Genomic DNA, 64902 nt, shown 5'->3' with positions numbered 1-64902 from the left:
TCCATGGGATTTTCCAGGCAAGAGTACTGGAGTGGGGTGCCGTTGCCCTGAGCAAGTACCTAATCTCTCTGTGACTCAGCTTTCTCATCTGAAAAATAGGGATTAGTAAGAGTACCTTCCTCAGACAAAGCACTTTGGGAGGGAATGAGTTAATCCATGAGGACATTTAGAACAGAACCTGGCCACATGTACTCAGTAAATGTTAGTTATCTCTCTTGTTACCATTTAATATGCTTTCCTTCCTTGGGAAGACCTCTGGTGCCAGAGCCCTCTCATACTCTTACTTTTTCTTCCTATGGAAATAGCAGAGGATCCAGTATCAGCCATTAACATTTTAGTGAGAAAGAGTTTCATGTTACCTCTGCCAGCTGGCTTGCTTATCAAGCTTTGTCTCTAATTGTGGAGATAATTACTGTTTATGGCTTTCTGGATACCATAAATGTTTTGAGGGAGTGCTGAAAGGTGGGTGATGAGAACAGGAAAAATCTCAATTACCCTTGACCAAAACCCTCTCTTTAAAAAAAAAAAAAAACACCTAAATCCCTTCTCCATCCTTATCGTGTTCCTTCCTGCCTTATCATGAATCGCTTTCCCTTCACTCACCCTAGTATTTTATCCAAGACCTCCAATTGCCAGGAATGCAGGGTCTGTTTTCATGGGTCCTCTGCTTTGTCAGTTACTTCTGGTCTAGTTCTCTTCACCCCAGCCCCGCTTTGCTGAGATAATGCTGTTGTATGGACCTAAAATGAGAAGACTTCACCTGTAGAAGTATAATTTGCATACATACAAGGAACACAGGTTACATATATGATTACTTACCAATTAAGCCTAATTGTCTACCAGCATAATAATATAGCTCTGTATTATTAAGTCCTAATAATATTAACTTCATTAGTCTTTATTTGGAAATGGCAAAACTCTCTTCACGTATATTGGGCTTTCCTAATTAGTTGCTGTCATAACCTTATCATTTGATTATAGCCTTGTCCATTGTGGTTTTGCTTCCAGGCAAAACAAAAAATTTAGGTAATTATTTCATGTAATTCAGTTCAGTTCAGTCGCTCAGTTGTGTCCGACTCTTTGTGACCCCATGAATCGCAGCACGCCAGGCCTCCCTGTCCATCACCAACTCCTGGAGTTCACTCAGACTCACGTCCATTGAGTCCGTGATGCCATCCAGCCATCTCATCCTCTGTCGTCCCCTACTCCTCCTGCCCCCAATCCCTCCCAGCATCAGAGGCTTTTCCAATGAGTCAACTCTTCGCATGAGGTGGCCAAAGTACTGGACTTTCAGCTTTAGCATCATTCCTTCCAACAAAATCCCAGAGTTGATCTCCTTCAGAATGGACTGGTTGGATCTCCTTGCAGTCCAAGGGACTCTCAAGAGTCTTCTCCAACACCACACTTCAAAAGCATCAATTCTTTGGTGCTCAGCCTTCTTCACAGTCCAACTCTCACATCCATACATGACCACAGGAAAAACCATAGCCTTGACTAGACGGACCTTAGATGGCAAAGTAATGTCTCTGCTTTTGAATATACTATCTAGGTTGGTCATAACTTTTCTTCCAAGGAGTAGGCGTCTTTTAATTTCATGGCAGCAATCACCATCTGCAGTGATTTTGGAGCCCCCAAAAATAAAGTCTGACACTGTTTCCACTGATTCCCCATCTATTTCCCATGAAGTGATGGGACTGGATGCCATGATCTTAGTTTTCTGAAAGTTGAGCTTTAAGCCAACTTTGTCACTCTCCTCTTTCACTTTCATCAAGAGGCTTTTTAGTTCCTCTTCACTTTCTGCCATAAGGGTGGTGTCATCTGCATATCTGAGGTTATTGATATTTCTCCTGGCAATCTTGATTCCAGCTTCTGTTTCTTCCAGTCCAGCATTTCTCATGATGTACTCTGCATATAAGTTAAATAAGCAGGGTGACAATATACAGCCTTGACGTACTCCTTTTCCTATTTGGAACCAGTCTGAAATTCAACTCCCAGCTATTTGCTACATGGAAGAGACATAGGGTAAGGAATGGAAAGGAGAAGAGAACAGAGGGGAGGGTATGAAACAAAAATTTCCCCAGGCCTTGCCCTTAACTTTACCACCCAGAGTTAATATTTTTAAAACACAAGGTTTAAAAGAAGCCAGTGATTCACAGACTTAAGTTTCAGTCATCTTTAAGTGACAATCTAATTCCAAAGTCTTTTTCTTTTTTAACACAAATAGAGATTACACTTCATGTCACTGTTCTAAATGACATAAATAAGTTAACAGAAACAGTGACTAATTTTTCTTTAGACCTCTGAGCAAATTTGACAAGGTTGTTGATCTCTTAGTCTGTTTTCATATCTGCTCATCACTCTTTCTATGTCCTTTGTTAAAGCCCCATTATTTGTATTTTTTAAAATTTTATTGGAGTATAATTGCTTTACAGGGCTGTGCCAGTGTACTTTTTATGTGAAGTTCACAGGCACCCAGATTTTTTACTGAGCATCTTACCAACATTCCATTGTTGTTGTTCAGTTGCTAAATTGTGTCTGACTCTTTGCGACCACATGGACTGCAGCACACCAGGCTCCCCTGTCCTTCACTGTCTCCCTGAGTTTGCCTAAATTCACATCCATTGAGTCGGTGATGGTACCTAACCATCTCATCCTCTGCCACCTTCTTCTCCTTTTGCCTTAAATCTTTCCCAGCATCAGGGTCTTTTTCAAAGAGTCAGCTCTTCACATCGGGTAGCCAAAGGATTGGAGCTTTAGCTTCAGCATCAGTCCTTCCAATGAATATTCAGGGTTGATCTCCTTTAGGAGGGACTGGTTAGATCTCCGTGCTGTCCAAGGGACTCTTAAGAGTCTTCTCTAGCACCACAGTTGGGAAGCATCAATTCTTTGGCACTCAGCCTTCTTCATGGTCCAACTCTCACATCCTATAATATATGTTTTAAAAGCTTCTGTGTCTATTCACAGTGACTGCACGTAACAGATTTTATTTCCTCTAAGCTAAGGTCTCCTCCTAAACTGTTTTCCTTGGGAGTGTCAATTATGTACCCTTCACATAGGTTCAGGATCATACCGGCTCAGACAGATGCCAAATATTAGAAGGAGCTTCAGTGGAGCCAACTTCAGAGGTTATCTATGGTTAATACAGCATGAGTGGGCCAGAAGTAAAGTATTGAGCTCACTATAATCAGGTTAGGACGACTGGCTTTTAGTTTTGGCCGAATAAAGCAATTGTTTCCAAACTACATTCTGTAAAAACTTTGGAGGCTCAACAAGAGATTCTTAAGTATCTTAGAAGGAAAAGAGTGTACCTGAATATATGTTTTTGATTTGTCTCACGAGTTCATGCTACCGGTAATTATGTAGGAAAAATAGCTAGTGGTGATGGTGGCGGTGGTGGCTTAGTCACTAAGTTGTGTGTGACTCTTTGTGACCCCGTGGACTGTAGCCCGTCAGGCTCCTCTGTCCATGGGGATTCTCCAGGCAAGAATAACTGGGGTGGATTTCCATGCCCTTTCCATGACCCAGGGATTGAACTTTGGTCTCCTGCATTGGCAGGTGGATTCTTTACCACTGAGTCACCAGGGAAGCCCAGAAAACTTGGGAATGTTTGGCCAAATGTGATGCAATCCAAATTTTATCATTCAAGTCATATTTTATATGAATGCTAATTTCCTGAGTTCTTATTGTGAAAGTGAAAGTCACTCAGTTGTGTCCAACTCTTTGTGACCCCATGGAATTCTCCAGGCCAGAATACTGGAGTGGGTATCCATTCCCTTCTCCAGGGGATCTTCCCAGCCCAGGGATCGAACCCAGGTCTCCCTCACTGCAGGGGGATTCTTTACCAGCTGAGCTCCCAGGGAAGCCTGAGTTCTTATTATGTGCCAGCAGTTACTTGGATTACTTTCATTAATCTTAACAATTCTGTGATTGGTGTTCTTCTATAGAAGAAGCAGAGACTTAGGAGGTGAAGAGACTTGCTCACGGTCTCAGAGTAAAAGGCATCTAAGCCTGGATTGAAACCCTAGCATTTGGCTCACATGCTCTTAAAAATGGTGATTTGCTACATCCTTAATGGTTAGAGCTGACAGCAGTAGAATAATCTATAAATTCAAGCTTTCCCTTTGTACAGTAGGTTTGACCCCGCCTCTCCAATATCTGCCACCCTGTTGAATGTGTAGATTATAAATTTGAAATTTCAGATCTTGATGTGAACCATGTAAAACATGGGGAGTGGGGAGGTTTCCCTTGTACAGATGTATTTGTATCTGCTGCTTTCCATGCAGTTAGTTGAGAGCCGATCTATTTTTTCAAGTTCCACCGGCCAGTAGAAAGGCAGAGACTACGTTCTCTAATGACCATTCTAGTGGCACAACCTTCTCTCAAAGGGCCTTGGGTCAGTGCTGCCCAGGGAGGGGACCCTGCAGTCCCTCCCTCCCCACAGCTTTTTAGCTCCTGGCAGTTCAGATGGAAAAGAATCTGCCTACAATGCAGGAGACCTGTGTTCGATCCCTGGGTTGGGAAGATCCCCTGGAGAAGGGAATGACAATCCACTTCAGTATTCTTGCCTGGAGAATTCCATGGACAGAGGAACCTGGGGGGCTACAGTCCATGGGGTCTCAATTAACATTTTCACCTTTCCCTGCTCTGCAGACTAGTGAGTTGTCCCTGGAGGCGCCCTCTCCTGGCTGTTTCCAGGTCCGGCAGATTGCGGTTTTTTTTATTACTCTAGGTGGACCGGCTCAGTCTGAGATGCCCTGGAGGTGAAAGGTTTATGCTTCTGGTGCCCTGCAGCTGCTGACCTGACCAAATCCCTCGGTATGAAATACAGTCCCCTGACACTCACACTGCCACCCTGAAGTCTTCAAGCCAACCCCCACGGCCTCCACTCCCAAAGCCCCTCCACCCCTCACTGCACCATTGTCCATCCATTATAGTGACCATTTGGAGGCTGTCATCTCGATGACTGTTCAGTGGGCGCTAGAACCCTGTAACCCTCCCACCACAGGCTGATGGAGACTTGCCTCTCAGGATTACAAATCCATAGTCAAGGAGAAGTGCCTTCTGTCCCTCTGGAAAGCCCTAGAGCCCTTCCTAGTTCTTGATCGCCACAAGGCAGCCTCATTTACCCCACAGCAGCTTTCTTTCTGGAGTCCCAGCAGGACGGATTAGGAGGAACTGTGGTGAAACCAGTCCATGTTTGCTTTTTCTTATTGCTGCTGCCAAATCACTTCAGTCGTGTCCGACTTTGTGCGACCCCATAGACGGCAGCCCACCAGGCTCTTCTTTGCTTTTTCTTAAAAGACTAAAATCGGATCCCTCCTCAGTGACTCTTTTGGGCCCCAATCAATCAATCTCTTTTTCCCTTTAACCTGAGCACCATTTCTGCATTGTTATGTCATTTATTTCTTTAATGTCAGGAACCCAAGATTTATCTGTCTACCCTTCTATCTGTCCATCCACCCCTCTAATTCACTGAACCCCTTGCTCACTATAAGGCATTTACTGAGCCTCTCCTATGAGGGGTATTCAAGCAACTGGAGTTACAATGATTAATAATACACAGTCCTTGGACTTCCCTGGTGGTCCAGTGGTTAAGAATCCACCTGCCAATGCAGGGGACGTGGGCTCGATCCCCGGTCCAGGAAGATCCCACATGCCACGGGGCAACTAAGCCCCTGCATACAACTCCTGAAGCCCAGGTGGCTAGAGCCTGCGCTCCACAATAAGAGAAGCTGCCGCAGTGAGAAGCCGCTGCATGGCAACTAGAGAGCAGCCCCGCTCCCCACAACTAGAGAAAGCCTGCTTGCAGCAAAGAAGACCCAGCACAGCCAAAAATAAATAAATTTTTAAAATTAAAAAAAATAATACACAGTCCTTGTCCTTGAGGGGCTAGAGGTCTATTGGAAAGGTTGAAAAATAATCTGGCAGTTACAGTTATCACAATGTAGCAAGTGATGTTACTGTTTTTCAGAGTACCAGGGCGGGCGCATGTGCAAGCAGCCTTGGTCTTCCCCTTCTCTCTTTGAGTATCAGGTATATTCCATCTCACTGTGACTTCTGACCAACCTCATTAGGCTCATCACAATCTGGGCTAAAGTCCAGTTTATAAAAGGAAAATGGAAAACCCCACACCCTTTGATAATGAATCAACTCATTTTGGAAGCGAAAGTAATACTGAGAGAAAAAATGTTTTCCAGCTTGAGTCAGGTTTTCTTCCTTTACTCTTTAAAATGAATTACCCAGAGCACTGGGAAATCATCAGGGTCCTTACCAGTTAATTCCAAATATTTATTCTGAATTGCAAACTCACTTCCCAGGCTTCAGTGAGTGCATTGCAGTGTTTACAGTTAAGATGTCTCAGAAGAACAATTATTTTGTCATGCACCTTAACTCTAAACATGCTGATGAAGCAAGCTACCTGATAGTTCTTTCTCAATGTTCTAGACCCAGCAGGACAGTCATATTTCCAACGGGTCTTAACTCGGAACATCTGTGCTTCTTCATTACATCCTATGTAGACTTCCCAGAATGACCTTGACATAGGGTTCGCTTTCCCAAGAGCAACATTTTGCCCTTCATCCTACTGCTTCTAAAATGTACCTTGAAATTAGAAGTCATCTCCTTCTTGGATCCCCAATGCAGTCAATCCTTTCCCCCTGTAAGACATCCTGATATTTATAACAAGCACTCTGATTATGCTTGGCCCATTGTTGGCCTGACCCAATATTGGCTCAAATGCCCATTCATGTTGTAGTAAAAAAAAAAAAAATTCTTTTGGATAAAAAAGTGAATACAGTTCACACTTGGTAGATTCCAGACCCTATACTAAGCACTTTCACTTATGTTGCTTCATTTAATTCTCAAAATAACTCTATAACATGGGTAGAATCTTGCTTGGCACACAGAAGATGCCCATAGAGCATTCACTGAGTGAAGGAAGAAATTATAATTCCCATTTTACAGACTAGAAAACTGCAGATAAAAAAGGTCACGCCCTTTGCTTGAGATTCCTGCCTCCTCGTTCTCCAGTCCCCCTGGACCGCGTGCTTCAAAGTGGAATGTGTTCTGGAAGACTTAGGCTGCATCACCATCTGAGGCCCTAAGGATTTTCTAAGTCATTGTAGTCAACACTTACTAAGCCCCTTCAAGTAGTCAAAAGTCCTTTAATCCTCAACTGTAAAGACATAAAGCAAGGCTTTATCTTTGTTAGATAAAGGTCTCTGCTCAATCTCCTTGGTCTTGGATATCAACCATCCAAAGATGTAGAGAAACTCTTCAGAAAATTCACAGGGCAAAATTAATTTTAATGACTTCAATTTACATAGAAGTGAAGTGAACTGAACTGAAGTCGCTCAGTCATGCCCGACTCTTGGCGACCCCATGGACAGTAGCCTGCACCAAGCTCCTCCATCCATGGGATTTTCTAGGCAAGAGTACTGGAGTGGGTTGCCATTTCCTTCTCCAGGGAATCTTCCCAACCCAGGGATAGAACCCAGGTCTCTCGCATTGTAGACAGACATTTTACCATCTGAGCCACCAGGGAAGTCCATTTACATAAGAGCCCGTGAAATAACTGTAGTCTACAGACCCCAAATCTCTGCCAGATCTCTGCCGTTGGTCTGCCTTGCGGAGTCCTAACCCTTGTCTGGGCTTCAGGACCCATCTCCTTTCCCCCTCCCTCCCAGTGTACCCTCTGAGTCCTGATCCTTCCACCCAAAGCTTATTCCTATCTGTGGGTCACTGCCTGTGATCCATCCCAGCACCGAAAAGACTTGTGTGCCTCCTCCGGACTTATGGAAAAAAGCAAGGCCACTCTCTTGATTTCACCCACAGTCCTGTCTCCTTTTCTGGATTCACTATAGCATGAGTCGGCCCTTGTGACACTTGTTGTAGAGTCCAGCTGGCTTGGACAATTATCACCCCCTCATTCTCCTAAACATACCAGGTAAGTAGTGAGCATAACAGGCAGGTGGTATAAAGTCCTATTAAGTACTTCTGATAAACACACCCGTCCCCAACCAAGCACCAAATAAAAGAGGAGCCCTGACACGCTCTCCCCTTTCATGGCCTGAGTTCTGAATTTCCCCTGCACAAAAGAAGAATCTTGCTGCCAGTGGCAATGTTTACGGCTTTCTTTCCACAAACTGCAGTACACCCTGTATTCCGCTAACCGAACCAGCCCAAAGATGAGCGCTGCCTGTTTCCCCAAGACCTCTCCCTTCTCCTGTGTCGCTCGCCTGAGTCAATGACACTGCCTCCACTGGGTCACCACCCAACCTCCTCATTCACCTTTTCTCCATCCCCTCACCTCTCTCTTTTCTCTCTCTTTCCCTCCTCCTCCTCTCCCTTCCCTCTCCGTCTCTCTCTCTCTCCCCTAAATCCAGTCAGCCAGGCCTTTTTTATTTTATCTACTAAATACTTCTGAAATTGTTTATTCCTTTTTATTCCCTACATCTCCTGTCTTGGTCCAGACTCACATTACACTAAGTCGCCTACATATGTATAAGTTCTGTTGCAAGAGCATGTTCATAAGTCTAATTTTTTTTCATTAAGTCTAACAAAGTTAGTCTAGGAACCCAGCTAACACAATGGGCTGTATAGTACTGTAATGTAATAGGTTTATAATACTTTTCACACAAATAATACGTAAAAAACAAACACAAAAACAGTAAAGAAAATATTCTGAATCTTACAGTATAGAACCTGGAAAAGGGCAGTAGTACAGTACAACTGTAAAAGAACTTCTTAGCAGTACCCACTACATCACTGCTGCTTTTACACTTGCTTCTGGACTTCCTGGGCTTGAAATAAAGGTCCTGCACCACTGTACCCTACACAGTACTGCAGAGTAAAGTACACAAAAGCACAACCACCTGTAGAGCGTGCATGCACGTGAGACAGTGTGAACTGACTTACATTATTGGACATGTGAACACACGTTTGCATTTTTGAAAGTTTGCAACTTGAAGGTTCATAGGCAGGGGACTTACTGTCTTGCTTTCTTAGACTGTTGCAATATCTCTTTAACTGGTTTCCCTCCTCCTGTGTCTCCCAACTCCTGTTCCAAACCCATTCCTCACATGGTTGTGTCACCCTCTTGCTAAACATCTTTCAGTGATTGATAAAACCACATCTGATTTTATTGCTGATTTCTAGCTTAGAATCTAATCAGAAAATAATGATCTATAAAATCTCTTTTAGGATATTCTGTTAAGATTCTCTTTGTACCTAAACGCATGATCTGTATTAGAAGATTCTCCAACAACATAGGAAAGGATGTGTATTTTCTGTTTCTGATTTACAGAAAGAAAAGTATATATTCCCTATTTACAGTGTTCATATCCTAACCCTGTTTATGCTAAATTGATTTCATGATTATATTCTTCAATGTCTGGTTGGTCACTTTTTGTTTGATATTTGGAATTTTAAAAGCTAAGTATTTACAGCTACAATTTAACAGTTTTGTAAAAATTTCCATTTCCAATTTTTTTTTAAAGTTGGAATATACACTGTTGCATAATTTTTGCATCTTCTTGTGACTAAAACTTTTACCAATATTTATCTATAAAAAAGAATAAGTCTAAGATTTTTATCTTGGAAATAAAAATGCCCTTCATGGAATGGCTTCTCTTTAAATCCCCAGCCTTCTCTTCTGCTGTGACCACTTTATATTCTGATATTAATTGTACAACCTGCTACAAGTGCTTCAGAACTTTTCAGATACACCTAAAATTTTGCTGGTCCTAAAATTCCCTGCATAACTATGTTTCAGGTTTATATCTTATGTAACTGTTATAACCGAACATAACTGTGTCCAGCTGTGATAACTTGAACCCCTAGCTTAATCTAAATGCACTTTGTAAACTCATAGCACCCGTGCTAACCTGCTTCTCACCACATTATGTTATCTGTGTATACGTCTGGGTTCCTCACCAGACTTTAAGTCCTTAAGAACATGGAGCAGGCCATCCTCTCTTTTTGTCCCCTCACAAGTTCTGAAACTTGGTAGGTTGTTCAGTTTTCTCACGCTGTACCTCACCAAACAATTTCCATCCACCAGCTCAATCTGAGCCTTATCTCATCCTATCCCATCCTCATCATGTCCGATATGATTATCATCTTGGGTTTCCGTCAAGCCTTCACTCCCTTTTGCTGTTTGACCTGACTTCTCCAGAATATTCATGAGTGCTTCTTGGCAAGAGTCAGCTTCTCTCCCCTGTTCTTTTTCCTCATCCTTCCTTGGGCCACCACCCCCGGGTTTGTGGTCTCTGGCCTCAGAAGTGGTTTCTTGTGATTCAACCCCTGGAGAAGGAGTTGGAGAGAGATCAGACATCACGACCATTCAACGCTTTTTGTTCTCCAAGGCACTTTTTGATCACAGTTGGACTCATCGAATTGAAAAACAGTTGATCCATGGACAGGGACATCTACAAACACTCAGAAGTTATAGTTCTCATTATAACTGCATCAGTTTGCCTTGCTTTAATTAATGACTTTTTTGAGGAGTTTGTATAACATAATGGTTGATTCAGATTCTTTTAAGTTGCAAGGAGCAAAACTCAGTCAAGCTAGCCTGCATGTGGAGGGGGAGAAGCTCCTCCATATGGAGCAATATGAGAGACAGGGTCATGAGAATTCATGACTGGAACACGTGATAAAGCTGAAGCTTATGGGAACTGAACCTAGAAAGTTGCCAGGAAGTGGGCTGGCCCCAGGGACAACCACTCGCCCCCATCCCTCTCTCAGGGGCCATATCATCTCTTTCTTCCCACTATCCTTTTCTCTCCCTATTCTCTGAATATAGTTCATCTTCTTCATAGCATCTACATATGCTTGGGTTTTGCTCCTTTATAAATTCAGCTTATATAACCCATCATGTTCTCTTCATTCTTTCTCCGCATCAATTTCATTTTCCCCATATTTTTTTTGGCTTCATTTCCTTAGAGAGAGTTGGCCCCGAGTTATCTTTTTAAGCTGTGGATGAATATATCTGTAATCAGTCAAATTTGCTCATTTCCATGGCTACTATTTTAGTTAAATCACAAATATCCCCCCAAATTAGTATAATGACTTTTCCTACCACCGTCTTCCCTCATTCCCAATCCATCTTCCATACCCTTCAGAGAATTCCTATCACCTTCACGATAAAGTACAGATGCTTTAACACCCTGATGTGACTCTATGATTTAGCCTCATGACCTGGATCCTTAAGTACATTTCAGCCTCAGTTCTTCCCACTTCTCAATGTTTTACTCTGCCTCTCATCTTTTTGAAAATATTTCTTAAAATGCACCACATTCTCTCTTACCTCTGGCTATATGCCATTCCTTCCAACTGGAAAACTTCTACAACTGGTCTTTTCCTACTTAATCTTCAGCTCTCAGCCTAAACGTCGCTTCCTCTAGGAAGTCTTCCTTGACTAGGTTACTTGACTACGCTGCTGTATGCTCCCCTAGCACTGCACTTTCCCTATCATTAAGTTCCATAATAAGCAAGGAACATGTGTATTTTGCTCACCACTGTATCCCTAGGACATAACAGGCACTCAATAAATACTTAATAAATGAGTGAGGGCCCCACCATAAGTCACTGGTGCTATTAGGCACTGGGGGGTGTGAACAGTTCGTGACAAGCGGATGCACCTTAATTCTAATAGACAGATCTGAAGTAGGTTGGTGAGAAGAAAAGCGGCCCTTGGTAGGGACTACAGTCCTGATAGGCAACATGGTTGAAATATTCAGCACCCTGGTGGCTCAGCAGTAAAGAATCTGCCTGCAATGCAGGAGACCCAGGCTTAATCCTTGGGTTGGGACGATCCCCTGGAGAAGGGAATGGCAACCCAGTTCAGTATTCTTGCCTGGAAGATACCATGGGCAGAGGAGCCAGGTGGGCTACAGTCCATGCTGCTGCTGCTGCTGCTAAGTCGCTTCAGTCGTGTCCGACTCTGTGCGACCCCCTAGACGGCAGCCCACCAGGCTCCCCCGTCCCTGGGATTCTCCAGGCAAGAACACTGGAGTGGGTTGCCATTTCCTTCTCCAGTGCATGCAAGTGAAAACTGAATGTGAAGTTGCTCAGTTGTGTCCAACTCTTCACGACCCCATGGACTGCAGCCCACTAGACTCCTCCATCCATGGGATTTTCCAGGCAAGATACTGGAGTGGGGTACCATTCAGTCCATGGGGTCCCCAAAAAAGTTGGACATGACTTAGTGGCTCAACAACAATAGTAAACACACAAAATCTGATCTCTTTTTATGACCCTGAGTATTACATGACTTTATCAGGATGTAGGGACCCCATGAAGTTCAACCCAAAGCCACCTACTGATTACCCTCTCCACTCCCATTGTAACAAAATTAGAATACCAACTCCTTGCTGTGACCTACAAGGTTTCACATGATGGGGCCTCTGTCTGACACTCACCTCATCCCATACACTCTGCCTCATTCACTGTGCTCCAGCCTGCAGGCTTCCTCAAACACTCCCAGGTAGTCTCTGTCTCAGGGCCTTTGCGTTTCCTGTTCATTCTGCTTGGAATGAACAGAATGATCCCTAGATCATCAAACAGTGAGAACTTCCTTTTCATCTTTTGGGTCTTAGCTAAAAATCAACCTCCTCAGTGATGCCCTCCTTGGCCACCCTGTATAACATGTCACCCACCCCATATAACGTGTCACCCACCCCTTCATAACATTTATCATAAACTAAAATTAAAATCTGAGTGGTAAAGAATATTCCTGCTAATGCAGGAGATTCGGGTGGTTCAATACCTGGGTTGGGAAGAGCCCTGCGGGAGGAAATAACAGTCCACTTCTGTATTCTTGCCTGGGAAATCTCATGGACAGAGGAGCCTGGCAGCTATAGTCCAGGGGGTTGCAGAGTCAGATACGACTTAGTGACTAAACAGAAACAACAAAAACAAAATTATTAGATATATTTGCTTATTAATTCTCTGCCTTCCCCATTAGAAGGCAAGCTCTGAGAGGGCAGAGAATTCATCGGACTCATCCTCTACTGAGTCATCAGAATCTGGAACAGTAATTAGGATCATAGCTGCTCAATAAGTTGCTGAAAGAAGGAATGAACAGGAAGACTTGCGCCCAAAGTTGGCACAAGATTTCTTCTATTTGGACCCTCTTCAGATTTTTTACTGCAATACAGTTTCCTGAGAGAAATGCAAAAAGGGGACAGTCTAGCCAAATATATGCCGACTATCCCTACCAAGGCCCCTGTGTCATCTGCTGTCCCCTGGGGGCTCCCCCAGGCTCCCTCATCCTGCCCCCATCCCCGTTTCTGACTTGACCTTTTCTTCTGGTAATTCAGGGCAGTGCCAGACTTCAGCAGCCTTTCTTTCCGCTAATATTTTGGGCCACCGTGAGTCTGAGTGAACTCCGGGAGTTGGTGATGGACAGGGAGGCTTGGCGTGCTGCAATTCATGGGGTCGCAAAGAGATGGACATGAGTGAGCGACTGAACTGAACTGAGCCTGCCTGGGCCCCTGCGGTGTGTGCCAAATAGAAAATGCATGTACATCAAGTGTGACTTGGAATAAGAAAGAGGGCTGATTGGAGCTTTATAACCCTGGACTTCTCCCCACCTCACTGTCCTTGGTGCAAGACTGGGGATGGGCCCTTCACTCACGCTAGGGCTGTAAAGTTTTCTGACCAATACGCCAGGCTGCGAGTAATCCAAAAGGCATAGGCTGTGAAGAGACTGAAATATGCAAAAATCTGTTAGAATGGTCCCTTGCCAAGTGATATTTGTGTTTCATAATTCCACCACTTCACATCAAAATCCAGCACTAAACACACAGCAGGCTGGATGTCTGAAGACTCAGAAAAGAACCACTGACACTACGAAAATCAAAGTATCTAAGCTCCCTTTGAAACTGTAAAGCCTTTGTTGAGGAACGTCATGGCTGTTCTGCCAGAACCCGAGGCAAAACCGGAGAAATACCTTTGGGGCACTTTGTACAGCCCACTGGCCCGGCAGGGGCTTGTGTATATCCAGTCTTGAAAATGGATTGCCTGATTATGCAGCCAATGAAGCTTTATTATGCATTTGTCTGGTTGAGAAGAGATAAAAAGCATGCATCAGATGGAGTGAACCGTGGCCAATGTTTGGAACGGGCTTTCCAGTGAAAATACAAGTTCTTAACGAAGAGCGGCTTGCAGTTTCAGATCTCCTAGGAGAGAGAATTTGGGGTCTGTAATTAGAAGTTTTATATCAGGTGTTAGGTTCACAAAATGGGCAGGGCACATTCTGGAAGCCTAGCCCTGGAGGACAGCGAGTCAGTGTGTTCACTGCTGGCCGGGCGGCCCCCGGGGAACGACTCGAGGGGAGGGTTGCGACCAGAGCTGGCCGAAGCCCAGCATGTCCAAGAGCAACGAGTTATCCAAGAAGAGGCAAGGGCCAAGCCCCAGAGAGTCTGGAAACACAAAGGGACCACTGTTCTCCCTGACCAGGGCCAAGAAACCGCCTTCGACCTCAAGCTTTTTACTCAAACAATTAGCAGCAAACTCATCTGTATGGCTTTAAGGGTAAAAGTCTGGCCAGTATCAGAAGCAGATGACACGAATGCAGATGTATTTGAAAGTTACCAGAACAATGGGAAACAATGATGATGTTGTTGTATCCAGACGGCTAAACGGCCTCGAAATGTGGTGGTTTTGAGCATTCTTCATCAGTGCTTCATCTCCTCACACTTGAGTGTTTATCTCTTTGCTTTTGTGGGGAGGTGTTACACATTTGCCTACATGGTCCTGTGGTTCATTCCGGATTGTGAAACATTCAGAGAGACGATGGATGAAAGCAATCTGAAGCCAATTTTGCCAATTGAACTATAGTGTTTAGCTCACGAGGTGTTTTCCTCAATTAAGTTAGTAAACATTGATTGAGGATCTGCCTATCATGTGAAAAGCTGATACGCAAAAATGAACAGGATTTGAAACGCGAGGAAATGAAAAACAAACCGGCAGCCTGGAGATTATAGTTAATCTTCTCTGAATTGTCTCCACAGTTAGAGACAGGAAGTGAACTAACTTACTAACAGCCAAAAAGGAGAATTTTTCTGGGAAAGCTCCCTCAATATAGCCAAAACAAATATTTTGATCTGGGAGAAAACAAAAGTTAAAATGAATGTAACACTGACCTTCACATTCAGATGCTAGATAAGTCAAAAAGCTTCAGTAAAAATACTAAACATTTGCTCTGTGGTAGGTACTGGTTTTATGAAATTAAAAATACATGTCCTTAAATGTAAGGACAAATTTAAACGTATTCTGTCAAAAATGGGTATTATACAAAAGCATGTTCCATTTCCTCAAACCCCGTTTAGTTGCTGTTATTGTTGTTTAGGAATGTTAAATGGAGAAAAAATAAAAATTATCATAAGTGAAGTTCTTGAATTTGGCAGAGTCTATCGTGAATTCCTTGAGTACCAAACAAAGAAATATGGACAGGGTGATGGTAGAGTAGGTGGATTTTTATGGTTAATAGTTCATATACCAACAGCACTGATTTATTAATTGATGGCTGTTGTGTCCCAGAAAATTCGTGAAGACATCAAGGCTACTGGGCTAACTGGAATATCACACATCTCCGAATACACATTCACAGGTTCTGGGACATGGACATATCTCTTTGGAGGTTCAAAGAGATTCAAATGTGTAGTGAATTCACTATTTAATCCTCCATATAAATGGACGGAATTCTTCATTTAATTCACTGCATGTTTGAATCAAGAATGGTGAGATATCTGAACCATTCTCTTTCTGACGTTGATTTCTTACTCTAGTTCTTCCTTCTATCCCTGCCTACCTTCCTGCCCCATGTCCAACACTTAGCCCAGCCAATTTCTACCTTCTTAGGAGTTTCTGAGTGCACCTCTTCCAGGAAGTCTTCCCTGACCACTGCAGGCCCAGCATTCAGTGTGATCCCTGGCACATAAAGAGCTCAATAAATACCTGTTGAGAGAACAAATGAAACTATCAAACCAGGCCAGTGATGATGCCCACCTTCTCTGGAGTTACTGAGAAGTGGTAAGTTTTCAGTGATGCCTGGAGAATTTCTAGCAGGAGATGAGACTATTATTAGAAGGTGTGTTAATTCTAGAAAACCTTTCCATTGAAACCACACAATGAATATTTAAAGAGAAGCAGATGTTTAACCTAAACTCCTTTTTATTCTCAAGGCCCAAGAATGTAGGGAGTTAAAAGACAAATTGCTTACCTTTCCACCGGGCTAATGACTTTAATTAACACTGAGCAATTTTGGACAGTGGGAGTTTTTTGCCATGTTGTGTTTTGGAAAGAGGAGGATAAGGTTCTTCTGATGAAAGCTTCCCATTGTAACCAGGACAAGGAAGATAAGGGGCCTTGTTCAGCCTGTAAAACTTTTCCTGATGTAGAGCAACGCCAGTTGGATTGAGTAGAGAGAACTCGGCTTATTAAAAGCAGTTAAAATGGCACATTCTGAGGCTTTGTAGTTGATTTAAAAATTGAAGTTGCTGGACTTTCCTGGTGGCGCAGGAAAGAATCCACCTGCTAGGGGCTTCCCTGGTGGCTTAGTGGTAAAGAATCCTCCTGCTAATGCAGAAGACATGGGTTCGAACCCTGGTTCCAGAAGATCCCACCTGTGTGGAGCAACTAAGCCTGTGGAGCAACAAAACCGTGCATCACAACCACAAAGCCTGCACTCCAGAGTCCAGGAGCAACAACCACTGAAGCCCGCACCCTAGGGCCCATGCTCTGCAGAAAGAGACGCCACTGCAGTGCGAAGGCTGCGCACAACAGCTAGAGAGGAGCCCCTGTCTGCCACGACTAGAGAAAACCCCGCGCGCCAAGGAAGACCCAGCACTGCCAAAAATAAATAAATAAATCCAGAACATTTTTTTTAAATAAAGAAAAGTGAAGTTGCCAACACAACACTGTAACTCAACTATCAGTTCAGTTCAGTCGCTCAGTCGTGTCCAACTCTTTGCGACCCCAAGGACTGCAGCACGTCAGGCTTCCCTATCCATCACCAACTCCCGGAGCTTATTCAAACTCATGTCCATCGAGTTGGTGATACCATCCAATCTCATCCTATGTCTTCCCCTTCTCCTCCCGCCTTCGATTTTTCCCAGCATCTTTCCCAGGGTCTTTTCCAATGAGTTAGTGCTTTGCATCAGGTGGCCAAAGTATTGGAGTTTCAGCTTCAGCATCAGTCCTACCAATGAATATTCAGGACTGATTTCCTTTAGGATTGACTGGTTGGATCTCCTTGCAGTCCAAGGGACTCTCAAGAGTTTTCTCCAACACCACAGTTCAAAAGCATCAGTTCTTCAGTGCTCAGCTTTGTTTATATTCCAACGCTCACATCCACACATGACTACCGGAAAAACCATAGCTTTGACTAGACAGACCTTTAGGGCAAAGTGATGTCTCTGCTTTTTAATATGCTGTCTAGGGTGGTCATAGATTTTCTTCCAAGGAGCAAGGCGTCTTTTAATTTCATAGCTTCAGTCACCATCTACAGTGATTTTGGAGCCTCAAAAAATAAAGTCTGCCACTGTTTCCACTGTTTCCCTATTTGCCATGAAGTGATGGGACCGGATGCCATGATCTTAGTCTTCTGAATGTTGAGTTTTAAGCCAGGTTTTTCACTCTCCTCTTTCACTTTTATCAAAAGGCTCTTCAGTTCCTCTTTGCTTTCTGCCATAAGGGTGGTGTCATCTGCTTATCTGAGGTTATTGATATTTCTCCTGTCAATCTTAATTCCAGTTTGTGCTTCATCCAGTCCAGCATTTTGCATGATGTACTCTGCATGTAAGTTAAATAAGCAGGGTGACAGTATACAGCCTTGACGTACTCCTTTCCTGATTTGGAACCAGTCTGTTGTTCCGTGTCCAGTTCTAACTGTTGCTTCCTTCTTTCTCTGGAGGCAGGTCAGGTGGTCTGGTATTCTCATCTCTTGAACAATTTTCCACAGTTTGTTGTGATTCACCCAGCCAAAGGCTTTGGTGTAGTCAATAAAGCAGAAGTAGATGTTTTTCTGGAACTCTCTTGCTTTTTTGATGATCCAGCAGATGTTGGCAATTTGATCTCTGGTTCCTCTGCCTTTTCTAAATCCAGCTTGAACATCTGGAAGTTCACAGTTCACGTACTGTTGAAGCCTGACTTGGAGAATTTTGAGCATTACTTTGCTAGCGTGTGAGATGAGTGCAATTGTGTAGTAGTTTGAACATTCTTTGGCATTGCCTTTCTTTGTGATTCTTTGTCATTGCCCCACAAAAGACTGACCTAGCCTTGCCTGTGAGTGTCCAGGTGTCTGGTGGGGGTGTGGGTGGATGGTAGACTGCTGCAGGGTTGGGCACAGAGCGCAGCAGCCCGTGTGCAGGACCTTTTGAAGGAGGTCACCATAATCCTCATTACCTCCACACATGCTAGCAAAGTAATGCTCAAAATTCTCCAAGTCAGGCTTCAGCAATACACGAACTGTGAACTTTCAGATGTTCAAGCTGGATTTAGAAAAGGCAGAGGAACCAGAGATCAAATTGCCAACATCCGCTGGGTCATCGAAAAAGCAAGAGAGTTCCAGAAAAACATCTATTTCTGCTTTGTTGACTGTGCCAAAGCCTTTGACTGTGTGAATCACAACAAACTGTGGAAAATTGTTCAAGAGGTGGGAATACCAGACCACCTGACCTGCCTCTTGAGAAATCTGTTTGCAGGTCAGGAAGCAACAATTAGAACTGGACATGGAACAACAGACTGGTTCCAAATAGGAAAAGGAGTACATCAAGGCTGTATATTGTCACCCTGCTTATTTAACTTATATGCAGAGTACAACATGAGAAACGCTGGGCCGTATGAATTGCAAGCTGGATTGCTGGGAGAAATATCAATAATCTCAGATATGCAGATGACACCACCCTTATGGCAGAAAGCAAAGAGGAACTAAAGAGCCTCTTAATGAAAGTGAAAGAGGAGAGCGAAAAAGTTGGCTTAAAGCTCAACATTCAGAAAACTAAGATCATGGCATCCGGGCCCATCGCTTCATGGCAAATAGATGGGGAAACAGTGGAAATAGTAGCAGACTTTATTTTGGGGGGCTCTAAAATCACTGCAGATGGTGACTGCAGCCATGAAATTAAAAGACACTTACTGCTTTGAAGGAAAGTTATGACCAACCTAGACAGCATATTCAAAAGCAGAGACATTACTTTGCCGACTAAGGTCCGACTAGTCAAGGCTATGGTTTTCCAGTGGTCATGTACGGATGTGAGAGTTGGACTGTGAAGAAGGCTGAGCGCCGAAGAATTGATGCTTTTGAACTGTGATGTTGGAGAAGACTCTTGAGAGTCCCTTGGACTGCAAGGAAGTCCAACCAGTCCATTCTGAAGGAATACTCAGGACTGATTATTCATTGGAGTATTCACTGGAAGGACTGATGCTGAAGCTCCAATCCTTTGGCCACCTGATGCGGAGAGCTGACTCATTTGAAAAGACCCTGATGCTGGGAAAAATTGAGGGCAGGAGGAGAAGGGGATGACAGAGGATGAGATGGTTGGATGCTATCACTGACTCAATGGGCATGAGTTTGAGTAAACTCCGGGAGTCGGTGATGGACAGGGAGGCCTGGCGTGCTGCAGTCTTGGGGTCGCAAAGAGTCAGACATGAGTGAGTAACTGAACTGAACTGAACTGAGTTGAGGGAAGCTGCAGGCAGTGTGGCTGGGTGGGTGGGGGTGTGGATGAGGAATCCCAGCTTGTTAATGTCTTTTTAGACACCCAAGTGGAGGACTCTCAAGTATCCGGGAGGAGCTGGATTTGCAAGTCTGAGTGCAGAGGACAGATCTGGGCAGGAAATAAAAATTTAGGAGTCAGTTTACAAGTAGCACTTAAAGCCACTGGACTGAATGACGTGATCTGAAGTGAGCCAGATGGAGATGAGAACCTAGAAGTGGCCCTAAAATGCTCTTCTGTACATAGGCCCATTGGGCTTCCCTAGTGACTCAGATGGTAAAGAACCTGCCTGCAATGCAAGAGACCCAGGTTCGATCCCTGGGTTGGGAAGATCCCCTGGAGGAGGGCATGGCAACCTACTCCAGTATTCTTGGCTGGAGAATCCCATGGACAGAGGAGCCTGGAGGGCTACCGTCCACGGGGTCGCAAAGAGTCGAACATGACTGAGCGGCTGACACGTTCTTTCACTTTCATAGAGGTCAGGAGGAACCAGGAGGAAGCAGCCAGAGAGACGTAGAAGAGAGATCAGTGAGGAAATAGAAAAACGAAGAGAGTCTGGCATCTTAGAAATCAAGTGAAGAAAGGGTTATCAAGTAGAAGCGGGCAATGGACTGTGTCCAGGCGGCTGAGAGATCAAGCACAGGGAGCACTGACCTTTACATTCAGCAGCACAGAGGTCTTTGACAACCTTTACAGACTGAGTTTAGATGGGGAATTAGGGCTGAAAAACAAACTGAAATTGACACCAGGAAGGGCTAAACTTGGTAACAAAATAATCTGATCTCTTTGCTGCTCCGGGGAGCAAAGAAGCCAAGCAGTTGCTGGTGAGGGAAGTGGGCTCAAGAGAAGATTTTCTCAACAGGAAAAATAGCAGTGGGTATGATAAGGAGGGTGAGTACAGGATGGAAATTACCACAAACTGGGTTGCTTAAACAATAGAAAAATTTCTCACTGTTATGCAAACTGAAAGTCCAAGGGACTTCTCCAGTGGCTCAGCTAGTAAAGAATCCACCTGCCAATGCAAGAGATAGAGGAGATGTCGGTTTGAGCCCTGGGTCAGGAAAAGTCCCTGGAGGAGGAAATGGCAACCCATTCCAGTATTCTTGCCTGGGAAATCCCATGGCCAGAGGAGCCTGGTTGCAAAGAGTTGGATACGACTGAGGGTGTGTGTGCCCTCACACACACACACACACAAACAAGAAGTCCAAGACCAATGTGGCAGCAGGTTAGTTTTTTCTGCAGCCTGTTCTTGGCTTGCAGACGGCTACCTTCCTCTGCAGCTGCCTTCCGGCTGTGAACGGCAGCATCCTCACACCATCTTTGCTCTGCACTTGCACATCCCTGGTCTCAGTGTGTCCTCACGTCCTCTCCTTATAAGGACACCAGTCAGATGGGATTAGATATGACCCTAACAGTTTCATTTTAACTTAACTACCTCATTAAAGGCCCTACCTTTAAAGGCAAAGGGACTCAGTCATACAAATACATGCATCCATTCTCCCCCAAACTCCCCTCCCATCCAGGCTGCCATATGATATTGAGGAGAGTTCCCTGTGCTATAGAGTAGGACTTTGTTGGCTATCCATTTTAAATACAGCAGTGTAGTATTTATCCTTTTGGAATCAATAGATTGAGAAAATACTTTACACTCAAAGTTCCTATGAATTCAGTTATCATAGTTCAGTTCAGTTCTGTTCAGTCGCTCAGTCGTGTACGACTCTGCGACCCTATGAATCGCAGCATGCCAGACCTCCCTGTCTATCACTGACTCCCGGAGTTCACTCAAACCCAAGTCTATCCAGTTGGTGATGTCATCCAGCCATCTCATCCTCTGTCGTCCCCTTCTCCTCCTGCCCCCAATCTCTCTCAGCATCAGGATCGTTTCCAATGAGTCAACTCTTTGCATGAGGTGGCCAAAGTATTGGAGTTTCAGCTTCAACATCAATCCTTCCAATGAACATCCAGGACTGATCTCCTTTGGGATGGACTGGTTGGATCTCCTTGCAGTCCAGGGGACTCTCAAGTGTCTTCTCCAACACCACAGTTCAAAAGCATCAGTTCTTCGGCGCTCAGCTTTCTTCACAGTCCAACTCTCACATCCATACGTGACCACTTGAAAAACCATAGCCTTGACTAGATGGACCTTTGTTGGCAAAGTAATGTCTCTGCTTTTCAATATGTTATCTACCCCATGAACAGTTATCATAAGAACAGTGTAAATATATAAAATATTCATATTTAGTTACAGTTCAGTTCAGTCGCTCAGTCGTGTCCGACTCTTTGCGACCCCGTGAATCCCAGCACGCCAGGCCTCCCTGTCCATCACCAACTCCTGGAGTTCACCCAAACTCATGTCCATCGAGTGGGTGATGCCATCCAGCCATCTCATCCTCGGTCATCCCCTTCTCCTCCTGCCCCCAATCCTCCCAGCATCAGAGTCTTTTCCAATGAGTCAACACTTTGCATGAGGTGGCCAAAGTACTGGACTTTCAGCTTTAGCATCATTCCTTCCAAAGAAATCCCAGGGTTGATCTCCTTCAGAATGGACTGGTTGGATCTCCTTGCAGTCCAAGGGACTCTCAAGAGTCTTCTCCAACACCACACTTCAAAAGCATCAATTCTTTGGCGCTCAGCCTTCTTCACAGTCCAACTCTCACATCCATACATGACCACAGGAAAAACCATATCCTTGACTAGACGGACCTTAGATGGCAAAGTAATGTCTCTGCTTTTGAATATACTATCTAGGTTGGTCATAACTTTTCTTCCAAGGAGTAAGCATCTTTTAATTTCATGGCAGCAATCACCATCTGCAGTAATTTTGGAGCCCCCAAAAATAAAGTCTGACACTGTTTCCACTGTTTCCCCATCTATTTCCCATGAAGTGATGGGACCAGATGCCATGATCTTAGTTTTCTGAATGTTGAGCTTTAAGCCAACTTTTTCACTCTCCTCTTTCACTTTCATTGAGAGGCTTTTTAGCTCCTCTTCACTTTCTGCCATAAGGGTGGTGTCATCTGCATATCTCAGGTTATTGATATTTCTCCCAGCAATCTTGATTCCAGCTTGTGCTTCTTCCAGTCCAGCGTTTCTCATGATGTACTCTGCATAGAAGTTAAATAAGCAGGTTGACAATATACAGCCTTGACGTACTCCTTTTCCTATTTGGAACTAGTCTGTTGTTCCATGTCCAGTTCTAACTGTTGCTTCCTGACCTGCATACAGATTTCTCAAGAGGCAGGTTAGATGGTCTGGTATTTCCATCTCTTTCAGGATTTTCCACAGTTTATTGTGATCCACACAGTCAAAGGCTTTGGCATAGTCAACAAAGCAGAAATAGATGTTTTTCTGGAACTCTCTTGCTTTTTCGATGACCCAGCAGATGTTGGCAATTTGATCTCTGGTTCCTCTGCCTTTTCTAAAACCAGCTTGAACATTAGGGAGTTCACAGTTCACGTACTGCTGAAGCCTGGCTCGGAGAATTTTGAGCATTACTTTACTAGCATGTGAGATGAGTGCAATTGTGCGGTAGTTTGAGCATTCTTTGGCATTGTCTTTCTTTGGAATTGGAATGAAAACTGACCTTTTCTAGTCCTGTGGCCACTGCTGAGTTTTCCAAATTTGCTGGCATATTGAGTGCAGCACTTTCACAGCATCATCTTTCAGGATTTGAAACAGCTCAACTGGAATGCCATCACCTCCACTAGCTTTGTTCGTAGTGATGCTTCCTAAGGCCCACTTGACTTCACTTTCCAAGGTGTCTGGCTCTAGATTAGTGATCACATCATCATGATTATCTGGGTCATGAAGATCTTTTTTGTACAGTTCTTCTGTGTATTCTCGCCACCTCTTCTTAATATCTTCTGCTTCTGTTAGGTCCATACCATTTCTGTCCTTTATCGAGCCCATCTTTGCATGAAATGTTCCCTCGGTATCTCTAATTTTCTTGAAGAGATCTCTAGTCTTTCCCATTCTATTGTTTTCCTCTATTTCTTTGCATTGATCGCTGAAGAAGGCTTTCTTATCTCTCCTTGCTATTCTTTGGAACTCTGCATTCAGATGCTTATATCTTTCCTTTTCTCCTTGGCTTTTCACCTCTCTTCTTTTCACAGCTATTTGTAAGGCCTCCCCAGACAGCCATTTTGCTTTTTTGCATTTCTTTTCCATGGGGATGGTCTTGATCCCTGTCTCCTCTACAATGTCACGAACCTCATTCCATAGTTCATCAGGCACTCTATCTATCAGATCTAGGCCCTTAAATATATTTCTCACTTCCACTGTATAATCATAAGAGATTTGATTTAGGTCATACCTAAATGGCCTAGCAGTTTTCCCTACTTTCTTCAATTTAAGTCTGAATTTGGTAATAAGGAGTTCGTGATCTGAGCCACAGTCAGCTCCTGGTCTTGTTTTTGTTGACTGTATAGAGCTTCTCCATCTTTGGCTGCAAAGACTATAATCAATCTGATTTCTGTGTTGACCATCTGGTGATGTCCACGTGTAGAGTCTTCTCTTGTGTTGTTGGAAGAGGGTGTTTGCTATGACCAGTGCATTTTCTTGTCAAAACTCTAATAGTCTTTGCCCTGCTTCATTCTGCATTCCAAGGCTAAATTTGCCTGTTCCTCCAGGTGTTTCTTGACTTCCTACTTTTGCATTCCAGTCCCCTATAATGAAAAGGATATCTTCTTTGGGTGTTAGTTCTTTTTTTTTTTTTTCTTTTTTTTCTTTTTTCTTTTTTTCCTATGGTGATCACGCGCTGTCTACGTGCACTGGGTGTTAGTTCTAAAAGGTCTTGTAGGTCTTCATAAAACCATTCAACTTCAGCTTCTTCAGCATTACTGGTTGGGGCATAGGCTTGGATAACTGTGATATTGAATGGTTTGCCTTGGAGACGAACAGAGATCATTCTCTCATTTTTGAGATTGCATCCAAGTACTGCATTTCGGACTCTTTTGTTGACCATGATGGCTACTCCATTTCTTCTGAGGGATTCCTGCCCGCAGTAGTAGATGTAATGGTGTTCTGAGTTAAATTCACCCATTCCAATCCATTTTAGTTTGCTGATTCCTAGAATGTCGACGTTCACCCTTGCCATCTCTTGTTTGACCACTTCCAATTTGCCTTGATTCATCGACCTGACATTCCAGGTTTCTATTGCTCTTTACAGCATTAGATCTTGCTTCTATCACCAGTCACATCCACAGCTGGGTACTATTTTTGCTTTGGCTCCATCCCTTCAGTCTTTCTGGAGTTATTTCTCCACTGATCACCAGTAGCATATTGGGTACCTAATGACCTGGGGAGTTCCTCTTTCAGTATCCTATCATTTTGCCATTTCATACTCTTCATGGGGTTCTCAAGGCAAGAATACTGAAGTGGCTTGCCATTCCCTTCTCCAGTGGACCACATTCTGTCAGACCTCTCCACCATGACCCGCCCGTCTTGGGTTGCCCTGCAGGCATGGCTTGATTTCATTGAGTTAGACAAGGCTGTGGTCCTAGTGTGATTAGACTGACTAGTTTTTTGTGAGTATGGTTTCAGTGTGTCTGCCCTCTGATGCCCTCTTGCAACACCTACCATCTTACCTGGGTTTCTCTTACCTTGGGCGTGGGGTATCTCTTCACGGCTGCTCCAGCAAAGCACAGCCGCTGCTCCTTACCTTGGACCAGGGGTATCTCCTTACCGCTGCCGTTCCTGACCTTCAACATGGGATAGCTCCTCTAGGCCCTCCTGCGCCTGCACAGCCACCACTCCTGGGCTGGCTCCTCCCAGCCGCCGCCCTTGGCCTCGGGCTTGGGGTAAATCCTCAGGGTCACCGGCCTTGGCCTCGGGCACGAGGTGGCTTCTCCCGGCCACCCCTGACCTTGGATGCGGGGTGTCTCCTCCCGACCACCAGTGACCTCGGACACGGGGTAGCTCCTCTCGGCCGCCGCCCCTGACCTCGGACGCGGGGTGTCTCCTCCCGGCCACTAAGCGCAGGTGGCTGAGAGAGGAGCTACCCCACGTCCAAGGGCAGGGGCAGCAGCCTAGAGTGCCAGGCTGCGACGGCGCAGGAACGGCCGAGAGGAGCTACCCTGTGTCCGAGGTCAGTGGTGGCCGGGAGGAGCTACCCCGCACTTAGTTACAGTTGACCCTTAAATGACACAGATTTGAACTGCAGGGGTCCCCTTACATGTGGTATTTTTCAATAAATATAGAAACTGCATTTTCCTTTTAAAGACCTTTAAGTTAAATGAGTGTAGACCTTTAAGTTAGAGTGTAGATCTTTAGGTTAAATGAGTGTGGATCTTTAAGTTAAATGAGTGTGGGGAAAAGCTTGTGTTTGATTATAGGTCACAACATATGGAATAAAAAAACTAGGATTTGAGTCCTGATTCTGTTCAATTCTGCCTTTGGTGAGAAGGAAATATCAATCCACTCTAGTATTCTTGCCTGGATAATCCCATGGACGGAGGAGCCTGGCGGGCTACAGTCCAAGGGGTTGAAAAGAGTCGAACAAAACTCAGCAACTTCACTTTCACTTTCTGTTCAATTTTGCCTTGGGTGAATCACTTATCAGTTTCTTTGTTTTAAGGCAAAGGTAGCAGTACTCCAATTAGCACCCCTACCCACCATGTTGCTCAATGGCCAACTCTATAACATATTATAAAATAGCTCATATTTTGGTTACCATACTTGGATCTTTACAGTTTGCAAAAGAGTGTATCAGTAGGAAGTACCATTGCTTATTAGTCTATAGAGAATATTCAGTGTACATGTGAATTTGCACAAATCTGAGGAGGTATGGAGTTTACAACACACAAGGGCATGCGAGCACGCTAAGTCACTTTAGTCGTGTCTGACTCTGTACGACACTATGGACTGTAGCCCACCAGCTCCATGGGATTCTCCAGACGAGAATACTGGATTGGGTTGCCATGCCCTCATCCAGAGGATCTTTCCAACTCAGGGATTGAACCCATGTCTCCTGCAGTTACTACACTGCAGGCGGATTCTTTACCACTGAGCCATCAGAGAAGCCCTCACATCACACAGACAGTCCACGTGTTGACCCTGGTTATCTGTAAAGGAGGATTTATAACTGGCCATTTTTAACTAATTAGACTCCTCCCAGGATTTTTATGTGGAAGCTGCACTAATATGATCTACCTCATCCCCCCACCAGAATCTTGGCCCAAGACAAACAAAATCCACATAAATTGAAGGAGTTTAGCCCCTTGGAAACTTAATATAAGAAATTATTGACTACAGCTACTGGGAGGCATGCTTAGAATGCAATTGTAATTAAGAAAGCCTAAATCTAATTAAGTCCATTGCCTGAGAATTGACTGTATGAAATGAAGAGGTGAGCCCACAGCAGAAGTAGGGGGTGGTAGGACAATAAAAGGTGTCCGTAAGTCTCTTGTCCTGTGTAGGGAAGAAGGCAACTCTGACTGATGAACACAAACACGCCAATCTCCTTAACACAGATATCCCTACACCATGGTGGTGTAAGTCCTGATGATTGCCTTAATTAAATCTGTGTTTATCTTCATTCGTTCTGATCCAGGTTTAGCAGTCAACATTCTGGTGATAATTTGTGGCTTTCAGTGTGGGTTTGTCTATATAATTGTGCTCAACTTAAGATAATAAAATGCCATTCTGGATTATTATTATTCAGCAGTTGCAATGAATGAATTTATTTAGCATGAATCCTGAGGAAATCCTCCAGCAGGAATCAGGTTTGGCACTCCAGAAAGGACAGGCCAGAGGACAGGACCACAAGTACTTCTGGCTCCCTTCCAGCTGTTGTCTGGAAGTGACATCTTTGCAGCTCACTCTCTGTGACAGCAGCTTGGGTCAGATGCAGGGCTCCCACACTCAGGGCTGTCTAACCTTGGGTTTTCCTAGTAAGGAAGGTCTTCTGCTACATTGTTTTCCCTGCTGAAAAGTGAGTTAAATCACATTTTTGGTTGATTTGGAATTGTTATTTAAATTGTTGAACTTTAAAATTATTTAAACGACATCAACTGTTTAAACTGTTTTCAGGGGCGTCCCTCGTGGTCCAGTGGTTTAAGACTTCACACTTCCAGCCCAGGGGGTGTGTGTTCAAGCCCTGTTCAGGGAATTAAGATTGCACATGCCTCGGAGAACAGATCAAAAAAATAAAAGAAAAGCCCAAACGAACTATTTTCAACAACTACCACTTACATGGTTGCTCAGTCGGTAAAGAATCTGCCTGTGATACATGAGATGCAGGTTTGATCCCTGGGTCACAAAGATCCTCTGGAAAAGGGAATGGCTACCCACTCCAGTATTATTGCCTGAAGAACCCCATGACAGAGGAGCCTGGCAGTCTACAGACCATGGGGTTGCAAAGAGCCTGACAAGACTGATCAACTAACCACACACACCCAGCACTTACATACCACATTCTTTGATTCAGTTCACTGGTCATCTTGAACAGTGAACAAAACATTTTGGTGGGAGATATATGATTATAAAGATGGACTATAACATTGTGGAAGCAACCCAAGTGTCTCTGACAGATGAATGGATAAACAAGAAGGGAGGGAGGAATGGGAAACTATTATTTAATAGATATGGAGTTTCAGTTTTGCAAGATACAAAGAGCTCTAGAGAAGGATTACAAATAGCTTACAAATGGGATTACAAAGAGCTTACAAATGGGATTACAAATAGCTGAGAAGAGAAGAGAAGCTAAAGGCAAAGCAGAAATGGAAAGATATACTCATTTGAACACAGAATTCCAAAGAATAGCAAGGAGAGATAAGAAAGCCTTCCTCAGAGATCAATGCAAAGAAATAGAGGAAAAGAACAGAATGGGAAAGACTAGAGATCTCTTCAAGAAAATTAGAGATACCAAGGGAACATTTCATGCAAAGATGGGCTCGATAAAGGACAGAAATGGTATGGACCTAACAGAAGCAGAAGATATTAAGAAGAGGTGGCAAGAATACACAGAAGAACTGTACAAAAAAGATCTTCACGACCCAGATAATCATGATGGTGTGATCACTAATCTAGAGCCAGACATCCTGGAATGCAAAGTCAAGTGTGCCTTAGGAAGCATCACTACAAACAAAGCTAGTGGAAGTGATGGAATGCCAGTTGAGCTATTTCAAATCCTAAAAGACAGTGCTGTGAAAGTGCTGCACTCAATATGCCAGCAAATTTGGAAAACTCAGCAGTGGCCACAGGACTGGAAAAGGTCAGTTTTCATTCCAATCCCAAAGAAAGGCAATGCACCCAAATGCTCAAACTACCACACAACTGCACTTATCTCACAAGCTAGCAAAGTAATGCTCAAAACTCTCCAAGCCAGGCTTCAGCAATACACGAACTGTGAACTTTCAGATGTTCAAGCTGGATTTAGAAAAGGCAGAGGAACCAGAGATCAAATTGCCAACATCCACTGGGTCATGGAAAAAGCAAGAGAGTTCCAGAAAAACATCTATTTCTGCTTTATTGACTATGCCAAAGCCTTTGACTGTGTGAATCACAACAAACTGTGGAAAATTGTTCAAGAGGTGGGAATACCAGACCACTTGACCTGCCTCTTGAGAAATCTGTATGCAGGTCAGGAAGCAACAGTTAGAACTGGACATGGAACAACAGACTGGTTCCGAATTGGGAAAGGAGTACGTCAGGCTATATATTGTCACCCTGCTTATTTATCTTATATGCAGAGTACATCATGAGAAACGCTGGGCTAGAAGAAGCACAAGCTGGAATCAAGACTGCTGCGAGGAATATCAATAATCTCAGATATGCAGATGACACCACCCTTATGGCAGAAAGTGAAGAGGAACTCAAAAGCCTCTTGATGAAAGTGAAAGAGGAGAGTGAAAAAGCTGGCTTAAAACTCAACATTCAGAAAACTAAGATCATGGCATCTGGTCCCATCACTTCATGGCAAATAGATGGGGAAAAAATGGAAACAGTGAGAGACTTTATTTCTTGGGCTCCTAAGTCACTGCAGGTGGTGACTGCAGCCATGAAATTAAAAGACGCTTACTCCTTGGAAGAAAAGCTATGACAAAGCTAGACAGCATATTAAAAAGCAGAGCCATTACTTTGCCAACAAAGGTCCATGGGGTCGCAAGAAGTCGGACAGGACTGAGGGACAGAACTGAACTGAACTGAGAGAAGGACGATGGTGACGGTAGCGCAATATGAACGCACTCGATGTCACTGAACTGTGCGCTTAAACAGGGTTAAATGGTACATTTTATGCTAAGCGTATTTTACCACCAAGAAAAAAAGGAAGAAAATATGATAGATTTCGGTTCCTGCCCTAAACTTCTTACAGCCTTCCTGAAAGCCCAAACAGGAGAATGGGAATAGCGTTATGGGAATGCAGACTAGAGAGAAGTTAATGAGGAGCCCCCCACCGCTCCCACCCCCCGCCCGCCCATTTCACGAAGAAACTGACACAGAGGCGGGCCATTAAGCAAGTCCTTAGAATGCTGACAATCCGTTGAGCGGAAGCTTCCCAATCCTGCTTGAATAATAAGGCTTAGGAGACTCTGAGTTGGACAGGGCTGAGCGACTAAGCAAGCACAGGCTAGGAGACTCTGACCGCGCTGGCCCGCAGTTCTCGGTTTGGCTCTGCCTCCAGGGGGTGGAACTGAAGCTGAATCCCCAATACTTTGGCCACCTGATGCGAAGAACTGACTCATTGGAAAAGACCCTGATGCTGGGGAAGACTGAAGGCAGGAGGAGAAGGGGACGACAGAGGATGAGATGGTTGGATGGCGTCACCGACTCAATGGACACAAGTTTGAGCAAGCTCCGGGAGTTGGCGATGGACAGGGAGGCCTGGCGTGCTGCAGTCCATGGGGTGGCAACCAGTCGGACACGACTGAGCGACTGAACTGAACTGAATCAGGGGGTGGAAGGAGAAGCCCTTACTGACCAGCAGGGGGCGCTGGCGCCCTCAGCGTAGCGCCTGGCGCGCAGGGGGCGCTCTGGCCCGTCGCTCCTCCCCGCCTAGGCGATCCTTCCTTCCGCCGGCCGAGCCCGCCTCTCGGCGCCAGTGCGCAGCTGCGCGCACGCCTGCCCGTGGGCACCATGGCGGCGGCGTCGAGCGGCGAGGAGAAGAAGGAGCGGCTGGGCGGCGGCTTAGGAGCGGCCGGCGGTAACAGCACGCGAGAGCGGCTGCTGTCAGCGCTGGAAGATCTGGAGGTTTTGTCGAGGTGAGGCCGTCGGCCCGAGGCCTTTGCTGCGGCTGGGCCGGGCGGACTGAGTCGGGACCCCCGGCCTGCCTTGGGCTGGTTCCCCGGGGCTAGAAGGGGAGGGCTGCGCCCCGAGGGACAGTGCCCGAGCGCCGTGGAAGTGGGTCTGCAACCCTCAGGGACTCGGCGTCACGAGCCCTCTTTGTTGTTATCGTTCAGTCGCTCAGTCGTGTCCGACTGTTTGCGACCCCATGGACTGCAGCAGGCCGGGCTTCCCTGTCCTTTACCATCCCCTGGAGCTTGCTCAGACTCACGTCCATCTTAATACTGACAGTGACCCTGGATCTCCAGAATTTGGGAATCTTAGCGGACGTTAGAGGTCGCCGGGTGTGGGTCCCTTCGTCCACCGACACTCGAGAGACATACAAGGAACTGCCGTGGGTGCTGCGCGCTGGGAGACGGTCCCCAGCGGGGAGAGTCGGTGCCGACTGCGAGGAGGAGCCTGGTGTCATGGGGGAGAGCCCACTGACCCAGAGGAACGTCTGTGTCAACAGTGATTGTGGCGCGGAGCCTCCCCAAGGCCTGTCCTCGGTGTAATCGGATATTGTGTTAGTTCAAGGTGTACAGTGGAGAAGGAACTGGCACCCCACTCCACTACTCTTGCCTGGAAAATTCCATGGATGGAGGAACCTGGTAGGCTACAGTCCATGGGGTCGCAAAGAGTCGGACACAACTGGGCGACTTCACTTTCTTTCTATAGTTCCTTTTGGAGAAGGAAATGGCAACCCACTCCAGTGTTCTTGCCTGGAGAGTCCCATGGACAGAGGGGCCTGGTGGGCACAGTCTATGGGGTTGCAAAGAGTCGGACACGACTAAGCAACTAACACACACACACTCACACAGACGTGTACAGCAGAGTGATTCAGTTATGTGTGTGTGTGTATATATATATATCATTTATCCAGTCCTAACTCCCACTGTTTGCCACCTGACAGACCAATAGATGCATTGTTGGGGCAGAGGAATAGCGACTTTATTCAGAGAGCCAGCAAACCAAGAAGATGGGAGGGTTGTGCCCTAAAGAGCCAGCTGTCTGAGATAGGATTCAACCTTCTTTTATACTAGAAGGGGAGGCAAATGTTTCCCATAGCTTCTGGAGGGGAATTGTTAATTTCTTCCTCCCTGCAGTCGTTCAGGGGTGGGCCTGGTCAGGATGTTTCCTGTGAGTTAAACAAGGTATTTTAGCTTAATGCTCATTACCTGGGAGGCAGGCTTCCTAGTCCAGAGATGGGATATTTTGTATAATTTAAGCTTACAGGCAACGTGTCTTTAAAGATTTAACTTTTAGAAGAATACCAAGATTTTTTTTTTAACCTATTACATATCTATTCTTTTTCAGATTCTTTTCCCATATAGGATAGGTTATTACAGAGTATTGAGTAGAGCTCCTTATTCTATACAGTAGATCCTTGTTGATGATTTGTTTTATATGGAGTAGTATGTATATGCTAATCCCAACCTCCTGATTTATCCCTCCTCCCTCCCACTTTCCCCCTTTGGTAACCCTAAATTTGTTTTCCGAGTCTGTTTTTGTTTTGTAAATGAGTTCATTTGTTTCATTGTTCTTAGATTCCGCATATAAGCGATATCATATGATACTTACCTTTTTCTGTCCAACTTAGTATGATAATGTCTTGTTCCATCCTTGTTGCTGTAGTGGCGTTATTTCATTCTATTTTATGGCTGAGTAATATTCAGTTGTCACATCTTCTTTGTCCATTCCTCTGTCAGTGGACAGTTAGGTGGCTTCCATTTCCTTGGCAGTTGTCAATAGTGCTGCAGTGAACACTGGGGTGCATGTATCATTTTGAATTACGGTTTTCTCTGGATATATGCCCAGGAGTGGCATTGCTGCATCACATGGTAGTTTTAGTTTTATTAAAAAATTAACTTACTTATTTGTATTAATAGTTATGGTGAGCGGGGATCGCTCTCTAGTTGTGGTTCACAGGCTTCAAATTGCTGTGGTTTCTTGTGCAAAGCATGGTGAGTTCCATGCTTATGGGCTCAGTAGTTGTGGCACATGAGTTTAGTTGCCCTGTGACATGTAGGATCTTTTAATCCAGTGATCTCTATTACGAATGAAGTAGAGATTCAAAGAAGATAGGTTTATGGATTTAACATCCCATTTGCTGGGTATTTACTGTGATCCTGGTTCAGGATGTGTGACTAGTTAGTGGCTGAATTGAGATGAGAACTGTGGTGTCCTGTACTCTCAGTTCACTACTATTTCCAGTATACTATTTGTCATGGATTATTAAATTGGAATTTGGTTAAGATGTAGTATCAGGAACGTGTTAGTGTTTCAACTAAGGGCTATAATAATTTGTCCCCGAATTCTGATTCCTGTTAATTTGGATCTTTCTGACCCAAGGATCGAAACCCGGTCTCCTGCAATGCAGGCAGATTCTTTACCATCTGAGCCATTGGAGGGAAATCCAAATAATTTGTATCAAATAGAACTAGCATGCTTGTTGCATATTTCAGGTGTATATTGAGGCATAGTTCTAATTTTTAATCCTGTTTTCTTCCTTCAGGGGCCTGTTTTTAGCTTTAGGGAGTAGTGTATGGCCCCTGGGTCTTGAAACGGCTATCTGATTTATTATAACAATTCCACTCCAACGCCATTGGCCGCAGTTTCCCACCTTACATTCTCTCTGGTTACTTTGACTCCTGATGAAAATTATATTGGCATCATGCTGCCTGCAGTGTGGGACACCTGGGTTCAATCCCTGGGTTGGGAAGATCCCCTGGAGAATGGCATGGCAACTCACTCCAGTATTCTTGCCTGGAGAATCCCATGGACAGAGGAGCCTAGTGGGCTACAGTCCCTGGGTTCGCAAAGAGTTGGACACGACTGAGCGACTAACACACACGTGTAGGATCCTAGTTCCCTGACTAGGGATCAGATCCGTGTCCTCTGCATTGGCAGGCAGACCAGACCACCAGGGAAATCCCGTTTTAGTTTTTAAGGAGCTTCGATACTGTTCTCCATAGTGGTTATATCAATTTACATTCCAGCCAACAGCCAGGGTGCTGTTTTAAGTCCTTTGGATACATACGGACATCACCTCCTTAAAATCACTCTGTATGGTAGCGCTATGATTTCTTACATTTGGCTGATGAGGGACCCACAGTGCAGACAATCCCAGCATCTTCTCCAGGTCGCACAAGAAGAAAGGAGTAGAGGACTTGAATCCACACTCTGACGTCCGTGCCTGAGTTCCTGCTCAGCCCCGTGTACTTCCTTTCTCTGCATCTCCCACCAGACTCCCTGCAGCCACCCCCAGCCCGGCCCCCAGAGGCCAGCTTGCATTTAGGCCAGGAGTTCTCAACTCTCTCATCTCATCAATGGGGTACAGAAATGGGCTAAAATAGTTGGTCATCTTCGCAAGTCCTGTCAGCTCTGCCTCCAAAATATACCCTAAATCTGTCCAGGTTTCCCCATTTCCGTGACTAAATCCTCATGCCTAGGACCTAGTCAAAGCCAGTGTCGTTCTGTTGCCTGAGTTCCTACAAAGACCACCTAACCTGATTTGCACTCTAGCTCTCTTACATTCTTGTCTCCAGATAGCTCAGTAGTTGTCTAAAAACATGAATCAGGTCGTGTCCTTTTCCTGTTTAAAACAATTTAGTAACTTCTCTTTGCACTCGGTGAAAGACTGATCCTTTAACCTGACCTACAAGGCCCTGCACCAGCAGGCGCCAACCTTTGCGGCACCAGGGACCGGTTTTCTGGAAGAGTTTTTCCTGGGACAGGGTGGGGAAGGAGAGGGGTATGGTTTCGGGATAGCTCGAGGGCACTACACGTATTGTGCATTTTACTTTCCGTTTTGTGGTGACCTCGGAGTTCTCCCCGGGCTGGGGACTCCTGCTCCACACAGTGCAGCCCTCGCATCCTTGCTCTGTGCCCTCCCTGGCACCTCCTGTGTGCTTCCTCAAGCCCGTCTTTGTGCTGATGAACTGGCTGTGTCTTTGACAAGCATTCTTTCCTCCCACATCTGCTGGCTGGCTTCTCTAGTTCATGCTTTACTCCAGAGATAACCCTGTAGGGAAACCTCCCCTGACCACACAGTGTAAGTAGCCTGACACTTTCTGGTATAACACTCCGCTTAATTTTCTTCCTAATCCTTGTCAACTCTGGTTTTACTTATATATTGTCTTGACTTCTGTATTAGAATTTAATTCACTTTTATAACTCAAGTCATCTAGAAAGTGCCTGACCCATAATAGGCACTCAAGAAATATTTGAATGTATGAAGACTTTTTACCCCCTTATCCACTTTTTTCATTAATTAGTTTTAATTACTTCATACATAATGGTGTCTGGGAGGGAGGTAGTAGTGGGGAATACCGAGTCCAGTTGGTACCATCCATTAGAACAGCCTGAGGCTAGTGAGAGGACGGTGGATGGTGGGAATATGAAGGTGAAATGGAAGGTGAAGATACAAGGGTGCAACCCTGGGCTGACCAGTAGTGTCGGGTGGCTCACTGGGAAGCTGCCCTTGCCTGGATAATTTCTGAACTGTCCCGTCTATCATCGATTTTGAAATTAATGTATAGATAGAAAATGCCTGCTGCACATTTCCTCCCAATCATTCTACTATTTTTCATACAGGAAAGTTAACATATTTAACAGAGAAGCATTTTAGAAATGTATGATTTATTATGTGTAAGAATCCCTCTTAGTTGATAGCTGTTTGGTTAATTTAAAAATGTGCAGGCCAGAAGTTCTCCGTCACAACTACTCTGTTCTACCTTTGTCATGGGAAAGCAGCTTTTGGCAATATATAAATGGAGAGGCCTGGCTATCTTCCTAAAAGAGCTACTTACCTAAACCACAGATGGGCTGGATTTGTAGACCCTACTTATTTAACTTATATGCAGAGTACATCATGAGAAACGCTGGGCTGGAAGAAGCACAAGCTGGAATCAAGATTGCTGGGAGAAATAGCAATAACCTCAGATATGCAGATGACACCACCCTTATGGCAGAAAGTGAATAGGAACTAAAAAGCCTCTTGATGAAAGTGAAAGAGGAGAGTGAAAAAGTTGGCTTAAAGCTCAACATTCAGAAAACTAAGATCATGGCATCTGGTCCCATCACTTCATGGGAAATAGATGGGGAAACAGTGTCAGACTTTATTTTTTGGGGCTCCAAAATCACTGCAGATGGTGATTGCAGCCATGAAATTAAAAGACGCTTCCTCCTTGGAAGAAAAGTTATGACCAACCTAGATAGCATATTGAAAAGCAGAGACATTACTTTGCCAACAAAGGTCTGTCTAGTCAAGGCTATGGTTTTTCCAGTGGTCATGTATGGATGTGAGAGTTGGACTGTGAAGAAGGCTGAGCGCCAAAGAATTGACGCTTTTGAACTGTGGTGTTGGAGAAGACTCCTGCGAGTCCCTTGGACTGCAAGGAGATCCAACCAGTCCATTCTAAAGGAGATCAGCCCTGGGATTTCTTTGGAAGGAATGATGCTAAAGCTGAAACTCCAGTACTTTGGCCACCTCATGCAAAGAGTTGACTCATTGGAAAAGACTCTGATGCTGGGAGGGATTGGGGGCAGGAGGAGAAGGGGACAACAGAGGATGAGATGGCTGGATGGCATCACAGACTCGATGGATGTGAGTTTGTATGAACTCTGGGAGTTGGTGATGGACAGGGAGGCCTGGTGTGCTGCGATTCATGGGGTCGCAAAGAGTCGGACACAACTGAGCGACTGAACTGAACTGAACTGATGGAGTAGGAGTTTTTCTTGGATAAACCACCCGTAATTCATCATCTGCGTTTTCTCTGTCAGTTTCTTTAAAGTGAAATGAGCCCTTGGCCACTCATCAGGCAGTCTTAGGGCAGACTCTTGCTGAGTTTTTATGACTTGACTTCTCTTGGTTCGATACAGTTTTCCTTTGTAACACCTCTGTTGAGTATTTCCGAGCTTAGGTTTTTATAGAAACAGTTCTTCCTGTTCACAGTCATACTTCATTTGTGTTTATATACTCCATATTGATTTATATAATTATAGTAATAGTAAAACTTGAATAAATGGGGCTGGTAATGAACACAGCTGAGTCTTGGTGAGAATGCACTGTGCTGGTGAGAGCTGAAGTCCAGTCAAAGGGCCTGTGGGGCAGTAGCTCTGAGTCAGCTTGCTGTGAGGACCATCAGTCCAGCACATCAGTTCGGTGGAGGTCAGATAAGAGAGCCTCTGTTGTGTTTACTTTGCAGACTTTGTTTTTGTTTTATAGAGAACTTATAGAAATGCTGGCAATTTCAAGAAACCAAAAGTTGCTACAGTCTGGAGAGGAGAACCAGGTAAGTGGTTTCTTTTTGAATTAAAAACAAAAAACCTCCATCATTTCTTCAGTTTCCCGTTTATGTTTACTTTGTGAGAACAGGAAGATCAGACTATTAAATTATTAATTGCAGTTTTTAAGTGGATTTTTTTGCACCATTTAGGTGAGATATAGTTGACATATAATTGTTATATTTAATATATTATTTAATATATTTAGCATTTTATTTATAATTATACATTATATTTAATGTTAATAAATATTTGATACAAATATATTTAATACATTAAACTGGATTAGCTTGATATGTATATCATGATGATTTGATACATATGCAAATTGCAAAATGATTACAAGTTTAGTTAACATGTGAGATCTTAGTTCCCTGACCAGGGATCCAGCCTGCACCTTCTGCAGTGGAAGTACAGAGTCTTAATCACTGGATTTCCAAGGAGGTCTTTTTTATGATAAGACCATTTAAGATAATCGCAAGGAAGGCAGAGGTGGTACATTTTGTACCTGTGTACCTGTTGGCAGTTTGTGCTTGGAAAATAACTGTTGCATTCTGCACATTTTTTAAGAACTTTATGTTGCTGAGCTGTACTCTTTGCAACTTTCAGATCTACAGTGCTGTATTCTTAATTACAGTCACCATGCTGTATGTTACATTTCCAGAATTTACTTGTCTGATAGCTGGAAGTTTGTACCTTTTGACCACCTTCACCCATTTTACTCCCTTCCCTCTGGCCTCTGGCAGCCACCAACCTGAGCTCTTTTCCTGTGTGTTTGGCTTTTTTAGCATTTCTCGGGTAACTGAGACGATACCATGTGTTTCTGACTTTACTTGCTTTAATGTGATGTTCTGTAAGGTCCACCCATGTTATCACAGATGCCAAGGTTTCCTTTTTGTGGATGAGTGATACTCCTTTGTGTGTGTGCATGTGTATAGATGGGCCTCACATTTTCTTTCTCCATTCATCCATCCGTGGACACTTAGATTGCTTCCATGTATTGGCCATTGTGAATAATGCTGCAGTGGACATACAAGTGCAGGTATCTTTTTGCAAGTAGTGATTTCATGTCTTTTGGATAAATACCCAGAAATAGAATTGCGGGTGGTTCTCTTTTTTTAACTTTCTAAGTATCCTCCACAGTTAGTGGAATGTTTTCCGCAGTTGGACTAATTTAGATCCCTGCCAACAGTGTACTAAGGGTTCCTCTTTCTCCACATTCTTGCCAACACTTGTTATGTTTTGTCTTTCTGATGATAGCACCTAGCTGGTGCAAGGTAATATCCAGTTGTGATTTTGATTTGCATTTCCCTGATTTTTAGTGATATTGGGTGCCTTTTCTTCTGATTTTGTTCATTTGTGTATTTTTGGAGAAATGTCTGTTCTGTTCCCGGTGTCAACTAACATACATACATGCTTAGTTGCTTAGTCGTGTCTGACTCTTCGAACCCCATGGACAACCTGCCAGGCTCCTCTGTCCATGGGATTTTCCAGGCAAGCATACTGGAGTGGGTTGCCAGGGCTGTCAACTAAAATCATCTCAAATAAATTTTGCCTTCCCTGAGAAATGAATAAGCCTGCTCATTTTGGCATATTGCTAGTTCTGAAAGATTTCTTTTGTATGAAAGAATAGCATATAATTAGAAAAAGTAGAAAATCTTGATTAATCTCTTTTCTAAAATAATCATAGATAGGCTATTTCTAATAATGATAAGAAAATAATACTTTGAAGGTGTTAAAATTTTGAGGACTAGCCAGTTCACGTGTGGCTTGTTTCATTGGAAATGTAGTTCTTCAGTATTCTGTTGTCTGTTTTAACCAACTATTATCTCACAGGTCCTGGAGTTGTTAATTCACAGAGATGGGGAATTTCAGGAACTAATGAAATTGGCACTTAATCAGGGAAAAATCCATCATGAAATGCAAGTTTTAGAAAAAGAAGTAGAAAAGAGAGACAGTGATATTCAGCAACTACAAAAACAGCTAAAGGAAGCAGAACAGATACTGGTAAGCTGAGAGAGGCTGGCTCTTAATGTAAAAAGGGCTATTATTTACTCTCTTTACAAAAAATAAACCTATTTTCAGAATTTTGAAGTGGCAGAAAACTTGAATTTCCAGGTCTAAAATCTAACCAAACTTGTCACTTTCATTAGATGAAACACCATGTCATTCACTTTTTAATTATTGTTTTCAGATACTCTCCATTTCTTTAGAACCGTATTTTCATTATTTAAAGATTTCACAAGATTGAATTCACAGAAGTATGACATTTTACTTTTATCCTGTCCTCAATATAAGTTTCATTTATTAATAATCTAAATCTTCAGTTTTAGAAATTTTGCAGTCAGTAAAAATATATACCACTTTTATAAATTGATTAAAATTTACATTAATTTATGTCATCTTCCATCTTAAATGAGGTGGGATTTGGATATGTCAAGGACTCTTAGTTTTTCTTGTTCTTCTGTTTCAAAGAGACAGTTTATTTGTTCAGTTATTTCTCTCAATGCTGACCAATGTAATTGTTATGTGGTGGTATTGCAGGAAGAGCTGAGTTTGATTCTCATTTGGACCAGACTTTGCAGGCTCTTCTCTAAAGACAGTGAACATGAGGGCTAGAAAAAGAATAAATCTTATGAGTTAGATAATGGCAACTAACAGTTTTACTAGTGCACCCTGGTAGTGTATTGCATTAGCTTAATCTTAACAATTTAATGAGGTCAGTACCATTTTTCTATTTTCACAGATGAAACCATGACTTTAAATGAATACTTACCTTGCCCAAGAGGGTGAAAATAGAGAGATGGAACTTAAACCTAGATCTCTCTGCCTGCCTACTTTTACCCACTGTGTTATCGCTGAGGATGCATATGCTAGGGTCAGTTTCATTCTGCCCTCAGTTTGTATTTGCCCAGGGTGGGTACGAGGAGGAGTTCATTGTAATAGTCATTATGCATTGATAATGTATAAATGAATGACACTCTCAATCCACAAACTTATCTTGTAAACTAGAAAAAAAATAGTTTTGGTGTTTTATCCTTGAACCAGATGTGAGGATTGTTTTGGGAGTAGTACCTGGTCTGTTTTCTACATTCATATGATGGACATAAAGCAAAAATGGTAGCGAGCAATCCAATTTATGTTTTGTTTCCAACAACTAATTTGTGAATGGAGGCTAATTCATAAATACATAAATATGGTTTTTTCTCATTGATTATAGCTGATGTAAATGATACCCAAGCGGTATTTCAGAATACTACAAATAAATTGTGGGGATTTCCAAGTTTTATATATTGTTTCTATGGGATAAATGGTTTTGTGAATTAGGCCAAAAACTGGACTTGGTATAGTTCTGAATAATCTGTATTTCTTTTTAAAATGTCGTTTAAATTAGGCAACAGCTGTTTACCAAGCAAAAGAAAAACTCAAGTCAATAGAAAAAGCAAGGAAAGGTTAGTAATGTGGGAACATTAAATGACTTTCTGAAAGATTCAAGTTTTGATTTCAAGAAACTGATGAGAGTATTAATGGTAATCACATCATGCTGTTAAACTTTCATTGTGAAGTGTCTGCCATGATACAGCCCTGCGCCGGGCATTGTTAGGGAGGTGTCACATCCTTTTGCAGGTTACAAAATGAGATAAAGAAGTTAAGGCTTTTACTTAAATGTGTAATAAAGACAATGGGTTTTTTACATTGTTGGGAGACCAGAATATGGGCTGGAAGCAATGTGATTTGAGGTGGACCTTGCAAGATGGGATGGAGGATGAGAGAGGGCATGCAGTGGACAACTCGAGTAGGACTAGAGCACCATGAAGTCAGAGCTGAGTAAGCCCTTGGGGTGTGCGCCCATTTAGTGGTGCTGGGAGACGCTCAGTCTGCCTTCTTGTCCTGTCCTGCTTTTCTCTTTAAAAGGCTTCCATTTTGGATCTTTTAGTTTGGATACTAAAAGTCAGAATTGCAATGAAAACCTTGGTTGTTTGCTTTTCATGATATATAGGTATGATTTACATCTAAATTCCCTCTTTTCCTATTTTAGATTAACTGCTGTTAATGTTTGATGTGTGTTCTTCCAGATTCTTCTATGTGTAATACATATGTGATAATAATAATGTGTAAAACCAGGTCATGCTATACAGATTACTACTAATGTGCACTTTTGTAACCTAATGAATAGAAGTATGGAGTGTAAGTGTGACATGTGCACTGATAAACTTGCATGTTAGTAGACTGAAATGTTAAACTCTCCTCTCCACTCTCCTAGGTGCTATTTCTTCTGAAGAAATAATTAAGTATGCACATAGGATTAGTGCAAGTAATGCTGTGTGTGCCCCACTGACCTGGGTCCCAGGTAAAAATGATTCTCTTTTTACTAGATACATTTGGTTTTGAAAATTCTTAGGTAACTGTACATAAAAATAGGAAAAAAGATTTAAATATAGAATGTATATATTTTAAAATACAAGGTAATATGTGATGATTCTAAAGCTGTATTATTTATATACCTGGAAAACCCTGGCTGGCCAGGAGCCAACTTTTTCAAGTGATTTCCACAAGGGCTCCAGCCTGAGAGACAGTCCCCACTCTTAGGGTATAAAGATGAAGCACTGGACACCAGGCAGCAGGTGCACAGGGCTGCAGAAAGCTGGAGTCACTAAGGAACAGCAGAGAGAGAAACTGCAACATGTATTGACAGATAAAACACTTATAAGCCAGAGACCTCAGGTGGAGCTCCAGCCTTTTGGGAGGATGGGAAGTAGTTATTTTTGGTCACTCCTAACAGTGGTATTTTGCCATACCTTGAAACATTAAGGGTAGCTGCAGTTTTGGAGGGTAAATAATTTAGAGTTGGTGAGAAAATACCCCAGTATTGGTTCAAATCTGGCCAACTTTTCATCAACCCAGAACTAAAGAGTGTGCCTTCATGTTTGGAAACGAACATCATTGGCTTCTGATTCTCCACCTGAAAGTTACAGGAATTAGTCTTTTTTGCCGCCCTGTGTGGCATGTGGGCTCTTACTTCCCTGACCAGGGGTCGAACCTGAGGGCCCTGCAGTGGAAGCTCAGAGCCTTAATCAGTGCACTACCAGGGAAGTCCCCAGGAATTAGTCTTTAAATGACATGATTAAAGAGGTTGATGAGGAAAAGGTTTTAATTTAGAGGAATCAGGATTATAATTTTGTCATTTGAAATGGTTGCTGAAATGACAATTTTCATATAGTGTTATTGTGAAGATCTAAAGATATAAAAATACATGTAATTAAAATTTTAACATGTTTTTAATAGCAGTTGATAAAATGACTTTAATATTCTAAAATTTAAAATGTGGCTTGAGTTTTTCAAAGTGAACCAAGGAAAATCAATATTTCAAATAAGGTATTTAAGCATATTTCCATATGTGATTGAATTAAAAGCAGGCTGTATTTTTTAGGGGACCCACGGAGACCATACCCAACTGATTTGGAGATGAGAAGTGGATTACTGGGTCAGATGAACAATCCTTCCACTAATGGAGTAAACGGTCATCTCCCAGGGGACGCACTTGCAGCCGGCAGACTGCCAGGTATGTGTTAATCAGAAGAGTACTTCCAGATAAAGGCTTTTTTTCAGACATGATGATGAAGACAAATGTCTGGCTGTTGAACAAGTTTGAGGGTCTGGACACATCTTATTTTAGTTGCTAGAGTTAACTTTACCAGTTTGTCCTGCGCTCTGCTTCTCATTTAAGACCGGTCTAGGTGGAGGCTATGAAATTAGAATCTGTGTGATGTGAAAGTCACTCAGGCGTGTCCAACTGTTTGCGACCCCACGGACTAGAGAGTCCATGTATTCTCCAGGCCAGAGTGAGTTGCCATGCCCTTCTCCAGGGGATCTTCCTGACCCATGGATTGAACCTGGGTCTCCTGCATTGCAGGTGGATTCTTTACCAGCTGAGCCATAAGGGAAGCCCCATGAAATTATTATTTTTTTTACTTTTATTTGCATTTATTTTTTGCAGCAGTTATTCCCAGGCCATAAGTTTTTGTTTCTTCAGTTTCTTCTGGGATATCTTTTTCTTCTGTGCAACCTCCTCTTCTGGTTTAGGAACAATCAGTTCTTTTTCAGTAAGGATCATCTCAATGTGGCAGGGAGAGCTCATGTAGGGGTTGATCCGACCGTGAGCTCTGTAAGTCCTGCGCCGCATCTTGGGGGCTTTGTTCACTTGGATGTGCTCAATGACCAGAGAATCTACATCTAAGCCCTTAAGTTCAGCATTACTCTCTGCATTTTTGAGCATGTGTAGTAAAAATTCAGCACTCTTTTTGGGCCACCAACCCGGAGTCCAGCCCCACTGTTTGGCCTGTGCACACCTACCAACTCCACGGTTGTATCGACGGAACGGCACACACTGCTGCTTTAATGTGACATCCTTCAGATACTTGGTGGCTTTTCGGATATGCATACCCTTTATGGCCTGGGCAGTTTCACGAGTGTTCTTAAAGTGTACACGAAGATTTGAACCTCTTGATTTGCATGATTTTGTGGGGTTTTCTGGGTCAAGTGAATAGCACACCATTTTTAGGGGTCACCTCAGGCCGCTTACCGGAAAAGCCCTATGAAATTAGAATAAAGTGATATTGTGCCATTTTCCTCAGGCCTCTCATTAACTTAAGCTCCAGACTTAGTTTTCTTTTTTTAATGAACCATACTTTATAAACAGAGTAAGATGTATTCAGATTAAAGGATACCACATGAACATGTTAAAACCCCCCCAAATTAAGTGAATAACAAAGCTTCTAATGGACTTTTTAGTATCTAAATAGAGTATGTTTTTTATGAGAGCTCATTCTGAACTTCAGCCCACCTCAGGTTTCACATAGAAGTCTACTTGTTTTCATCTGGTGGAACTTTTTAAAAGTTTTCTAAAAGGCATAAGAAAGGAAAAAAATTACTCTTTTTGGGCAGTCACTTAATATTTTACATATCTCATGATATTCCGTGTATTTTTTAAAATACCTATTTTAAATTTATTCATTCATTTATTCAGCTCCACTGGGTCTTTGTTGTGGTTCATGGGCCGTCTTTAGTTACGGCAGGCCAACTTCCCATTGAGGTGGCTTCTCTCGTTGCAGAGCACAGAGCAGCCTCAGTAGTTGTGCCGCACGGGCCCAGCTGTCCTGCAACATGTGTAGTCCCAGTTCCTGGACTGGGGATTGAACCCTCGTTACTGGCATTGGCAGGCAGTCCTAGCCACTGGGAAGCCCACCCTGTATTTCTTACATTGCTAAAAATGTACTCTAGATAATGCTTTTTTAATGTTTAACGTTTCGTTGTCAGGCTGTCCCTGTGTTACTAAAAATGCTTTTGTGAACTGGGAGTTCACTGTGCATTAGTTTCCCTTAGTATCACCTCATTTTTCTCACTGTGATTGTACCATATCATATGTCAGTACAGTCCCAGCAGAAGGCTGAAGTACACCATCCCATCCAACTGGGATGCCACTGACATCCTGCACACCAGCCAGGCACCACAGGAGGGAATGCAGGCCCCAGTAGGGGAAGAAGCCTTTTCCTCTTATGGGCATTCCTCATAGCTTAGTCAGTAGCGTCTGCTTGCAGTGCAGACCTGGGTTCGATTCCTGGATTGGGAAAATCCCCTGGAGAAGGAAATTGGCAACCCACTCCAATATTCTTGCCTGGAGAATCCCATGGACAGAGGAGCCTGGTGGCCTACAGTCATGGGGTTGCAAGAGTTGGACACACGACTTGGTGACTACACCACCACCGCCACCTGTGGAGCCCCTGCAGCGCCCTCTACAGGCAGAGCTGAGCACTGTCGCTGCTGGCGGAGAACCGTGTTTAGGGTCCAGGGAGAAGAGTGGAGGCTTAGAGGCAGCTTAAACTGGAATACCTAGTATAGTACACATTAGCTATTCATAATGTGTATAGAAAGTACTATCCATGACCTATTACATATTGTTAATATACGTGCATAAAATACATATACAGATGAGACATTTGATTTGAAATTGGGACCGTCTTGAATAGTTACTGTAGGAAAGTATGATTTTAAAAAATAAATCATAGATTCTGGTTACTAAAACATCACATTTTTCCTTGATAAGTTTGATCATTAATTTGGTCAAATGTATATTTTGATTTTTAACCTTTAAAAAATTTTTCGAAGTATTTGCATGAAGGAAAGAATAAGAAGTAAATGAATTACTAGTTGAAATGTTCTCATGTGTGCGTCTTTTTCTCCAGATGTCCTTGCTCCACAGTATCCATGGCAGTCAAATGACATGGCGATGAACATGTTACCACCAAACCACAGCCATGACTTTCTGTTGGAACCTCCAGGGCACAACAAAGAAAATGAGGACGATGTAGAGGTTATGTCAACAGACTCCTCAAGCAGCAGCAGTGACTCTGATTAGAGACCGTGAGACAAAAAGCATACAGAATTGAATACTATAGAAATCTGTTTCTTAAATGGCAAATGTGGAAAGCTAGCCAGGTGATGTTGGCTGTAGTAGAATTGTTCTGCCATTAAAAATCATAGCGGACTTTCTTTTTAAAGCCAAAAATTATGGTTTCAGTTCTAAACCACTAGGTTAATACTTTAAGAAAAATCACACTTTACTGTTGGGGTACAGCTTTTTCAGTTCAATGCTGTCTTACCTTGTTCTGTTCCGGTTATATTGGACTAGTGCATAGTACTGGAAATAAGATTTGAGGGGAATGACCCATGTGCATATCACTAATAGGCCTCCTGGGATTATTTGGAAAAGCATAAACAAGAGCAGCACGTCACTCAGTGTGCATTGTATACCAGAAACCTTCATTTGAAAGTAAAGGCTGTTAATGTCTGTCACAGAAGAGGAGAAATCATCTCAGTTTATACTTTATTGTATTTTTTGTAAATAAACTTATTCTTGTTTGTATTCTTGTATGTTTTTAAAATTTTTTAAATGTACTTTCAGTGTAGGTAAGATACGTCTGTACATCCAGTTGCATTTTGTACATACTTTAGAATCTGGAAGATGAACAAATACGATGCAGTGCATACATCCGAACTAGGAATCCCAAATTTGGTTTAGGTTTCTCAGAGGCATAGACTGTCGTTCTTAGAAGAAACAAAATGAGGTAGGTTTTTTTTCTGACAACTTACCATAGAAACGTCATAACAAACATAAATTGTAGGAAGGGTTTTAGAATGGAAAACACTCTCAGGCTTCACCTTCCCTCTTACTGCAGCTCCTAGAATCACTTTTAACTTTTTTTGGTGGTTAACCTTCTTGTTTAAATAATACGCTTATACAGCTACATTTTGATTTGTCAGTTTTAGACAGTACTGCATCGTTTACTATTTTTCCTGGTGTAGACTCTTATCTTTAAAAAAAAAGGCACACTATGTACATTTTGTAAAAAAAAAAAAAAAAAAAAAAAAAAAAAAAAAAAAAGCCCGTATTACCGATGTTAGATTTGTGCAGAGGACAATAAATGTAACTAGTTACACTTTTATCTCCAAAGTGGTATTTCTCAAAGTGTGGCCACAAGCCAAGCGTATGAAAATCCCTTGGGTGCTGTTAGAAGGCAGATTGAGGATCTGCTTCTTAACCTGCTGAAACAGTATCTGTGTGAAGCCTCCACATCCAAATCTAAGTACTGGGGCCCTAAAGCCCTTAGGCTCCCTGCCAGTCACTGCCATTCACAACCCAAGAATCTTAGCACCTCTTCCCTTGAGGGGTTTTCACTTATAAACCAACACAAACAACACAACAAAAAAATAAACCGAAATGGAAAAATAGGACTCAAGGAATACCTAGATTCTCTTGAGTGTTGGTGGACCAGTGGATTGGAAAATAAAAGGGAGTTCCATGTGTACCTCAAATCAAACTGCTGTGTACATGCTCATTTGGTGTTTATCTGTACAGCTCTACAACCTTTCACCCAAAACCCTTAGGTCTAAAATTACCTCAGAACTTGGATTTTTAAAAAGTATTCTAGAAAGTTAGCAGGACTTAAATATTGAATATTATAGAATAAACCCCCAGCAAGAACTGAAGAGGCATCTTATAAATTATGCATATTAAACCTTTGTTTTAGGCACATTTCATACACACACACACACACACACATTATTTAGCAATTTCCTCAACACAGGAACTTGTCCTCATTATTCCTGTTAAACTAATGATTGGATTTCCACTCTCCCGCCTGGTTTTGGCTTTTGTACAGGTCTTTAACCTTCAGGGCACCTCTATTTCAGACTTTAGCTCCTCTCTCTACACTTAACAGAAACAGCTCTCGTTTATGTCCCTCAGATGTTTCAAGGATCAGTGTAGGAGGACTTGCCTGGGACTTGCGAGGACAACTTGGGGCTTGATTTAACAAACACATGAAGAGCTATTTCACACTTGCCAGCATCCTGGCAGAGTGAGGTAGACATTTCATTTTGGGAGAATATTGCTAGTAGTCAGTGTATTAGTTTTTTCTATTAAAAGCAATTCTCAACCATTTAAGAATTAACTGCTTACTCAAGAGCTCTAAATCCTACTATGGCCATTCGCTCTTTTAGAGAAATTATTTACAGAGTGATTACTGGATGCCACTGCACATGTCAGATGCTGAGAAAGTACAATCCCCCTCTACCTTTTTACTTTTTGCTATAAATAAAGAGCCCAGATTGGTTTTTCTCTTTCCATTGCAGTAAACCCTCATGTCTAGTTCGGTGAATTTAAAACAAATGGAAAACCTCACAAGCTCCTAATTAATTTGAAAATTAAAAATTTTTTAAAGTCTACTAAAAATTTTTAAAAGGAGGTAACGGAAGAAACTTGTAGTTAAGTTTCTGAAACTATAAAACACCTGTTTATATAAGTACTAGCTAGCATAAAGATATATCTCAATGAATTCCCAATCAACTGTACTTGGGATTAAGTTATTGAGTTTCATCCACAAGGCTTGCCTGGGTTCTTATCAAGCCTCCCATATCTGCCATTCAAGGAGGAGGCTTCCCTGGTGGCTCAGACAGTAAAGAATCTGCCTGCAATGTGGGAGACCCAAGTTTGATCCCTGGATTGGGAAGATCCCCTGAAGAAGGGCATGGCAACTCACTCCAGTATTCCTGCCTGGAGAATTCATGGACAGAGGAGTCTTGTGGGCTGCAGTCCATGGAGTGGCAAAGAGTCAGACACGACTGAGCAACTAACACTGTCACTTCACTTTCAGGGACAGAAAGGGGTTAAGTCAGTTGAAGGGAGTAAAACTAATAAGCAGGCAAAAGGAGGATGTGAATAATCAAACAGGACTAGGAAAAACTGAAATTCATTAGTTCAAGGAACATACACTAATTTTACTTGAGCTCACTCTAAAGTTTGTCAAAATAGAAAAAGATTTGTAAATGGTAAACTCTACAATGTGCACATATAATTTAGAAAAAGCAAGCAATTAAAACAACTTTAAAAATGATCTTCATTCACTGGAGAAAGATTCTTTTGTAGCATGTATTACAACAGTACTTGAGTCTTCTGAAAGGGCAAAATTCAAATATAACCAGCTCTAGAAGAAGCAAGGGATTTTATAGAAATGGGTTCATGATGAAAAAAGATGAGTTTATGGTCTAATTCAGCAGTTCTCAAACTTTGGTTTTGAATCTTATTACACTCCTAAAAATTACTGAGGACCTAAAGATTCAAAAATATTCAAACTGATAAAATTAGTAGGGTGTGTATGTGTGTGCTCAGGCATGACCAACTCTGTCAGGCTCTGTCCATGGGGCTTCCCAGGCAAGAATACTGCAGTGGGTTGTCACTAAACAAAAAATATTAGAATTGATAAATGAATTTAGCAAGGTAGCAGGATACAAGATTAATTACATAAATCTGTTGTATTTCTTTACACTAAAAACAGAGTATCAGAAAGAGTGAAAAATAATCCCTTTTAAAATCACATAAAATCAAATTAGAATCTTAAAAAAAAATGAAAGAATAAATGCTAAAGCTTCATCAAATGAAAAAAAAATCACATTAAAAAAAAAAAAAGGAATAAACCTGAGCAAGGAGGAGAAAGGCTTATATGCTGACAACTATAAAACATTGATAAAGGAAACTGAAGATGATTTTAAAAAAATGTAAAGCTATCCTACGCTCCCAGACTGGAAGAATATTATTAATGTGGCCATATTACCCAAAGCAAATCTACATATTTAATGCAATTTCTATCAAATTGCCCAAACATTTTTCACAGAATCAGAAAAAAATGATCCTGAAATGTATATGGAGCCACAGAAAACCCAGAATTGCCAAAGCAATTCTAAGGAAAAAGAGCAAAGCTGGAGGTATAACCTTCCCAGACTTTCTCTGACAACACTAGAGTATCAAAACAGCTAATACTAACAGCTGATACTAATAACGAAAACAGACATCTGGATCAATGGAACAGAAGAGAGAGCCCAGAAATAAACCCACACCAGTTAATCTTTGACAAAGGAGATTAAAGATGCAGAGAAGACAGTCTCTTCAGCAAGTGGTGTTGGAAAAGTTTGAAAGTTGCATGAAAATCAATGAAGTTAGAACACTCCTTTTACTAAACACAAAAATAAACTGAAAATGGCTTAAAGACTTCAATAAGATGTGACATTATAAAACTTCTAGAAAAGAACACAGGCAAAACTCTGACATAAAATTGTACCAATGTTTTCTTAGGTCAGTTTCCCAACCAAGGCCAAAGAAATAAAAGCAAAAATAAACAGATGGGACTTAAGTCAAACTTGTAAGCTTTTGCACAGTAAGGGAAACCGTAAACACAACAAAATGACAACCTAACAGAATGGGAGAGAATATCTGCAAATTATGCAACTGACATGCAGCTCAACATAAAAAAATCATAACAGTGAGAAGACCTAAATATCATTTCTCCAAAGACATACAGGTGGCCAAGAGCCATAAGAAAAGATGCTCGATATCACAAATCAAAACTACGATGAGGTTCTACTTTGTACCAGTCAGAACGGTCATCATCGAAAAGTCTACAAATAATAAATGCTGAGGAGGGTAGGGAAGGCAGCGGAAGCTACTACACTGTTGGTGGGAATGTACATTGTGCAGCCACTGAAGAGGACAGTAAGGAGGTTCCTTAAAAAAAAAAAAACTAAAAAAGATGCCATATTATCCAGAAATCCCCCTTCTGGGCAGATACTCAGAAAAGATGGAAAGGAATTTGAAAAAATTCACACACCCCCAATGTTCACAGCAGCACTATTTACAACAGCGGAGACGTGAAAACGACCTAGGCATCCATCAACAGATGAATGGATAAAGACGTAGCGCACATATACAATGGAGTATCACTCAGCCACACAAACAGTGAAATAATGCCACCTGCAGCAACATGGGGGGACTCAGTCAGTCAGAGAAAGATAAACATCACGGTATCACTAATTCGTGGACTCTAAACAAATGACACAAAAGAACTTATTTACAAAACAAACAGACTCACAGATGCAGGGAAAAGGCATGATTTACCAGAAGGGAAAGGAGATGGGGAGGGACAAATTAGGACTTTGGGATTAACAAATACACACTGTATGTGTATAAAACAGATAAACAATAAGGACATACTGGATAATACATGGAACTATATTTATCTTACAACAATCTGTAAAGGAAAAGAATCTGAAAATGTGTGCGCATTAATACATATCTAAATCACTTTGGTATATACCTGAAACACTACATTGTAAACAACTATACTTCATCAAAAAAAAAAAAACAAAAAAAAACTGAGGCCCCAAAGAGTTTTTGTAGGATGTTATCTAGTATCATACTAGGAATTAAAACTGATAAATTTTAAGAATTCTTTTATTTATTTACAAATAACAAAAACCCATAACACAAAACTTATATGTTAACATAATTTTTATAAAAAATATAGATGTTTTTCTTAAAAAAAAAAAAAAAGTGAGAAGCATGGCATTGTTTTACATTTTTGTCAATTTCTTCCACATCTAGCTTACTAGGAGAGAGCCAGATTTTCTTACCTGCTTTGCATTCACTCTACTAGAGTAACCTATAACACGCAGTTTCTGGAAAATTCCTCTGTACACTCAGCAAAGAATGAGGATGTGACAAAAGCGACTCTGACCCCGAGGACCCTTGAAAGGGTCTTGAGGACTTCTCCGGACCATCCTGAGAACCGCTGCCCTAGTCTAGTCACAATTCACATACAAGGAAATCGAATCTTGAGAGAGATCAACTGAGATCCAAAATGCTAAGGCCTGTTAACAATGGGATACAGATCCTGGATGGTTTAACTTGCTTCCCTGGGTCTACATTCCTAATCAGAAGTACACCCTAATGACCTGTCCTGTCTGCTCTAGTTGTAGGAACTGTCAAAATATATCAACAACAACAACAACAACCAGGAAAGGAAAACCAACCAATGTGATAAATTCTGTGTTAGCACTTGAATTAGGATCTCTACTAGAACTGAAACACTAAGACAAATTCTACTGCACTCTCCTCCACACACATCAATACCAGAGAAATACAGAAAGCGGAATTGCCATTTATAACATCACCAATTATCACATTTTCTGAAACAATTCATGACACAATCTCTGAAAATTTTTCACAAGTACTGAATGAAAAGGTGTTGGGTATATTAAGAGACTACAAATAAACTGTCCATCATGTGGGACTTTTCAAGTAAAATGGAGTTGTTCTGAAATGTAGATATTTTTTGTTCTTTAACAGGACCTTATTTTGCCTTTTATGTATTGGGTTGGCCCAAAAGTTCTTTTGATTTTTAAGCAAAAATAAAAAACACATTTTTCACTTTCACCAAGAACTGAACTGAACAACATATTCACCATTCTGTTCCACTACCTTCTGCCATTTTTCAGGCAACTTCATAATGCCATCTTCCCAAAACTTTTTATCTTTTTGAGCAAAGAACTGTTCCAGGTGCCTTTTGCAGTCTTCCAGGGAACTGAAATTTTTTCCATTGAGAGAATTTTGTAAAGACCGAAATAAATGGTAATCTGAAGGTGCAATGTCTGGGGAATACGGTGGAGGAATCAGAACTTCCCAGCCAAGCTGTAACAATTTTTGCCTGGTCATCAAAGAAACATGTGGTCTTGCGTTATCCTGATGAAAGATTATGCACTTTCTGTCGACTGATTCTGGACGCTTTTCATTGAGTGCTGCTTTCAGTTGGTCTAACTGGGAGCAGTACTTTTTGGAATTGATTGACTGGTTTTCTGGAAGGAGCTCATAATAAAGGACTCCCATCCAATCCCACCATATACACAACATCACCCTCTTTGGATGAAGACCGGCCTTTGGTGTGGCTGGCGGTGGTTCATTTCGCTTGTCCCATGATCTCTTCCGTTCCACATTATTGAACAGTATCCATTTCTCATTGCCTGTCACAATTTGTTTTAAAAACGGAACACTTTCATTACGTTTCAGTAGAGAATCACATGTGGAAATACGATCAAGAAGGATTTTCTGGCTTAACTTAAGTGGAACCCAAACATCAAAGCGATTAACGTAACCAAGCTGGTGCAAATGGTTTTCCACACTCGATTTGGATATTTTGAGTATGTCGGCTATCTCCCGTGTGGTATAATGTTGATTGCTCTCAATTAATGTCTCAATTTGATTGCTATCCACTTCAACTGGTCTGCCTGACCGCGGAGCATCATAGAGAGAGAAATCTCCAGCACGAAACTTGGCAAACCACTTTTGACATGTCCGCTCGGTCACAGCACCTTCTCCATACTCTGCACAAATCTTTTTTTTTGTATCCGTTGCATTTTTACCTTTCTTGAAATAATCAAGCATAATATGCCGAAATTGTTGCTTTTTTTCTTCCATCTTCGATATTAAAATGGCTACCCCCAAATTCACCAATTTTGATAACTTTCTTTTAAAGAATGCACATTGCTGTGACAGGTATCACGATACAATCTCACAAAATTGTTTTGAGTTAGTAAATGCAGTTAGAGACAACTAAGCACGACAGTAGTCATCATACAAAAAAAAAACCTAAGTGAACTTTTGGGCCAATCCATTAAAAAAAAAAACACAACTCAGTGAATCTCCTTGTTCACCTCCAGGTGACTTCCTTTATATCCTACCAGATGATCCAAATCTTCTTTAAAAGGATCGTAGCCTTGTTCTCTTAAACAACGTAGTGCCCAGAAAAGCTGGTCCAGGGGAGGAAATTCTTCCCAAGGAACCCACTCCCAACCTAGAAAAGAAAGACATTAAAGCAATTTCTTCAGTTGAAACAAAGCATATTCATTTTGGCTAGTTAACCTGTACTAAGAAAAATTAATTTTAAAAGTGATTTGCTACTAATAAAACGAAGCGCAAGAGTGATGCTATGCATTATCTCGGCTATACAAACATAATTTTCAGTGGCTCAGCAGTAAAGAATCTGCCTGCGATGCAGGGTATGTGGCAGGAGCTGTGGGTCAGGAAGATTCCTTGGAGGGCATGGCAACCCACTCCAGTATTCTTGCCTGGATAATCTCATGGACAGAGGAGCCTGGTGGGCTACAGTCCATGGGGGCGCAAAGAGACATGACTGAGCGTGCACAGATGCTCACAACAGGTGAATGTTTAAATATTATGATAGTAACAACAAAAATATAATGATTATTAAGAATTCTATGTTCTAAATTAGTTTATGATTACATGTATATATCTGTGTGTAATTACTGTTTCTTCCATTAAGCATCTCTCTGCCTATAAAATACAGATATGTAGTTTCACTCTGGGAAGGCAGGGGACAAAGAATCCATGGACCTGGAACAAGTTCTGGAAGGGCTGATCAGCACCTGTGACCACACAGTGTGGGGGGGTGGGGGGGGAGGAGAGGTGGGGAGGAAGAGGGGAGGCACACACTAACCATGTGTTGCAAGATGCTCCCTTAACTGAGTCTCCAGAGACCTGAAGTAGCCTCTACCCTGTCTCCTAGAGAAGGAAGCATTTGGATAATCCCTCTAATTATAATCTGTCGGCTGGAGGAAAGATGTGGTGACTAGAAGACTGAAGCAGGCTGTTCAGATCCAGGGCCTGATGAACACGGGGCAAAGTCTGCATGCCTGTATTATAAATAAAACAAGGACCCCCGAGCCACTGTACCTTGGCCAGTCATCAGCTCCCCTAGTTAATTTGGTACAATCCTGCCTTCCCATTCTTAAGGCGTGAATAATTTTTCTTATACCCTAGGCCAGCTGAAGGCCTCTGGATCCTTCTTGTGTTTTTCTTCATGTGATATCATGAAATAAGAAATATGTATTTGGTCTTCATCCCTGTTTCCTGGCAGGATTCCTAAAACCTTTGCATTAAGAATTTCCTGAGTGACAGGGATCAGAGGAGCATCTTTCTGTTTTCCATAATAAGCCCCTTTCAACCAAGGCTGAGTCAATGCTGATGAGATGGCTGGTGGCTCCTATACAGTTTCGGGAAGTGGGTGCTGACCAGAGAGACAGAGGCATGATCACAGGGTTGGAACTTTCAGCCCACCGCTGACCCCCATACTCCACCTTAGGGGCGGAGAGAGGGGCTGGAGGTTTGAGTTAATCAATAGGCAATGGTTTAGTCAATCACAATAATAATAATCCCATAACGTAATGATGCTTCATAAAAACTCCACACAACTGGGTTCAGAAAGCTTCAGAGCTGAACACGTCAAGCTCCTGGGAGGGTGGTGCATCCATGCCCCTGTCCCCACACCTTCCCGTGTTGTTGTTTAAACCCTGTCTGACTCTTCTGCAACCCCATGGGCTGTAGCCCATCAGGCTTCTCTGTCCATGGGATTACCTAGGCAAGAATATTGGAGTGGGTTGCCATTTCCTCCTCCAGGGGATCTTCCTGAACCACAGATTGAAATCCCATCTCCTGCACTGGCAGGTGGATTCTTTACCTCTGAGCCAGCAGGGAAGCCCCAGAGACAAAGTGTAGTACACAGTAAATAAAAGGTTATCAATTACTGTCATTAAAGCTTTCAGAGCACTCAATTCAACACAGAAGGTAACAGATTAGGTGTTTTGCAAGTTAATCATTTTCTATAAAAGAAAGTTATTATCTCTCTTGCACAGGTGAGAAAACTGAGGAAAACACATTAAATGTTTTGCTTAAAAAAATCAGTTTGAAACAAAATTAAACACTAGCAATAAAACTAACACTGTTCATTAGGATGGGCCCACTGTAGGTAATAACTCATTTCATCCTTACAACAACCCATCTGAAGTAGCTACTGTTGTAACAAATGAGAAGAGAGGCCCAGAGACCTAAAGAACCTGGCTCGAGGTCACAACCTCTAAGCAGAAGAACCAGGATGCAAACCAAGCAGTCTGGCTCTCCACCCATTCTCTTTCCTGTTCTGTCCTTATGTCTTCAGAACTTCAGTAGATTTAAGCTCTAATTAAAGTATAATCACATTCTAACTCTCTTCATATGGTGACATAAAGTAATCTTCCTTCAGACATTTGCTCTCGTAGAAAATGCACTATTGTATATAATTCTCTTACTTTCATTCTTTTCAGGCTCTACATTCTTTGGTTCTGAATCATGAGTCAGGTCCACCTCTCCTTTCATTAAAATAGTGACATAATGGTAATTCTCTTTCTCAATGAAAGAATTCACAACCGAGGCAAAGCGAACATTTTTCAGGTGAAGAGCTGCTTCTTCCCAGGTTTCCCTTTGAGCACATTCTTCCCAGCTTTCACTGGAAAACAGAAACACACCACCATATTCAATTCTATTCCTTTTTTTTTTTAGCCATGAAATTCATGGCTAGAAATTTCCAGTGTAACCCCAAAAGAGCTGTAATTGATTCATACTTTAAAACAATAAATCAACAACCCTCCTTGGATACTGTTTATCCTGTATCTAGTTATCTGAAGACCAAAAGGACTTCACATTGAACAACAAAAAATGAACATTTAGCCAATTCAGCACTAGTTCACTTGCCTGGAAGCAGCATGCAACCAGGAGGTGGTCTGATATATCAGTTACGAGCACAGGCCTTGTAGTTAACTAGACCTAGGTTTGAGTTCAAAGTCCATTACTTTCCACCTTGGATAAGTAAAAAGATAATGCTACTTTCTCACAGGCTTGTTTTAAGTGTATCAAGAAGTAAGTAGTCTTTTCCAGTAGTTTCAGAATTTCAGTTTATGCCTCAAAATTGAGAACAAAAGGCATTCACAAAATATTAAAATACACTGATGTGATTAGTTCACCTTCAACATATGATCCATAATAACTAGATATTGACAAGAACTGATACTCTAAAAGTTACCAAAACCTGCATATAAATTAAAACATTTCACTATACAGTTTTCATACATGAAACAAGATTAAAAATATATAGTATCTCCCTTTAGAAATGGTTCCAAATGGAATTTTATAGTCAGATAAAGTACATGAAAAGTGAAAACAAGTATGAAAAGAAATCTGTGTGGTTCACTGACTTTTAGATTAAATTTCCTTATATTTATGAAGCACTTTAGTATGTGAGATATTCAGCAAAAAAGAATACCGTTTCTCTATCTTTTCCACCTTGACTATTTCTCTAATTATCTAATCTACCCTCTCTACCCGTTAGACAGATCTTTGTGGAGGGAGGAAAGTTGTGAATTTTCAGGCTGTAGGAATGTTCCCTTTCTTCCTGATGGGGGGCCACCTCTGCCCCCAAACCAACCAAGAGGCGCTCCGAGAGAGAGAAACGCTCACGGAGACGGGGTGACCACGGGCTCTCAAGGAGGCACCGGTGCGCCACCCCCACTTAAAGGGCTGAGCTGTGGAAGCATACAGGGCTGCCTGGTCCCTCAGAGCAGAGGACCAGCAGGGAACGAGCTGGGGAAGTCTGAAGTGTGTCCCGTGGTGTCAGGGACGCACGTGAACACAGCAGCTCGTCCCCACTTTAGGCATTTGCACGGTAGGAGCCTGGCGAAAGCAGCCCACGATAGCTGAGCAGAGAAAACGAGCGGCAGAGAAAGCAGCACGTTTTCTCGGGCCAAGCAGATGCTGTGAGACTACTGGGGACCCGGCAGAAGAAAATGTAGCGCGGTGTGCCAGCACCAGGAGCTGGCGGCCAGCATCAGAAGTTTTTGGTCCCCTGTGTCAGGAACTGTGCAATGCAGAAATCCTTGCAGGACTGGAGGACTTCCAACCAGCCACCAAACACACCCTCAGGAAGAGCGCACAGGTGAATACTGCACCCAGAGGGCACACGGAGCAGCAGCACTACCCAGGGAAAGCTCTGCGCCCTCCCCTCCGACCCAGAAAGAAATCAGAAACACCGAGAAGCGGCGGCGGCCGAGAGCGCAAAACAAGGGCCCGCACCTCCTCTCCCCACCACAAAGGAGACAGACGCCTGGAAGGAAGAGGACCCGAATGCCAAAATACTACTTTTTTCTTTTTCAATTTTTACGATGTTGTGTTGGTTTCTGCCACACAACAACGCCATCAGCCATAATTGTACATTCCCCCTCCCTCCATCCCGTTGATGGTGGGACAGGCTGGGACCTGGGGCCGGTTACGTCTCCTCTCCTCTGTATCCCGCAGAACAAAAAGAAACAATGAGGGACCAAAAATAACTAGACCAGCGCACAGCTGCCATAAATTATGAACAAGATTCAAAAACCCAACTGCCACTTGTGAGCTGCCAGGAGCAAAACCAGGGCACCTCACGTGACCTCTGCACCCAGCGCCGTCAAGGGGTGTGCTTGTCTGTGTAATCTGATTTTTAACCTAGTAATTTTATTATTTATTAAGTGATAGCTTGCTGCTGCTGCTAAGTCGCTTCAGTTGTGTCCGACTCTGTGCGACCCTATGGACTGTAGCCCGCCACGCTCCCTCTGTCCATGGGATTCTCCAGGCAAGAATACTGGGTTGCCATTTCCTCCTTAATGAGATCTTCCCGACCTGCTTCTGTTATATCTCCTGCATTGGCAGGCGGGTTCTTTACCACTAGTGGCACCGGGGAAGTCCTAATCACATGCAATATATACCCTCTCTTTGATCTAAATTGGTACAAAACAGTAACAAGACATTTTCAAGCCAGTTGCAAAAAATGCTGGACTGGGTATCACAGGCGGATTCTTTACCACTGCGCCACCTGGGAAGCCCCTTGAACGTTTCTGATGTTGTTTATCTGCAGCAGACGTCATCCTTATTCTCACTTTGAGACAGGATGGGACCCTTTCCCGGGGTGCTCGCACCTGGACAAAGTTAGAGACTAAAACTAACGCATGCACAGTTGGGGCAATTAAAGACAAACTACAAAAAAGGCCACAAATCTACAGTCATTTGTGAGTTGCTCAGTACTACTGCCTGGAAAATCCCATGGATGGAGAAGCCTGGTAGGCTACAGTCCATGGGGTCGCAAAGAGTCGGACACGACTGAGCGACTTCACTTCACTTCAGAGCGAAGCAGGGTTACCAGGTATGATTTCCGCGCACAGAAGCACCAAAGGAGCAGGCAGACCACCTAAGCTGCACCTTCTGCGCAACCTGCAGACCCATGCCCACGCCCCACTCCATTTAAGAAACCAGCTCACCACCACCTCCCGCTCCAGGAGCGAGCAAGGGCACCTGTTTCTTGTTCTCGCTCCCTCCCTCCGGCTACAGCACGAGCCCCGACAAAGCTCTGCCTAAATTCCTCCTCTGGCATCTTACCAATTTCTATCGATTAAAGAGTCCAAGAGCCCGGGTGAACCCACCTTCTAGGTCAGTCTCAGCCTTGCTTCACCCTTGTGTAGAACTAAACTTTCTCTGTCGGTCTGACACCTCAATTCACAGAAAGTCAAAGCAGAGAGGGAGACCACAGGGAGTACTTCGGGCGATTTCCCCGTTTTAACGAGGGAGGCAGAGAGGCCCAGGGTTTCCGTCAACCATTCGCTTGGTTGGAGCGCTACGAGACTTACGGGAGCAGGAAAATAACATACCGCCTGCGTTTAAATCTCCAGCAAACCGTGCAAACGTCTGAAGGGACAACTACACTATTCGAGGCCTGTAAATACGCACTTCCGGCCTTTCAAGCGCAAGCAGCAGGAAAAGACAACTCACAACATCCAGCCGCGTCAGGGCTCGAGAGGAGCTGACCCGCTCGAGGGCAGCTCGCACGCGGACGTGGCGACTCCTGCGCCCGCCTCGCGCAGAGCAGCGCCCCCTGCCGGCCCCAGGCGAGACAGACAAACGCGCGAGAAAGGACGCAGCGTCAGCGCGCACGCACGCACAGATGCACGCAGGAGGCGACGTCGTCCTTGGCGCGCCCGATTCGTTTTCCCACTCAGCCAGGCGGCTGCTTACCCGAACTCCAAGTGGCCCCCGGGAAGTTGGAAACTGCCGGCTCCGAACGACCCTTTCCTCCTTCCCAGGAGGACGCAGCGAGGATGCCTGCCGCTGGTCACCACGACGCCCACTCCGACCCCCGGGCGCCGCCCCCGCGGCTCCACGCTGGCCGTCATCGCGCGAGAGGACCGGGCCGGCCGCGACGGGAAGTGACGTTCGGCCCCCCGCCCCCGCCCCTGCCGCCGCTGCCAATCAGCCTGAGCAGGTGAGGGCCTGCAAACCTGGCCTCGGCGGTTTGTGTCTCTATGTCTCTGCTTCGTTTACGGCTTTCAAATTGTGATATTTGTTTCCTCCCAGGGCCGGAGTTTTTCGTTTAAACGAGTGCCGTTTACTGTGGATGTTTCAACGTGCATTATTTATTTACTCTCAGATTCCTCCACGCGCTTACCAGCCACTTACTTTTTTATAAACCTCTGTGCCTTTGCACATACTTTTTTTTTTTTTTTAAGTAAGCTTCACTACAGTTAACTCATGCTATGTTTGATCGCTCAGTCGTGTCCGACTCTGCGACCCCTAGACTGTAGCCCTATCCGTGGGATTCTCCAGGGAAGAATACTGGAGTGGGTTGCCATGCCCTCCTCCAGGGGATTTTCCCAACCCAGGGATCGAACTCAGTCTCCCACACTGCAGACGGATTCTTTTACTGTCTGAGCCATCACGGAAGCCCAGACTCATGCTACTGTATTTCTAATCAGTGTAGTATCCGAGCAAGGACAAATAGTACAGAAACACCGTGATGCAAGAGTATTAACAAATCATGGGAAGACAATTAAGGACTAATTAATCAGTTATGCTGGGACAAATTAGTTTTCTATTTACCTTTCCAGTTTGCATGGCATGCACCAATAAAAAAATCTCAGCTGAATCAGAGTTGTTTGGTTTCTGGTTGGGGAGGATCTTTTTCTTAAATTGTTTTACTTCTAAAATAATGTGCACAGAATTTTAACAGGTGGTACAAAAAGTGGAAGAATAACCTCATTTTCTACTCCTGCTTCCATTCACTTTTAATTCTGAGCTGTTATTTCTGACACTTGCTTACATATTTTTAAGTAATATGCTTACACTTCATGTTATGGTAAATGAACTGATTAAACATTTTTAAAGCATCACTCCTTCCACCCAGAAACTCAGCAGCCTTCAGTGTGTTGTGTCCATAAAGATACTCCATGATACTTTCCCAAATAAAAATTGGCAACATAAAAAAGAGACTATTGATATATCACAACTGCTGCTGCTGCTGCTGCTGCTAAGTCACTTCAGTCGTGTCCGACTCTGTGCGACCCCATAGACAGCAGCCCCCCCAGGCTCCGCCGTCCCTGGGATTCTCCAGGCAAGAACACTGGAGTGGGTTGCCATAATGGGGTTATTTCCAGAAATACAAGTCTGGCTTAATATTTGAAAACTCAATGTAATTCACCATTCTAAAAAAGGGAAAAAAGGAAACAAATATAATCATCTTAATAGAAAAAATCTGATAAAGTTCAGTACTCATTCAAGATTTAAGAAACGAGCAAACGGGAACCATTAAAAGGGTGCCACTTACTGAACTATATGCTTAAAAATGGTTAAGATGATAAATTTTATGTTATATGGGTTTAAAAAAAAATTTATTTATTTGGTTGTGACAGCATGCAGGATCTTTTAGTTGTGGCAGGTGGGATCTAGTTCCCTGATCAGAGATTAAGCCCGGATACCCTGCATTGGGATCCGGAGCCTTAACCATTGGACCACTAGGGAAGTCCCAGACAAGATATTAAAAATAATAATAATAATAACAAAAATGGCGGTAGAACAATGTGACATACAAATGTTAAAAGAAAGAGCCTTGATCTATATCTGGCACCATATCTAACAAGTCATACCAGGGCTTCCCTGGTAGCTCATCTGGTAAAGAATCCCCCTGCAATGCAGGAGACCCTGGTTGGATTCCTGGGTCAGGAAGTTCCCCCCGGAGAAAGGAAAGGCTACCCACTCCTGTATACTTGGGTTTCCCTGGTAGCTCAGTCTGTAAAGAATCCACTGCAGTGCAGGAGACCTGGGTTCGATCTCTGGGTCAGGAAAATCCCCCTGGAGGAGGGCATGGCAACCCACTCCAGTATTCTTGCCTGGAGAATCCCAGGCAAGACAGAGGAGCCTGGCGTGCTGCAGTGCATGGGGTCATAAAGAGTTGGACACGACTGAGCGACTAAGCACACATAACAAAATGGATTCAGTTCAGTTCAGTTGTGTCCGACTCTTTGCGGCCCCACGAATCGCAGCACGCCAGGCCTCCCTGTCCATCACCAACTCCTGGAGTTCACCCAAACTCATGTCCATTGATTTGGTGATGCCATCCAGCCATCTCATCCTCTGTTGTCCCCTTCTGCCTCCAATCCCTCCCAGCATCAGAGTCTTTTCCAATGAGTCAACTCTTTGCGTGAGGTGGCCAAAGTATTGGAGTTTCAGCTTTAGCATCAGTCCTTACAAAGAACACCCAGGACTGATCTCCTTCAGAATGGACTGGTTGGATCTCCTTGCAGTCCAAGGGACTCTCAAGAGTCTTCTCCAACACCACAGTTCAAAAGCATCAATTCTTCGGTGCTCAGCCTTCTTCACAATCCAAGTCTCACATCCATACGTGACCACTGGAAAAACCATAGCCTTGACTAGACAGACCTTTGTTGGCAAAGTAATGTCTCTGCTTTTGAATATGCTATCTAGGTTGGTCATAACTTTCCTTCCAACGAGTAAGCATCTTTTAATTTCATGGCTGCAATCACCATCTGCATGGATTAGACCTACATAGAAACAGCTGAAAGTATAAACTTTCTAGAAGAAAATATAAGAGAAAATTTTTGTGATTTTGAACTAGGCATAAACTTCTTAGATGTGACACCAAAGACATGATCCATAAAAGAAAAACTGTTAATTTGGACTTCATCAAACTTTAAAATTTACTCTGTGAGACATTGCTATGGACTGAATTGTATCTCCCCACAGACATACACTGGAGGCTCGCCCCCTCAATTATCTGATTGTGGAGGCTTTAGGAGGCTTGGATTCCCTGGTAACTCGGATGGTAAAGAATCCGCCTGCAATTCTGGAGACCTATGTTCATTCAACCCGTGGGTCGGAAGATCCCCTGGGTGAGGAAATGGCAACCCACTCCAGTATTCTGGCCAGAATTCCAGAATTTCACGGACAGAGGAGCCTGGCAGGCTGCAGTCCATGGGGTTGAAAAAAGTCGGTACGTGACTGAGTGACTATGATTCACTCACTTAGGAGGCTTAGATGAGGTCATAAAGGTGGGATCCTCATGATGGGATTAGTACCTTTATGTAAATGGGCTGCCGTCTGTGGGGTCGCACAGAGTCGGACACGACTGAAGTGACTTAGCAGCAGCAAGGCCACCAGAGAGCTTGAGCTCTCTCTCCACACCATGTGCAGACACAGCCAGAAGGTGGCAGTCTGCAAGCCAGAAAGAGAGCTCTCACCAGATACTGATGCTGCTGGCATCCCCATCTTGGACTTCTCAGGCTCCAGAATTGTGAGAAATAACTGTCTGCTGTTTAAACCACCCAGTCTATGATATTGGATTATAGAGGCTGGTCTGCTAATACAAATTGTTTAAGAAAACGAAAAGACTAAATATAGGCTTCGGAGAAAATATTTGCAAAGCATATTTCTGCTAAAGGACTGAACAAGAATATGTAAGGAATCCTCAAAACCCAACAATAAAGCAAACAAGTCAATAAGTAAATAGTCAAAAGAATTGAAAATATTTGAAAAGAATTGAAAATATTTCACCAAAAAGAAATATGGGTAGCACATAAGAACATAAAAAGATGCTCAAGTCATTAAAAACTAAACTACACTGAAGTACCTGTACGTATCTATTACAATGAATAAGATTTTTTAAAAAATACAAAAAAAACCCTGGTATTACCAAGTACTGGTAAGCATACAGACTAATTAGACCTCTCATACATTGTTGGTAGGAATGCAAAATGGTATGAACAGTTTGGCAGACAACTTATTATTTCATATAATGTTGAGCATATGCTTATCACACAACCCAGAAGTTCCATTCTTGGATGTATACCCAAGAGAAATGAAAACTTATGTTCATTCAAAGACTTGTATGCAAATGTTGCAGAAGCTTTATTCGTAATCATCAGAAACTGGAAATAACTCAAATGTTCTTCAACTGTGAATGGATAAATCTACTATAGTATGTTCATACAGTGGAAAATGACTCAGCAATACAAGGAGCAAACAACATGGATGGGTCTCAGGTGAAAAAAATCATATATAAAAAGCTGCCTGCTGCTTGGATCCATTTATACAACACTCTGAAAGAGGCAAAGCTATAGACACATAAAACAGGTCACTCTTGGCCTGGGGCTGAGGGTGTAAAGAGGTTGAGCACAACGGGACCTGAGGGATTTTGGGGCTTGAAGCAACTGTCCTGTGTCCTGATTGTGGTGGTGGTAACATGGCTATGTGTTTGGCAAAGCTCAGAACTATACACTAAAATAGGTGAATTTTATTTTATGTACATTAAATCTCATTCAATCTGACTTAAAAAAAAAACCCAAAAAAGCATAGTGCACTTTGGACTTGAAGAAAGGAAAGTGAAGTGAAGTCACTCAGTCGTGTCCGACTCTTTGCGACCCCATAGACTGTAGCCTACCAGGCTCCTCTGTCCATGGGATTTTCCCGGCAATAGTACTGGAGTGGATTGCCAATTCCTTCTCCAGGGGATCTTCCCAACCCAGGGCTCGAACCCGAGTCTCCCGCATGGTAGACAGACGCTTTACTGTCTGAGCCACCAGGGAAGTCGAAGAAAGGAAAAGTCAAGATGCAATTTAGCAATGGTAAGAGTCAAGATCTTACAGAGCTTGGGACTTCCCTGGTGGTAAACTCTGCACTTTCAGTGCAAGGGGCATGGGTTCGATCCCTGGTTGGGGAACTAAGATCCCAGATGCTGGCGGCTTAGCCAAAAAAAAAAAAAAGACATTTCAGAGTTAAACTGCTCTATTAACAATACCTGAAGTTGTCATCCTTGTGGATGGAGTTGTGGAAGTGATGACATCTCCTGGAAAGCTAGCGTTAACACTGGAGATAGGGGAGGCAGTTTCCTCTGCTCACTGGGCCTTAGAAGATTCAGAGAGCCTGAGCTCTGGTGGTGATGTTCATGGTTCTTGGTAAGGAGGGTAGCCTACTCCTAAAACACAGTGGGAAGCCTGGGGCTAATAGGAGTGGGTAGATAAGGAGATTCAGAAGAAGTCACATTTA

The 64902-nt window shown here is 43.1% G+C and overlaps 3 protein-coding genes across 7 annotated transcripts; 1 reads left to right on the top strand and 2 right to left on the bottom strand.

The window, feature by feature from the left end:
• The first annotated feature begins 30725 nt into the window (after nt 1-30725).
• Nucleotides 30726-46194, top strand: MED4 (mediator complex subunit 4). Its single transcript, XM_040266918.1, has 7 exons — nt 30726-30922; nt 37213-37279; nt 39108-39278; nt 40666-40723; nt 41536-41622; nt 42703-42834; nt 45515-46194. Exons 1-7 carry the CDS (start codon nt 30798-30800, stop codon nt 45685-45687), a joined length of 813 nt encoding a protein of 270 aa, XP_040122852.1. The 5' UTR covers nt 30726-30797; the 3' UTR covers nt 45688-46194.
• LOC120883036 (60S ribosomal protein L17-like) lies at nt 43241-43861 on the bottom strand. The gene has a single exon (XM_040266919.1). It carries the CDS (start codon nt 43825-43827, stop codon nt 43273-43275), a length of 555 nt encoding a protein of 184 aa, XP_040122853.1. The 5' UTR covers nt 43828-43861; the 3' UTR covers nt 43241-43272.
• Nucleotides 46195-51449: 5255 nt separating the features above from the next.
• On the bottom strand, nt 51450-59801 carry NUDT15 (nudix hydrolase 15). Of its 5 annotated transcripts, none has more exons than XM_040266912.1 (3): nt 59584-59761; nt 55800-55996; nt 51450-53509 (listed from the first exon to the last, which is right to left on the bottom strand). In XM_040266912.1, the coding sequence occupies exon 3, from the start codon at nt 53131-53133 to the stop codon at nt 52093-52095; it is 1041 nt and encodes a 346-aa protein (XP_040122846.1). In that variant the 5' UTR covers nt 53134-53509; nt 55800-55996; nt 59584-59761; the 3' UTR covers nt 51450-52092. The 5 variants fall into 5 exon arrangements, with proteins under 5 accessions (XP_040122846.1, XP_040122848.1, XP_040122849.1 ...); XM_040266914.1 differs by lacking the exon at nt 59584-59761 and adding an exon at nt 59220-59410; XM_040266915.1 differs by lacking the exon at nt 59584-59761 and adding an exon at nt 58995-59210.
• Between the last annotated feature and the right edge of the window lie 5101 nt (nt 59802-64902).

Source organism: Oryx dammah, unplaced genomic scaffold (assembly GCF_014754425.2).
Source record: "Oryx dammah isolate SB20612 unplaced genomic scaffold, SCBI_Odam_1.1 HiC_scaffold_24, whole genome shotgun sequence".
Lineage (NCBI taxonomy): Eukaryota > Metazoa > Chordata > Mammalia > Artiodactyla > Bovidae > Oryx > Oryx dammah.
The sequence above is the reverse complement of the archived record's forward strand: the minus strand, read 5'-3'. Positions and strand labels throughout refer to the sequence as shown.

Coding starts and splice junctions, on each gene's coding strand:
- MED4 (XM_040266918.1), top strand. CDS start 30,798: ATGGCGGCGGCGTCGAGCGGCGAGGAGAAGAAGGAGCGGCTGGGCGGC. Junction 37,280..39,107: donor AGTCTGGAGAGGAGAACCAG/GTAAGTGGTTTC, acceptor ATTATCTCACAG/GTCCTGGAGTTGTTAATTCA. Junction 39,279..40,665: donor AGGAAGCAGAACAGATACTG/GTAAGCTGAGAG, acceptor CGTTTAAATTAG/GCAACAGCTGTTTACCAAGC.
- LOC120883036 (XM_040266919.1), bottom strand. CDS start 43,827: ATGGTGTGCTATTCACTTGACCCAGAAAACCCCACAAAATCATGCAAA.
- NUDT15 (XM_040266912.1), bottom strand. CDS start 53,133: ATGGAAGAAAAAAAGCAACAATTTCGGCATATTATGCTTGATTATTTC.